Source organism: Prunus avium, chromosome 4 (assembly GCF_965620075.1).
Source record: "Prunus avium chromosome 4, drPruAviu1.hap1.1, whole genome shotgun sequence".
Lineage (NCBI taxonomy): Eukaryota > Viridiplantae > Streptophyta > Magnoliopsida > Rosales > Rosaceae > Prunus > Prunus avium.
Window position 1 is genome coordinate 13338043 of NC_142287.1, and position 71711 is coordinate 13409753.

Consider the following 71711-nt stretch of genomic DNA (forward strand, 5'->3'; position numbering starts at 1 on the left):
AACGACTGCAGCTATGAAGTCACCGCCGTAGAAAGTGAAGACGACGGTTTAAAAATAGCCGCCGTGTTATCTCATAAATAAAAACGACCAAATTTTCTTAGTCAACGACGCATAATTTCATAGGAATCGACATCGGTAAATTACAAAAAATACGCCGTATGAAATTAATTTACCACGATGGTAAAGATAAATTTATCGACTTTTGAACTACAGTGTACTATGACGGTATCTAAAACTCTACTGTCTGCATAAGTTGTACTAACCACAACGGTTTGTTCAATTAACGACGTATATTTTTTTTTTTACCACTTCGTGGAGTTAAAAATACCGTTATATTAATTAACTTTATACGTCTATCATTATCTATAAACCGTCGTCTTAATTTTTATTGCTTTTTAAGATTTATTTTTGGATTTTGTTTCCTACGGCGGTAGATCAACAGTATGACAAGATTTGTGAAAACCCTCGGCGATTGACTGACAAACTTTGTCATCTCAAAGATATTAGACGATGATCATTTTGGTAAAGATGACGTATAAAATCCGAAACACGGCTGTCTTTTATATGTGGACGACGTTGTCCATCAAACACAACGTCGTCTGTAGAAATAAATGTGTTGTAAGTAATGACCCTAACCTCTTTTCCACGTCGTTTATTTTCAGATCATGTCATTAAAATCATTTTACACAGCGATTGACTGACAAACTTTGCCGTCTCAGATACATAAGACGACGATCATGTTGTTAAAGATGACGTATAAATTCGGAAACACGGCTGTCTTTTATTTTCGAATGACGTTGTCCATTAAACACAACGTCGTCTTTAGAAATAAATGCGTCGTAAGTAATGACCCTAACCTCTCTTTCCACGTCAACATTTATGGAAACGAAGTGGAAAATCTATTTCACGACGGTTATATAAATAGTGGTGTCGTAGTTTGCATCAATAATGTCGTCTGTTGTTTATTTAAAGATGTCATAATTACATTTCACGTTTCTTGTTTGATCATGTGTCGTGAAAGGTACATGTAACGGCTGTGAGTTTTAGTTTTCGTCGTGGCATCACTTTTTTATAGCCATGTTCTGTTAAAATACGTCATGTGTTGCGTTTTAAACGACGTTTGTTTGTTAAAATTGGTCGTTTATTTGTTAATGACGTTGTTGGTTTTAACAACAACAGGGATTTACCGTTGTGGTTTGCTTCTGTAAAAGATGTCGGTCGATTTCACGACAGTTTGAAAATCGGATACACGACGGTGAATTCCCGTCGTCTTTTGCCTTTTTTGTAGTAGTGACTAGGTTATGAGAACTCTTATCTAGGTATCTGCCACCACTAATGGGACCTCTACTCAAACGATATCACCACCGGTCCCACTTCTGTCACCATACTTTCTGCTATGATAGCTACAATTACCACCAAAGCCCTATCATAGTCAATACTACCCTTATGACTACAATCATCGTGAAACCCATGATTATCAATACAAGCATCACCATAATCACAATTAAACCTAAAATTCACAACAATAAATCATATTCACAATTGATGACACCTTGCCCAGAAAAAAAAAAACTAGAAAAAACTTCGGACACTTACCTCAATTTCTATATAAATCCAAAAGATATATTTATATAAAATAAAAAAAAAGAATTACAACTTACAATTCAATACCCAATTTACCTTTAAATCAAATTAGGTACATAGTATTTGATTTGTTAGAAATTTATCTAAATCATCACATACACCCGTTAGAATGAGACAGAAAGAGCAAGAGAGTTGTTACCTGTAACAAAGAGACTAAGAGTGTTTGCTAATATGCTAGGCAATGGACAAGAGGTTGGGGGAGAGAGAGAGAGAGAGAGAGAGAGAGAGAGAGAGAGAGAGAGAGCCAGCGAGAGCTCGATTCACACTCGGAGCAAAGAGAGTCAGCTCACGTACAATGCCCTTTTTTTACTTATAGCATTTCCTTATGTGGCCATGAAACAGGGATTAAGTGGAATAGAATTGACTGGGCGGTAGATTCGTGGAAACACCTATTTAGATCTAATGTAGATCCAACTTTCTATTCACTCGTGGGATCCGGGCAGTCCGGGAGGGACCAATCTTCGCATGAATTGCTAAGGATCCAATAAGTCCAACGTTGATTCCTTCAGAAGTGTCAATGGGGCAAATGCGTCCTGGAGAATTAGACGGCCTTCCTGAACAAGCCTTTTATTTGGTAGGTAACATCGAGGTAAAAATTGATTGGTAGCATACTCGGCCAAACGTGTGATTTTTTCGCCCACTACAGATCCCATACTACCCCCAATAAATTGAAAATCCATAACTCCAATTGCTAGGGTTGAAGCCAAAGGGCGATATAGAGCTAGAATGAGAACGAAAGAGAGCCAGCCTGTGCATTATACCCGTTTTTAGCCTTTACTTTCATTTTGTCAACTAGCGTTGAAACTTTATATTTTAGTGTACTTGTCTAAAATACTATAATGTAATGCTATATGTGTAAAGTTGTGTTGTAGTGTATAAACTCTCGTCATCTACATAATAAGGTACGCAGTATTTTGAGCTTTAGCACACTGTTTTCAGTTCATTCGTTGCAAGCTTCTAGACTTGATCAAGTGTGGGAGGGTCTTTGGCTAAGACCGCACTTGTGTCCAAGATCTTCCTTGTTTTGCAGAGTACTCTTGGAAATTCCAAAGATTTCTGAAATTGTGCTGCAACGAAATGGTAATCCAACCAAAGTACAAGATTGAATTTGTACATTTTGGTTATCATAAAACAATGAGAGTATCTGATTAATGAATCTTATAAAGTAAATATTTGATGTTTCAAGCAAATAAATGAAATTAGTCACATGAAGATACATGTTATACAATATAAAAGAATTGAAAAAAATAGAATGAATAACTTTTTCTAAAGCTACATTATTACATCAAGAGAGTAAATCTCTTATTAGGAGCATAAGGTATTTTTATGTGACAAGAGTTAGTATGAGCCTCTTTTGAGTGACCAATAAAATGGGATGAATTTACGTCAATAGATCTTGAATGCGAATGTTTAACCTCCTGAGCCAAATAGAGTGCACAATCATGTGGAAAACATCATACCTCTTAGGGGGCCCATTCATCAAAAAATGTCGTTGCACTTGTTTCACTCTCCTTTGCATTTTGAGGTATTGTCTATTGGATATGCTCATCAATATGTTCTTAATGTCGGATATATTCTTGACTGGCACTTGCACAGAAAATGACTTCCAATCCAACACATCACTAAAAGGTGGAATATAGCCATCTGAAATCAACACGGGGACGCACTCGGCGTAGATTGCTTCTACCACCCTTGGACTTGCTACTTCATACCCACTTGGGCATAAGCAAAACTTGCTGCTCTTCATCATTTCTTCATAGGACACTCCTTGAGGAACTTTTTCATAGACTTGCACATCTTGGTCTTTGCCTTTCCATTCATTTAGAAGAAGGTACCTGATATGGCCATGCAAACCGCCTGCAAAGAAAGCTAGTGTGGATCGAGTTGATGGAGGGTGACCACCAAGCCTTGGGAGTTTCGATGTTAGAAGCTTAATTTCTGGAAGTGACGCATCTTTAGAGGGATTAAATCCTTCGGAAGTATTGGCATTGCACAAAACCCTAATAGACTTGTGGAATAAATGGGGGACAAATGTAGTTGTAAATGGCCCCTGTAAAAATTAATAGTGCATCAAGTAATTAATTTAATATTGTTCAACTTATTTAGAGTATCCATAATAGGCTCCCTAAACCACCTCCTTAGCTAAAATTTAGAGAGGAATTGAAAAAACCCACATCCAACCATGCTCCCTATTCAGCTCCTAAAATAGGGAGACCTCTAGGAGCTCCTAAATCTAAGGAGAGAGAAAGGAGTATTAGTGACTCCCTGTAATTAAATGCTTCTTTATTTAATATTATTTTAAGTATTTATTTAAAGCCAACTATTTTTTATTGTTGCTTTTGTGTCTACACTTTATTCAAAAATTGAATTAAAAAACATTAAAAACATTTATGACTCTTTAAACTAGGGAGTATGGTTGGAGTTGAAATTTTATAGAAAGCTCCTAAAATAGCTTTCTAGTGTTTTTAGCTAAATTTTAACTAAAAAATAAAGAGTATGATTGTGGATGCTCTTAATCTAATCAGAAATAATATTCTAATAAAAAAAAGATAAAACATGAAATAAGAAAAAGGACAACCACCCACAAGGTACTTGGTACTATTTCTTAAACTTCTATGGTTTTGATGGTTAAAGAAAATTACCAATATATATATATATATATAATTATTTCCAAAATTAATAATTGCAAGAGACAAATACATGTTAAATAATTATAATAACTATCACATATTTTTTTGTTCTCCATAAAATAGAGAAATATCTCAAGGAATATAAGACATCTTTTTTCACACAATTTTTTTGCGTTTAGTTTTCCATTTTTTGGCTAAAGTTAGAAAGGGGAGGGGTTTTTCTCACTCATACACTATCAAGATGTCATGGAGTTCGTCAAGACCATTTTTCTACTTGCGTTTAGTTAATAAATGTATCTATATCCAAATCCAGAGAATAATGTGGCGGACTCCTGGCCCCAAAAAGAATACTTAATATATCTCTAAAAAATTTTGGATGAGTTTTCGGGAAAAAAAAAAAAACTTGAATTTGCTCTCAAGAGTAAGGGGGATTTCGACAATTTACTCCTTAAAATATTATAGAAGTCTTTCTTGGTTTCATGATATCTTTTAATTTTTCCTTTATCAAAGAGAATATAGTGATAAGGCGGCTGGCTAGCTAGGTTTCTCTAAACCACAAATTGTAGTGGTCCTCCTCCTATCCATGCAAAATGAAACCGACATGCAGAAAGACAAAATGGTAAGTATGGGTCGTCATATATTAATTTGGAAGGCCAACAGTAATTTTACCATCACTACTTGTGCACACAACGAAAAATTGGAAGAAAAAATTGTAAAGTAATCAGTTTGGAGTGCACACAACGAAAAAATAGAAAGTGGAAATTAAATATATTACTGGAAAAATTGTGTTATGCGTACCCAATCGTGACAAGATAGCATGAAATGATCAGCGCCGAGGCTTCGGTTCCAGAAGGGATGCTTATGAGCAATGAGATTAATGTAGTCGATGATCGCAAGCTTCAAGCCATTTCGATCATATGTGTCAGGCAAATACAGGAACTGAACCATTCTAACCACACTGAAGGGAAGGAAATAGACAAGTGCCTGATTTGGGTCTGTTGTACGGTACAATTTACCCTTCTCCATCTCATGAATAAACCTGCCTTCTGTTAAATACATATGAAAGCATGGACCGTCATGAAATATTGGCACCTCTCCTTCTTCGTACACATAAATTTTGAACAACTTCTCCATCTCTAGGTAACTCCTACATATGAATTATTTATACATCGAGTAAGATTCGGACAGACGATTCTAGTAACATAATATCAAACTGTAAATTGAACTACGTACTAATTATGTTTAATTTTTATTTTGTTGCACGATGTATAATGTGACAACGTAAGTATTTGTTTAACATTGAGTAGAGGTGGGCATGTATATACCTATGAAAGGCATTAGGGTTCCGATATATGGGGCCTCGAGGAACATAATCAGGGTCTTGATGGGTTGATGTCTTGTTTCTAACTTTAGCCGCTTCTCTTATCGAAGACCTTGCTCTACCCAAACTTGCTTCTAATTTTTCAAGCTGGCTGCTGCTGCTCATGAATAGTGTTTTATTAGGTCCTTCTACTTGCTGGGTTATCGTCCCTTGCACTTCATCATCAACTCCCTAATTAATTACCAAAAACCAAATTAATTAAGAAAAATCAACATCCAGACAGAGAGAGAGAGAGAGAGAGAGAGAGAGAGAGAGAGATGAATGTTTCTCACAAGTATCTGAGGGGCAGGAGCTGGGGCACCTCTTTGATTATTTGAGAAAGTGAAAACTGGAGCTTGTGATGGTTGAGGCTGCCATATTTCTTCTGTAGATGAAGGAACAGAGTAGTTGGTTCTACTATTACTAGTATCATTCCTAGCTACTGGATTCCATGTAGTCTCCGATGATGACGACGACAATGATGAAGAGCTGAAGGCAGTTGGCTGTATGAGAAAGATTACCAACAAAACCACCAAAGGGATTACAAGCAATCCCACTAAAATTGAGGATACGGAAAAAACTTTTGTCTTTCTGGTAGGCCTCATCTCTCCAGTCTCCACTTTCGTTGATGCTCCATATCCAAAATACGCACCAAACTTTCTACAGTGGATACTGCGTATATCCACCACTACAAGCTAGTTTCTTTTTTATTTTCTCTCTCTTTTCCAGTGAAGGATAGAAAAGGGGACTGAGGGAAGGGTAATATATTGGAATTTTGGAATCACCTACAGCTTGAACTTAGACAATGACCTCTTCAGCAGTACTTGCTCTATGTGTGGGTGTCGTTCGCTTGAATTTTTTATTTCTTAAAATGCGTGTGACACGTTCTCCACAACCAAGTTTGCTTCTCTGTATCATTTGACGGTCTGAATTCAGATTCTTCGCTTGGATATTATCTTCTAGAATTTGCTTGGCTTTAAACATAACACTATGATACCATTAATATACAATCTAAAAGTTTAAAGTTTGACATGTTGAAATATTTCTGTGTTTCTTTTCTTTAATTTTTTTAGGGTTATTACGAGATAGACTCTTTTAACTCTTATTTCCTAAACATAAACTCATCTGTTTTTAAACTATTATGAAAAACCCAAATTTGAATGTAGGTTAATAGTTGTCCTAATATTACAACTAATAGTTGTCCAAATTTTTCAATGAATACATAAATAATAATAAAATACAAATCGTACACTAATATACTACTTAAATAATAACAATATTAAACAATGATAATATATATCTAATCGAAATAATCTTTTTTGTCTAAAAGAATATTGATTAGGTAATTGTATATTGGAAAATTATGGTGATACATGCAAAAAATAATTACCTACATATCTAATACAAGATAGGTAAATATAGATACATACTTATGTAAAAAAAAAAAAAAATTGGTACAATAATTTTCCTACTTATTAGATAGACAATTCGAAGAATTGATAAATTTGTATTAGGTATATTATCATATTATTTCATAATAGGTACATTATTTGTTTCTCACAAAACAAATTTACATATCTAGGTACATTATCTTGTAGAAAAATATATGTACATTATTTTTTTCCTACAAATTTATTTTACATATCTAGGTACATTATTTATAAGAAAAACATAGGTATATTATTATTAAGAAAAATTATGTACATTATTACGTTATCCTATTAGATAGACAATTCGAAGAATTTATAAATTAGGTACTTACCCAAAAATATATATTTATATGTGCATTAATATATATACACTACCGTTTAATACTCATGAGATTGTATGTGCCAAACATTTTGAAATTTCAAACAATTAATGTGTGAGTAGTCAAATTTGCAATCAATTCCAAATTTAGGCGGAAACAAATCAACATAATAAATTGAGGAAACCAACATTTACATAATAGGGTAAACTCTAATTAGGGGTACTTTTGGAATATGAAAAGTACAATAAATCAGATTTTAAGCTTAATTAGGTAACTTTCTGAGTTGGATCTTAGTCATCGGGTTTTACTTATAATAAATTGGGTTTTCTTTATAGAAAAATAAGACGATGGGTTGTAGGTAAGAAAAAAATTAGTTTGAATGAGGAAAACCATATTTACTATGTTTATTTATTACTTTTTTTTACTAGTATATGTAATAACCCGAACCTAAATTAGTATTTAATTATTAATTTATTCTAGTAAAAGGCGATTTATCCAAATTTAGGAGGAAATAATATTTTAATAGTTTAAAAGTTAACTTTTAGTTTGGGAAGGGATTTGAGGATTTCAATTATAATGTTGCGTAGAGCACGTCGAAATGAGTTTGTAGACACGTAGTGGGCTCAAATCGGAGTTGTAACGAAGAAGTTACGATCAAAAGAAGTTCAGTGGCACAATCGTAATTTTTGCGAAGTCAGTTTTTAAAAACCAGACCTCTCTCGCTCCTCCGTCACGCGCAGAATCTGTTTCTCTCTCCTCTGTTCAGAAAACAGCCATGACCTCCGTGGCTTCCGACGAAGATTCTGACCACACCACAAAATTTGTCCCATTCTCTTCGTCTTTCACCCCTCTACACATTTATACCAGTTTCCAGTCCCAAATCTAAGGAAAATTATGCCAAAATTCAAGCCAAACTCAGCCCAAAATCGGGCAGCTTCAAAACAGTGGGTTTCGAGGGCTTTTCCGGCCAACTCCGGCCACCCCAAGCCGTGCAATCACACCCAAAACACTCCCCTACCTCCCCTTTGTGTTTTCCCTACAAGACCCGGCTTGATTTCATCCCAAACCATCGAATCCACACCTAGAATTTCTAGGTTTTTTTTTCAAAAAAATATAAAATGAAATCGTTCGTTCGAGGGCTTTAAAGGTGGAATTGATCCTCAAGCCAATGTATAAAGTTACTCCCCTTGATGTGCTTAATCCGTAGGTATGATTATTGGCAGGCGGTTTGGAGTTTTCAGTTCGCTGAAAAATTACTCAATACACTCGTAGGCGGTGGCGGTTGCGTCGGCGGGGTGTCAAGGTTGGGTGTTTATCCTAGAATTTAGGGTACAACGGTATGCTCAGATTTCATTTGGTTATCGTTTGGTCATCGATCGGATATTGCATATTAGGCATTATCCGGGTTTGATATGTTTGAAGCGTTGGATCATCCCTGATTTAATACATATTGATCTAGGCACTTCTAGGATCGTGTAGGATTTCGCGGATCGTGAATCGGAGCCCCGTATGTTCCGATTTAATAATTTAAAATTTAAATAATCGATAATAGTCCGATTGTACGATCGTGAGCAATCCGACCATGGGGTCCCGGGTCGACCTTTTTGAGAATTTATCGCTTATCGAGTCTCGGGTCTTTTCGGACTGTTCTAATCGCTAGAAAGGTTGAAAATGGGCCTAGGGACTTTCTAAATTTTGCACACGCACTTTTGAGGCCAGGGGTCAGGTTTTGATTAAATATCCATGGTTGAGCAATTTTATTAATTAAATATTTTTAATTGCTTAAATACGTACTCGGGCTCCTTCGAACCCGTAGGAAGGTCCCTCAAAGGGTCAAGCTAGCGCGGACGCCCAGTGAGTGGACTTTTGTTTTATAAATGATTTTATGTGATTAAAGTTTCATTATTTGATCTGGAATGAGTTATAAATGACTATTGCTTTTCAAGCATAAATATTTAAATTCAAATATTTTTAGTTATATTCTGTCATATTTAAAATTGGCTTGGAGAGTAGAAAGGATAATGGCAATATGATTTACAGATGGAATGAGGAATAGTTTTATAATTTTCCAGTAAATGTTTTTAAACCACTATAGGTACCTGATCGGTTCATAATTGTATATCATTTTGTACCCTTCTAGCTTATGATTTGGTTATGTTTTTGAGTTAAACTTGTGCTTTTAATCCTTTTTGTGTTTATCTTTCAGTTCATTGAGCTTTAGGTAATAATGATAGCTTTGGATAGTAAATGATGCAATCCATGCATGTTAGGGCCTAATTTGGATGAATGGATGAAGAGCTTAAAGACAAACTCAATTTTGGCTACAGTCCCCTGCCAGCCCAGTTTCGTAGGTCATATTGCAAGCTTTGTTTCAGCAACCTACATAGCTCGGATGAGGCCACATTCTTCATGAAAGTTGTTCCAATGGGTGTATACTATAACATATCCGAAATTCAGCCCCATTGGATAATTTTGGAGTCTGTTACCTAGCAAACACAGAACCATGCTCAGGATGGATCTTATCAGCGCGGAAAATGAGTTAGCAATTTGTTTTGTCCTTAACTTCCTCCTCCGACCTTGGATTGGCCCAAATAACATATGGCTGGAAAGAAGACATTCTGAACTTCAATTTCGAGTGCTTAAAGTCCTAATTTGATTAAGAGAAGCCCAAGTTGTAAGCCCTTGAAGTTGTTGGTCATGCTGATCTCAGCATGTGCTGGTTGGATGCTTGGTCATGGTGAGCTAGGTATGAGCTATCATTTCTGGTTGGAAGCTTGGTCATGGTGACATGAAGATGAGCTAGGGCTGCTGGTGGGATTTATTAGTGAAGTGCATCAACCATTTCAGATTTTATAATGGAAGTGTTGTATGCATTAGTGAAGTGCATCAACCATTTCAGATTTTATAAAACAAGTGTTGTATGCATTAGCCATACTTAATTCAGATTTTCAGCTTCCTTAGGCCTATATATAGTGAGGTTTCCCAAGCTTGTAAACACACCCCAAGGGGGGGAGCTCTCAAACACTTCTCTAGAGCTCCCTTCCCTTCTCTCCCTCAAATTCTCTTAATTTTGCTTTCTAGTTCTCAATTCTAGCTTTCCTTTTGCTTCTTAGTTGTAGTTTATTTTTCTTTGTAATGTAAATTCTTTTCTTAAGTTTTCAAGTTGAATTAGTTTCCAAGTTTCAATTATGGTTCATGTTCTTATTCATTATGCTTATAAGTTAATATGCTAGTTTGAATGATTGATCACCATTTAGGCTTGCATGTTAGCTATCTTGGTTTGAATTAAGAGTATACACCATGCTTTAATTCGAATTGAACTATGAATAGGAAGAGTATGTATGGACATTCGACAACAGGGATTAGATACATACTTGGTTGTTTAAATTGTTCTTCTATGCTTAATGGGTTCCTAATGCTTAATTTTAGGTTAGACAACAAATGATCAAATTAGGGAATTAGGAACACAAGGTTATGACCACACACCATGGCTTAATCATACATTAGCTAGAATCAATCCGTTAATCTAATTTGAACTTGGGAACTTATTTGCTTGAGTTACTTATTTCTTTCTTCCTTGTTTTATGTTCTTTGTTTTTGTTTCTATTTTGTGTAGGGAAACTAAATTGGATCATTCAATCACCAATCCCTGTGGAATCGACCTCGCACTTACATATGCTATACTACCAACGGTTCGTGCACTTGCGAGTATCACAAGTTGAGGATGCAGCTTAATCCATTTTGGTGGAGCTAAATCTACGCAACAGTACCCATGTTGCCTTGGTTATCATGTTGCCTTCGGATTATTGTTGCCTTCGGATATGTCAGCGCATTTGACAGTTGCCCCACGAGTCTTAGGGATATCTGGACCGTGCAGAGCGAGGAATGTGGATCAGGTGGACTAAATGTCCCCTGAATCCTGTGAGGATTGCGGCTTGGGTCGACTTTGTGTTACCGAGGCCTGTGAGGATGTGTCACTACGTGACACAAGGAATTGACTGAAATGAGGGAAATAAGTATAAGATCATGGAATTGACGGATATATATATATATATATAATGGGTACACTTAGGTGGAAAAGATTTATTTCTTTATAATGTTTTCTAAAAGTCTCGATGTTTTAAATGAATGCATGATTAATAATATATATGTAAATATGCATGTTTTAGGAATTCTTGTACGAATATAAAAGAGAAATATATAATGGAATTTCCTAAATGGTTTTAACTGTGGGGGTTAGTATGTTCATATTCTATTTTCTGAAACTTTATTTTTGTCCACTCACACTTTCAAATGTTTGCGCCCCCAGGTAGTAGTCGTATACCAGAGCGCCACCACAGGGCAGACCCCACTTTCCGCTCCATCCTTTCAATATGTAGGGTTTCTGTATAATTGAATTCTACTTGTAAATTAATCCCACTAGTATTGCTATGAGAAATTGCCCTAGGATTGCTGTAAGGCCTGAGGCCGTATCATTCTGTTGTTGAATTGCCTAAATGTAAACTTGATGCATTTTGAACGTTAGGGGTATAAATTATTGTTCGTGCAGGTTTAAATTTTTGGGTAACATGTCGTTACAAGGGATACTCTGCTGAATTTTCAGTAGAACTCAAACCCTAACGAAACTTTTGTTGTTAGAAGGGCAATTTGGTCAAATGTGCTTGGCACCTACCAGGTGTCGAGCACACATAGGGTTCGGTGCTGATTCCAAAGTGGAATTTGGGTCGGGTCCTGTCAGTATACATATATTTTTAACTTTTACATTTTATTTCAGGTTTTTAACTATTGAGGTCGTTGAACTTAACCTCGAGTTTTAATTGAGTCCCAAAACTTTTTTTGAGGGGCAATTACATGCTTTAACTCAACAAGTAGTTGCAATTGGGTCCTACCATGATAATGTGTTAATTTGGCTATCAAAATAAGGGCTAAAAGCATAATTTCTATAAGAAGAGTCTCCTAAGCTCATTTAGTCAACCCTCATTTTGACAGCCAAATTGACAGACTATCATGATAGGACCCAATTGCAACTACTTGTCGAGTTAAAGCATTTTATTGCCAAAAAAATGTTTTCAGGACTCAACTGAAACTCGAGGTAAAGTTCAATGACCTCGACAGTTAAAAACCCTTTATTTAATTATTAATTTAGAAAATTACATATTAACCCAAAAGTTCGAGAAATTATAGAGTAGTACTGTACTACCACCTCAGCTTATAATACTTCCATTAAAAATATGCCATGTGTCATGGTTTTATAAAAAAATTTGAAATTTTTTTACAGCTGGATTTAAAACATGTATTCCATTTAGAATAAACTTAAAAAGAAAAAAAAAACCTAAAAGAAAAGAAAAGAACATGGAAGACGATAGAATCCACCTTCCACTCCAACCCAATCTCCCTACACTGCCACCGCACTGCCTCCCCTTTCTGCCCCTCCCTATCTTCCTCCTCCTCCTCCTCTCTCTCTCTCTCTCTCTCTCTCTCTCTCTCTAAAACTGCAAGATCTCTTGAACCCGTGAATGAACCCGCAAGATCTCATCAGCACTGAAAAAGGTCCAATTTCATTGAATTACTACTAACAGACACCTCCCACCCAAACTTTCTTCACATTTGATGGCAATTTGAAAATTAGAGGTTAACAAATTAGTGAGATAAAGGAGAGAAAAAAAAAAAGCCAGTCTTGGGGTAGCCACCGAAAGGGTAAGAGGATTGAACAATGATTAAGCTGTTGAAGTGCTAGAGAAGGACCACATCCACATAGAGAGAGAGAGAGAGGGGGGGGGGGGGGGGGAGGGAGGAAGAAAAAGAGAGGGAGTGGGCATCGCCGCATCGGCCAGGAAGACAGCACGAGGTGGACGACGGGTCGGGGAGGGTGGTGGCTCTTTTCTTTTTTCTTTTTCAATTTTTTGATTTCTTAGTTTTATTCAAAAGATAATAATTAGATTCCAAATCCAGCTGTAAAAAAAATTAAAATTATTATTCTTAAATGACACATGGCATATTTTCAATGGAAGTATCATAAGCTGAGGTGGTAGTACGGTACTATTCTATAATTTCTCCAAAAGTTCAAGCATTCATTGGGAAAAACCCATGGGTTTTTTTAGAATCAATTATAGCCTAGTTTTGGGTTTATATAAACGTTTGAATTAATGGCGATGATGAAGTGTCAGCTGATTGTTTGAGCTAGATAGGTTGACTTTTCTCAATACCCATTTTACCCTCATTAATATCCATTTGTTATTTTTTTTTTTAAACAAAAAGAAACATTTTCTCCATTTATTATGAAATTAATTGGAAAACAACCATTTGTCGCATTTGTCAACCCTTAATTATTGTATGATTTAAAACACAATAATATTTTTTAGGCCAATAGTGATTATTTTGACCATTTTAATAAATATCACATTTAAGGTTATACCTTCTCATTGATTTGAGCATATCTCAAGTTGGTAGTTTTTTTTTGCGGTTGTTAGATCTAAGTCCAAAATGTTTGGTTGCCATTAGATCTAGTCCCATGTCTTTTTGCATTTTGATTCAAGTCCTTTGACTTTTATTCTTCAATTTTTATACCAATTTTTCCCTTTGAACTAAAGATGGAAATAAATTTAAAGAGAATGATTTCATATGCATCTATTTCCTCCTCATTCAAATTTAGACTTCTAATTTTTTTTTTCCATTATAAAGCCCCCACAACAATAAAAAGAAAACATCAATAAAAAAAAATATCCATCTATGCGGTAAAAAACCATTTAACAAATACACAATTTTTTCTTTAACTTGTAACCTAACCCAAAGGTAAAAATAAAACCAAGGTGGTTGGTGTGAGTGGTTCGGCACTCTCATTCCTTAAGAGAGGTCAGGAGTTCGATCCCTGCTCTCGTACGAAGTCACCACTTTGGCCAACACTTTACCCCTTACGGGCCGACCCGGTGTGAGTGGGGATTAGTCTGGGTTGTGGTTAAGGCTTAAAGGTGCTACCCATAGTTGGGGCCCATTCAGGACCACCTCATGGTTCAGACCAAAAAAAAAAAGGGTAAAAATAAAGAACATGTTATATGTTATGTTACAAATAGGTACAACACATAAGATAAAATGATGAAGGCATGCATATATGTAGATATATAAACTTACCTATCCTTACTGATAGGTACCTATTGCACTCTATGAGTTTGATAAGTGCATTATTTCCTATAATTTTATACCTCTTATATTTGGTTTTAGTAGGGAAAGTTAATTAAAAAGAGCATTATTACCTTACTTTCCTTATTTTCAGCTATTCTGCGATCTTGGAAGGATTTCGACTGAAAATCGACTTTTCGAATGAATTTTAGTGCAAGGCCTATTAGAGAAGAAAGCTAAGACATTGTAGATCATTGTGTCAAAGTTTTATAATTTTCTACGAAGCCAAATGCTCCAGACTTGCAAGTCAAGATAACCTAAGTTGAAATCTCGTCAGAACTGCACTGCTGTGGAAGATTGAAGATTTGAAGACCTTTCCAATTTTTCCTAATGGCGTGTGATATATGCTTGGAAAGCTTAGAGATGAATTTACATTTCTCATATTTTTCCAGAATTTTCTAGGAAGTGGAACAACCCCAAAACGTGCGTGCAAGTTGGATGATGTGTTTCCAAGTCAAAGAAAGATTCTTTCCTAGTTTGTTTTTTGTTTTCTTAATTGTTTGGGATTTTGTTTTGCTTTAGGAGAGTTATTCTAGACCATTTAAGAGTAGGGTTTAGTTGTTTTTCACTATATATGGCCACCCTAATCTCTCTCTATAGAGGACCATCTTCTACAATATACAACTTTCTTACACGCCCACAAATATATCAAAGAGATAGCCAAGAGTTTGCTGTTGCAGTGCTTTTGGAGCTTGCGAAGGGTTTGCTGTGGAGAATCCAGAGATCAAATCCATTGGCCAAATTGGTTTTATGACAACAATTCTCTTGTTTATCTTTTCTTTTGTCATGAACTAATTTTCCTTGCTAGGGCTACGATGTAGCCTAACCATGAATACTAAATTTTTATAGTTATATTAATTTCTGATTACTATTTCATGTTGAGTATTTGTTACTGTTCTTAATGCTTTGAATATCTAGCCAATATTTAATTGATTTGATGATCCAAGCGGAGGCCGAGAGGAGATGTTTGGTGTTTTCTTTTCGTAACAAATACCGTGTCTTGAATGAGTGCCCGAGAGAGACTAACATGACTCATGCAGTTTTCTTGCAGGTTCTCATAGAACTTAATGGGTTCTTGATTTTCTAAATCTGTTTCTCGAGAGAGAATGAGTTGTTAATTAAGAATACTTTTGGTTGAGCCCAAGAGGGGATATCGAATGAATTAGGAGAAACCAACTGTCAACAAGGGTAGTAATTAGGGTTAATTGGCTATAAGAATTAAGTGGAATTGGTTATGGTGAAATCAGATGCTCTAGTGTCTCATCAACTTGATTTTCCACCGTTAATTAAATTGCTATTTTTCATATATTTTTTAATTTAGTTTAATAAATCAATCACTCTCATTAATCAATTATTCAAATAAACTTCTGACTTAATCATAATTGGTACTTAAAAGGAAATTACAATCTTCGTGGGAACGACACTTCACTTATCTCTATATTACTTGTGCGGATTGTGCGCTTGCAATAATTTCACAACAAAGTTCTAGTTTGACATGTGAGTAAGGACTTCCATTCTAGAACTCATGTATTTGATCGCATTTAGTGTACTTGTTCTATTGGAAGCACCTACACACATAACTTGGTGTCGCCACACTCAATGACTTGAGACCTCGTCATTCTCTAGATAAAGAGAAGATACAACATGTACTGGTCGTGGCGGAATATCAATGGCCCAATTGTATGCAATCTCATTACATAGTTCTCATGTCCACTTATATATTCCTAGGACTATAGTTGTTTGACTAATATGATAATAAACCAAATATCATGGTTGAAAACAAATGGTCTTGCCCATGAATAACTTAATAAGTTATTACAAAAGATGTCCTTAACATTAATGATCACATAATTAGTTGGCTTTAAGAGCATACTCTACTAACACTCCTGCTACGTTCATGAATAGGGACACTTCCTGAAGCCTTGTTTCAAAAAATAAGACTCTATGTGACTATACCAAGCTCGAGGGGCTTGTTTAAGTCTAGATAAAACCTTCTTCAGTTTGTACATCTTCTGCTCATTATCCTTTTGTTCATAATCAAGAAGTTGTTCAACAAACACCTTTTCACTCAATTCACCATGCAAGAAAGCTGACTTTACGTCTAACTAATAGATTGTCCATCCCTTATGAGTTGCAAGTACAATCACTAGTGTAATTGTATCTAACAGAACTACAAGTGCAAACACTCATGTATAATCCACTCCATGTTGTTGAGTGTACCCCTTTGCTACCAGCTGGGCCTTGTATTTATCCACTTCACCATTCTCATTGAGCTTTGTCTTGTAAACCCATTTTACCCCAATCTTTTTACCTTTACCCGGTAATTCTGTCAACTCCCATGCATCATTTGTTTTTAATAGCTTCTATCTCTGAATCCATTACTTTTCTCCACTTTGCACTCTTCATAGCATCTGCATATGAAATAGGATCATTGTCTGCAAACATAGACAAATAGGCCATGTCTTCTTTTTAAGAGAAACGTTCTCCACTTTTATAATCCCTCATCCAAGTTGGTGGCCTCCTGATTCTTCTTTCATTAGAGCTTGGTGACTTCTCTTCTTTTAACTCATCTGAAGCATCATTCTCAGTTTCTTCTTCTGTACTACCATTGAGATCAGCTTCAGTTTCTCTTTCATTGTCATCTAAATTGATTGTGCCTGCTTCTTCGTCACTCGCACCCCAATCCAAATAAGCCATAATTGCTTCTTTGTGACTCTCATCTCAGTTCCAACTATTATCTTCTTCAAATACCACATCTCTACTCATTATTATCTTCTAAGAAACTAGATCATACAATCTATATTCCTTTGATTCCTTATTGACTCTAAATAGAACACATTTCAAGCTCTTGTTATCAAGCTTTGTCCTTTTGTTATCTGGAACATGGACATAAGAAACACTGCCACACACTCTGAAGTACGCAACTGAAGGTTTGGATCTGCGCCAGACTTCCTTTCTGCAACACCGTTTTGTTGTTTAGTGTATGCAACTGTCAATTGTCTATGAATGCCATTTACATTACAGAAGTTGGTGATCTCTTGTGATGTGAATTCACCTCCACGATCAGTGGGAAGACCTCTTATATGTGAACAGTTTCTCTCTCAGCACGACTCTTATAATTTTTGAAAGTGACAAAAGCTTATGACTTCTCTACCAAGAAATAAACCTAAGTTTTTCTCTTTTGTGAGAGATTGGAAGCAAGTTCGTTCTCTTGGCTGACAATGACCAAGCAGGATGAACATTCTATTTGAAGACATTGCAGTCTCCATAACCAATCCTCTCTCAAGATAATAAATCTTACATTTTCCACTTGTATTTGAATTGCAAGCCCCTTCTCTTATAGCTGACCAATGCTTAACATATTACTCTTCAAATCTGGTACATAAAACACACTAGTGATTACCTAGATAATCCCATTCACTTGTATTTGTATGTTTCCTTTCATCAATGTCAGAGAAAAACTCATTCTTGCCACACATATGATTACTGCAACCTGAGTCCAGAAACCATAACTCTTCTTTGCTAGCATTCTTATAATCCACATAAGCGATCAGTAGCATCTCTTCATTAGCTTCTACATAGTTAGCTTTAGTCTTTTACTCCTTCTTTGGACATTCATATTGAAAATGTCCAAGTTCATGGTAGTGGTAGCACTGAATGGTAGACTTGTCGAAGCTTTGATTACCTTTTCCTCTTCCTCTAAATCCGCCATAACCTCGACCTCTTCCTCATGATTGATCTTCATAAGTAACCTTCAATGCTTGTTCTTCCACTCCAAAGATTTCTGAAATTGTGTTGCAACAAAATGGTAATCCAACCAAAGTACAAGAATGAATTTGTATTTTGGTTATCATAAAACAATGAGAGTATCTAATTAATGAATCTTATAAAGTAAATATTTGTTTTTTTAAGCAAATAAATGAAATTATTCACATGAAGATACATGTTATACAATATAAAAGAATTGAAAAAAATAGAATGAATAACTTTTTCTAAAGCTACATTATTACATCAAGAGAGTAAATCTCTTATTAGGAGATCAAGCTACGTTTCTCATATTTTTCCAGAATTTTCTAGGAAGTGGAACAACCCCAAAACGTGCATGCAAGTTGGCTGACGTGTTTCCAAGTCAAATAAGGATTCTCTCCTAATTTGTTTTCTTAATTGTTTGGGATTTTGTTTTGCTTTAGGAGAGTTTTTCCAGACCTTTTAAGAGTAGGGTTTAGTTGTTTTTCACTATATAAGGTCACCCTAAGCTCTCTCTATAGAGGACCATCTTCTACCATATACAACTTTCATACACGCTGATAGGACACGACCCAAATTTCACTTTGGAATCTGAGCCAAACCCTGTGCATGTTCGGCACCTGGCAGGTGCCGGGCACACTTGACCAAATTGCCCTTCCAACTAAGTCTCAAAATTCTTCAGGGTTAAGTTTGACTTCTGCTGGAAATTCGGCAGAGTCTCCCCTGTAAAATGCTTGTTTCAAAAAAAAATTCACCTATACAAACATAATTCAAATATCCACCAACAAACAACAAGCACAATGGTAGGACACTCACAATCAACAACAAATCTTTATGGCCTCAGGCTTTCAGTCGACATATTCTCGTTGCTACACTCTTAGAAGACTACTGCTTCTAAAGTTTCAATTAGGCCCCGTGATGGAGCTTTGATACCAAATGTTAAGAACTAAGTTTTTTTTTGTAAAGGGATAATTGTCGAAATGTCACCTTAACTTATACCTCAGTTTCAATTTATACCTCAGTTTCAATTTGTCACCTTAAAGAAAAAATTAAGAGAAATGTCACCTTAATTTTTCAAAATCCATGATTTGTCATTTGACTTTAACACCATCCAATTTTCCATCAATTTTAAGGGTATTTTAGTCTTTCCATTTTCAAGAAAAAAAAGAAAAAGAAAAAAGTGACCTTTCTCTCCCTTTCTCCCCTACCCGCCCCCAAAACACATCGCACAGGATCCCCCCTCCCCCTCTTCTCTCTCTCTCTCTCTAACCATGTATAAATTTTTTTTATAATGATTTTTCCATTTTTAAAATACCTTGAAAATGGAAAATACTAAAATACCCTTAAAATGGATGAAAATGGGATGGTGTTAAAGTCAGATGACAAATCATGGATTTTGAAAAATTAAGGTGACATTTCTCTTAAATTTTTCTTTAAGGTGACAAATTGAAACTGAGATATAATTTCAAGTGACATGTCTACCAAAATCCCTTTTGTAAAATATGCAAGAATTGGAGAATGATCTTATTCGATTAAACAACTAAGTTTGCTTTTAAATAGCCTTACAAGATAACTGAATCAAAGAAGAAGTGCAACCCACGTTTAACAACCCTAATAACGTGGTAAGTGGCTAATGAATAGGTCAAATATACAACATGTCTCTTAACAATAGGGATTATTATTAACAAAGCAGTAACAAACTACCAAATTCAAACCCTAACGACTAAAATACTAACAACTTTAACAAAACCAAATGCCAAAGCAAGCAAATTGAATTGAGGGCTTAAGAACTAGGTTATGATAACTCTTATCTAGATTTGTCAAGATTTTAAAACCATCATTGACGTGTATATTCTCTGAGACATCGATAGTTGTCGTTTTACTGATAAATACTTACCATCGTCTAAACTACCGAGACCAACCACGATGCATTGGGTCATCAACAAAAAATACTTGTTTGACTTGAGAAGCCATGAAAAATTGGTCATTCCTATGTCTAATTTTACTCAAATCTACAAGGGTAAATCCAAGTTCGTCAACTACAAGGCTCGAATTGTTATCTATTCAATCACACCTGAAGATTGGGATGACACCCTGTGCATTATACCCGTTTTTAGCCTTTACTTTCATTTTGTCAACTAGGGATGAACCTTTATATTTTAGTGTACTTGTCTAAAATATTATAATGCAATGCTATATGTGTAAAGTTGTGTTGTAGTGTATAAACTCTCTCCATCTACATACTAAGGTATGCCATATTTTGAGCTTTACCACACTGCTTTCAGTTCATTCGTTGCAAGCTTCTAGATTTGATCAAGTGTGGGAGGGTCTCTTTGGCTAAGACCACACCTGTGTCCAAGCTCTTCCTTGTTTTGCAGAGTACTCCTGGAAATTCCAAAGATTTTTGAAATTGTGGTGCAACGAAATGGTAATCCAACCAAAGTACAAGATTGAATTTGTATTTTGGTTATCATAAAACAATGAGAGTATCTGATTAATGAATCTTATAAAATAAATATTTTTTTTTCAAGCAAATAAATGAAATTAGTCACATGAAGATACATGTTATACAATATAAAAGAATTGAAAAAAATAGAATGAATAACTTTTTCTAAAGCTACATTATTACATCAAGAGAGTAAATCTCTTATTAGGAGCATAAGGTATTTTTATGTGACAAGAGTTAGTATATGAGCCTCTTTTGAGTGACCAATAAAATGGGATGAATTTATGTCAATAGATCTTGAATGCGAATGTTTAACCTCCTGAGCCAAACAGAGTGCACAATCATGTGGAAAACATCATACCTCTTAGGGGGTCCATTCATCAAAAAATGTCGTTGCACTTGTTTCACTCTCCTTTGCATTCTGAGGTATTGTCTATTGGATATGCTCATCAATATGTTCTTAATGTCTGATATATTCTTGACTGGCACTTGCACAGAAAATAACTTCCAATCCAACACATCACTAAAAGGTGGAATATAGCCATCTGAAATCAACACGGGGACGCACTCGGCATAGATTGCTTCTACCACCCTTGGACTTGCTACTTCATACCCACTTGGGCATAAGCAAAACTTGCTGCTCTTCATCATTTTTTCATAGGACACTCTTTGAGGAACTTTTTCATAGACTTGCACATCTTGGTCTTTGCCTTTCCATTCATTTAGAAGAAGGTACCTGATATGGCCATGCAGACCGCCTGCAAAGAAAGCTAATGTGGATCGCTTTGATGGAGGCTGACCCCCAAGCCTTGGGATTTCCGATGTTATAAGATTAATTTCTGGAAGCGACGCATCTTTATTGGGATTAAATCCCTCGGAAGTATTGGCGTTGCACAAAACCCTAATAGACTTGTGGAATAAATGGGGGACAAATGTAGTTGTAAATGGCCCCTGTAACAATTATTAGTGCATCAAGCAATTAATTTAATATTATTCAACTTATTTAAGCTAATCAGAAATAATGTTCTAATAGAACAAAAAATAGATAATACATGAAATAAGAAAAAGGAGAAACAGCCACTAAGGCACTTGGTACTATTTCTTAAACTTTTATGGTTTTTTATGATTTTGATGGTTAAAGGAGATTACCAAAATATATATAATTATTTCCAAAATTAATAATTGCAACAGACAAATACATATTAAATAATGATAATAACCACATAAGAAGGGGAAAAAGTGATACCACATAAATTCAAAGATATAGGGACAAAGAAACAAAGAGGCTTAATCAGACAAATACCAAAAAAAAAGTAAATAAATAAATTTAATTCGTAAATATGATTATTGTTTACATCCTAATCAACCAAGTGTATTCGGGCATTAGACGACTAATACCTAGGCAGACACGCCAGCGGCCAAAGGAAAGAAACACTCCAAATAGACACACAGACAAAGCTCTTAGAAGACGAGTGACATCACCTCCTTCTCAGCCTACCGAAGGAAGGCCCCCTTCCGAAGCGGTAACCACCTGCCGAAGCTCCTAACTACAGAACCTAGAACCACAAACACGTGTCACCTCTGCAACAGTTTGCACAAAGTCCCACATCGAAACTTTGTGCAATACTCTTGTTTTCACTTCCCTATAAATAGGGAACAGTGCCCAAGTAAAAAGGGTAACAATTTTCTCATATTTACTGTTACTCTATCAAAATTACCACATATAGCTGACTTAAGCATCAGAGAGCCTTCGGCAGGCACCACACCGGTGTCCGAAGCTTGACGACTGTTTCTTCCTCCTTGTCTTCTACAGTTTCTCCAAATACTGAAGGTCCTCACCTTCTCTCCTGTTGAAGACCCAATACTCCCTACCTAAGTTGACTCTCCCAAAAAGAGCATCAACAAATATATATGTACACACTGAAAATATGAGTGAAGTGTCGAAATTTCTCCTAAATTAACTCTCAATTTGCCTCATAAATATTTTTTCTTATAGAAAATTAACGTGTAACTTTAAGAGGTTATGAATAAATGGTATACTTTATTGATGATAACAATTACAAGATCTCGGTGTTATATACACATTGTTATGTTCCTAATAAGGTAATTACAAGCAATTACAGGTAGGATTGCTGTAGAGAATCAATCATGATCAGATATTATAGGAAGGACAACATGACACAACTCATGGTTGACTTTGGTGGAGGATTGCAGATGCAGAGGAAGTAATTGACATTGATGATGAGGTGATTTCCTTTTCTGGTGGGGTCGGATTGGATATGGGCTCAATTTGATCAGGAGATGGTGGAATGGGTGGGCTGACTATTGGAGGAGGGATGGAATTTGTATGGGCAAGGCCATAATTAATTAGACTAGGTGGCGGGACAGTGGACGAAGATGCAACAGTGGACGATTCATATGGTGCCGTCGGCTTGGAGGTGGTGGCCAAGGGTGGCAGCATGGTGGCGAAAAGGATTGGAAGATGAGTAACCGGAGGAGCAAGAGCAAACCACAAGTTGGGAGTAGCAGGGGAGACATGAGAATCTGAGTTTTTCATAACAGCAAGAAGGAAGGTGGACTCATCAAATTGGACATGACGAGAAAATAAAAGTTCATTGGAGAAAAAATCTAGGATTAGGTAGGCACTTTGATTTGTGGCGAACAAGGAAGTAACGTGTTCGAATTGTAAGGTTGTAACCATGGAAAGCACAAGCACCCAAAGGTGCGAAGCCAAGAGTAATTTGGTTGTTGATGAAAGATTTTGGTGTATAGGGAGTCAATGTGAAGAACGGGAGTTGGCATGCAATTTATGTGGTAGATGGCAATTTTGAAGGCATATGACTAATATTGGAGGGCTAAGGAGGCTTGATGAAGAAGGGAGAGACCAATTTTGACAACATGATGATGTCGTCGTTTGGCAAAACCATTATGTTCAGGTTTATGTGGCAATGTAATGAGATGGGTGTCGCCATTAGAGGAGAGAAAGTGTTGGAGTTTGATAAATTCCTCTCCAACATCAGTGTATAAGGAAATAACTTTCAACGAGAGCTTTGAAGGTGATAAAGGTAGAAAACTCATCTGATTTCTTTTCGAGAGGGTAGAGCCATATTTATTTGGTAAAGTGATCGACAAAAATAACATAATAAGAAAAACCATCAATAGAGGAATACGGAGCAAGGCCCCAAACATCACTACAAAGAATTTCTAATGGACCCTTGCTCGAAAGAGAAGAAATACCAAATGGGAGCCGATGGCTCTTATTACATTGACTTGAATGATAAATAGACTCAGACAGTTTGGAATAGACATGGATAGAAAAGGAACGAAGGATTTGTTGAAAAGTTTTATGATTGGGGTGACTGAGACGACGTTGCCACAAGTTCAGAGAGACCACCACACCCACCATGTCATGAGGTTGATGGAGGGATTGGGGAGACCACTCATACACATTGTCTTTACTTGGGCCTCGAAGAAGTATCGGCCTCGTGCTCAGATTCTTGACAAGAAAAAAAATCAGGAAAAAGTTCAATAGATGTATCATTTTTCTTATTAAATTTTAAGATAGAAAAAATACCTTTGATCATGGATGCAACATTCAAAACATTAGATAAGTGAAAGAATTGGGAGGATGGGGAAGGAAGAGAAGAACTGACAAGCATAGTACCCAAATGGAAACCATTACCAAAAGTTATTTCATTAAGTCCATCATAATGAGAGACACTAGAGAGATTGGCAAAATCAGAAGTAACATGATGGGATGCATCAGAATCAAGTACCAAGCTGAGGAAGAGGAAGAGCGGCCACACATAGTGGGATTTGCCACTTGCGGATTTTGAGAGACAAATTGAACTTGAGGACAACGTTTGGCATTATGACCTTGGGTGCCACACTGTTGATGCCAAAAATAGGGTTCAACTTAGATAGATATGAAATGGTGGATGATGTGTGAAGACGTGGGCCTTCAGCATGTGTATGTGCCTTCGGAAGTCAGTAACATTCAGTGTAAATAAAGTAAATAAGCATATAGAAGACAAGGTATACGTGGTTCACCCGAATGATGAACTACATCCACGGAGAAGGATGTTCCCATTATGATAATGTTTGTTTACATTTGTACAAGGGGATTAGACCCAAAGATAAAGGGAAGAAGGCTCAAGGCCTAAGGTACAAAGCCCAAGGGTCAAGACCCAAGACACGAAGACTAGAAGAGAGAGTCCTTTTTTAAGGGGAGAGTAGTCTTCTTTTATAGGTGAGGGGAAGTCTCCATCTATTATAGTTTTCCGATGTGGGACTCCTTGCCTTACTTAGAATTGTGACTTGTGGTAATGCTTATTTGGCTAAGGTGATGACCTCTCAAAGCATGGCACGTGGATGATCTAGCCTAGCTAGTTGCTCGGCTAGTTACGGTACCAACAGTAGTCCCCCAAGTTCGCGAGTAAGAAGGTACTTCTTGATTGGGGACTTGTAATTTTAAGTGCATTGGCCGAGCAACACCACAGTTCATCTTCCAAGTTGTATAGTGCACTACCCATAGTCCCCCAAGTCCCCGGATGAGAAGGACATTGGAGGGAGGGAACTTGCAACAAAAACCCAAGTGGTTTGCAAGTTCTCAGTTTGTTATGCAAGGGTACTGAAGGGCATGAAGGGCTGGGGGTGCTAAAGGTACAAGACTTGAATGTCGCAAGACAAATATGCTCAGGCACGGGGGTGCCGAAGGTGAAAGGATGCCGAAGGCAACACAAAGCTTGCATGTTGTAAGGCGATGTGCTTAGGCACGGGGGTGCCGAAGGTGAGCTTAGACACGGGGGTGCCGAAGGCAAAGGGGATGCCGAAGACAACACAAAGCTTGCATGTTGCAAGGCAATGTGATTAGGCACAGGGGTGCCGAAGGTGAGCTTAGGCACGGGGGTGCCGAAGGCAAAGGGGATGCCGAAGGTGACTCAAAGCTTGCATGTTGCAAGGCAATGTGCTTAGGCACGGGGGTGCCGAAGGTGAGCTTAGGCACGGGGGTGCTGAAGGCAAAAGGGATGTCGAAGGCGACACAAAGCTTGCATGTTGCAAGGCTTAGGCACAGGGGTGCCGAAGGCAAAGGGGATGCCGAAGTCGACACAAAGTTTGCATGTTGCAAGGCAATGTGCTTAGGCACGGGGGTGCCGAAGGTGAAGGGATGCCGAAGGCGACACAAAGCTTGCATGTTGCAAGGCGATGTGCTTAGGCACGGGGGTGCCAAAGGTGAGCTTAGGCACGGGGGTGCCAAAGGTGAGCTTAGGCACGGGGATGCCGAAGACGACACAAAGCTTGCATGTTGCAAGGCAATGTGCGTAGGCACGAGGGTGCCGAAGGTGAAGGGATGTCGAAGGCGACCCAAAGCTTGCATGTATGGCTCTTTGATTGGGTGCCCACTGTCTTTTTGTTCGGCAGGCAAATAGGCAGTCTTAGTAGGGCTTTCTTTTGCTATAGGCAGATTGTGCACGTGGCCTAACCTTCATGTTGGCTTTGGATTTAAGTCTTTTGTAAGACTTTGACAAAGTGGGTGTCTTCAGCATGTTGATGTTTTGATGACTCCTGATTGCTTCGGCACAGAAAGTGTTGAATGGTTAAGGATTATGATTGGAGGGGTGCCGAAGGGCACTGAAGAAAGGGAGAACGACATAAGCCCTTTTGTGTCGCTTCCCACAAACGGCGCCAAACTATTGATGCCAAAAATGGGGTTCAACTTAAATAGATATGGAATGGTGGATGATGTGTGAAGACGTAGGCCTTCAGCATGTGTATGTGCCTTCGGCAGTCAGTAACATTTAGCGTAAATAAGCATATATAAGACAAGGTATACGTGGTTCACCCGAATGATGGGCTACGTCCACAGAGAAGGATGTTCTCATTATGATAATGTTTGTTTACATTTGTACAAGGGTATTAGACCCAAAGATAAAGGGAAGAAGGCCCAAGGCCTAAGGTACAAAGCCCAAGAATTCAAGGCCCAAGGGTCAAGACCCAAGACCCGAAGACCAGAAGAGAGAGTCCTTTTTTAAGGGGAGAGAAGTCTTCTTTTATAGGTGAGGGGAAGTCTCCATCTCTTGTAGTTTTCCGATGTGGGACTCCTTGGGGTTGTTCGTCAACTGTTTTGTAATTCTCTCTCTTCTTCATCTCTCTCATATTCTCTCTATGCTTCCATTGACCCCATTATTCTGTTGTTGGTTTTGAATACCAAGTCTAAGATGCTCCTTCTCCTCCTACCGCCCTCTTCTTCGCCTCCACCGCCACCTCCATAGCCATTTCTAGAACTGAGGCCTTTGCCCTCTCATCGACCGCTCCTAAGAGTTCCTTGACATCTTTGTCTTCGGTCTCGCCCAACAGGTCGAAAGAGTTGGCGAGAATTTGGCCATCACTATAACAATGTTCTTTAGGGTTTCTAACCGATGCTATGAGCCTATGGTCAACAAAGTGGAGAAAAATGTTTGACAAATTTGCTCTCCAAAGTCGTGTGATATGCATGTGACTCTATTTGAATTTGCTCTCAAGAGTAGCATGGTATGCATGTGATTCTATTTGATGGAAAACTGAATGAAATGTGCAACACATTAATGGTGAGAGGGACATTGGCTAAATTAATTAGTTCAGATCCTTAATTTTCTAGAAAAAAAATTCATGAGGCAAATTGAAAATAAGGTACTAGTTAAGGGGGATTTCGACAATTTACTCCTTAAAATATTATAGAAGTCTTTCATTGGTTTCATGATATTTTTTTGTTTTTCCTTCATCAAAGAGAACATAGTGATAAGGCGGCTGGCTAGCTAGGTTTCTCTAAACCACAAATTTTAGTGGTCCCCTTCCTATACATGCAAAATGAAACCGACATGCAGAAAGACAAAATAAGAAAAGAGGAGCCTCAGGATGTGGTAAGTATGGGTCGTTATATATTAATTTGGAAGGCCAACAGTAATTTTAATTCTAAGGAAGGGATTAAACTTAGAAAAGAAAAGGTTAGTGATTTTAACACTCATTCTTTACCATCACTCACTTCAACTGTGCACACAACGGAAAATTGGAAGAAAAAATTGTAAAGTATTCAGTTTGGAGTGCACACAACGAAAAAATAGAAAATGCAAATTAAATATATTACTGGAAAAATTGTGTTATGCGTACCCAATCGTGACAAGATAGCATGAAATGATCAGCGCCGAGGCTTCGGTTCCAGAAGGGATGCTTATGAGCAATGAGATTAATGTAGTCGATGACCGCAAGCTTCAAGCTATTTCGATCATATGTGTCAGGCAAATACAGGAACCGAACCATTCTAGCCACACTGAAGGGAAGAAAATAGACAAATGCCTTATCGGGGTCTCTAGTACGATACATGTTGCCCTTCTCCATCTCATGAATAAACCTTCCCTCTGATGAATATATGCTCCTACATGGACCGTCATGAAATATTAGCACCTCTCCTTCTTCGTACACATAAATCTTGAACAACTTCTCCATCTCTAGGTAACTCCTACATATGAATTATTTATACATCGAGTAAGATTCGGACAGACGATTCTAGTAACATAATGTCAAACTGTAAATTGAACTACGTACTAATTATGTTTAATTTTTATTTTGTTGCACGATGTATAATGTGACAACGTAAGTATTTGTTTAACATTAAGTAGAGATGGGCATGTATATACCTATGAAAGGCATTAGGGTTCCGATATATGGGGCCTCGAGGAACATAATCAGGGTCTTGATGGGTTGGTGTCTTGTTTCTAACTTTAGCCGCTTCTCTTATCGAAAACCTTGCTCTACCCAAACTTGCTTCTAATTTTTCAAGCTGGCTGCTGCTGCTCATGAATAGTGTTTTATTAGGTCCTTCTACTTGCTGGATTATCGTCTCTTGCACTTCATCATCAACTCCCTAATTAATTACCAAAAACCAAATTAATTAAGAAAAATCAACATCCAGAGAGAGAGAGAGAGAGAGAGAGATGAATGTTTCTCACAAGTATCTGAGGGGCAGGAGCTGGGGCACCTCTTTGATTATTTGAGAAAGTGAAAACTGGAGCTTGTGATGGTTGAGGCTGCCATATTTCTTCTGTAGATGAAGGAACAGAGTAGTTGCTTCTACTATTACTAGTATCATTACTAGCTACTCGATTCCATGTAGTCTCCGATGATGACGACGACAATGATGAAGAGCTGAAGGCAGTTGGCTGTACAAGAAAGATTACCAACAAAACCACCAAAGGGATTACAAGCAATCTCACAAAAATTGAAGATACGGAAAAAACTTGTGTCTTTCTAGTGGATGCTCCACCAAAGGGCCTCATCTCTCCAGTCTCCACTTTCGTTGATGCTCCATATCCAAATTACGCACCAACCTCTCTACAGTGGATACTGCGTATATCCACTACTACAAGCTAGTTTCTTTTTTATTTTCTTTCTCTTTTTCAGTGAAGGATAGAAAAGGACTGAGGGAAGGGTGAAATTTTGGAATTTTGGAATCACCTACAGCTTGAACTTAGACAGTGACCTCTTCAGCAGTACTTGCTCTATGTGTGGGTGTGGTTCGCTTGAATTTTTTATTTCTTAAAATGCATGTGACCACGTTCTCCACAACCAAGTTTGTGGTTGTCACGAGATAGGCCCTTGTAACTCTTATTTCCTAAACGTAAACTCATCTGTTTTTAAACTATTATCAAAAACCCAAATTTGAATATAGGTTAATAGTTGTAATAATATTACAAAATATTTACACACTATGCCATCCACCTTACTTGTCAAATTCCTTATATTTAGCGTTTATATTTAATTCTTTTTAATTTGGCACCTATTTAGTATTGAAACGTTTTGAGAAAAAGAAATCAATGAATACATAAATGATAATGTAATACAAACCGTACACTAATATACTACTTAAATAATAACAATATTAAACAATGATAATATATATCTAAATCGAAATAATCTTTTTTGAAAGAATATTGATTAGGTAATTGTATATTGAAAAATTATGGTGATACATGCAAAAAATAATTACCTACATATCTAATACAAGATAGGTAAATAGATAGATACATACTTATGTAAAAAATAAAAAATAAATAAAAAATTGGTACAATAATTTACCTACATATTAGATAGACAATTCGAAGAATTTATAAATTTGTATCAGGTATATTATCATATTATTTCATAATAGGTACAATTTTCATATACAATAGAGGTACATTATTATTTATTTCTCACAAAACAAATTTACATATCTAGGTACATTATCTTGTAGAAAAATATATGTACATTATTTTTTTCATACAATTTTTTTTTACATATCTAGGTACATTATATATAAGCAAAATATAGCTACATTATTATTAAGAAAAATTATGTACATTATTACGTTATCCTATTAGATAGACAATTAGAAGAATTTATAAATTAAATACTTACCCAAAAATATATATGTGTGTGAATTAATATATAGACACTAACGTTAAATACTCATGGGATTGTATGTGCCAAACATTTTGAAATTTCAAACAATTAATGTGTGAGTAGTCAAATTTGGAATCAATTCCAAATTTAGGAGGAAAGAAATCAACACAATAAATTGAGGAAACCAACATTTAATACAACCACATAATAGGGTAAACTCTAATTAGGGGTACTTTTGGAATATGAAAAGTAAAATAAATCAGATTTTAAGCTTAATTAGGTAACTTTCTAAGTTGGATTCTAGTCATTGGGTTTTACTTATAATAAATTGTGTTTTCTTCATAGAAAAATAAGACGATGCGTTGTAGGTAAGAAAAAAAATTAGTTTGAAGGAGGAAAGCCATATTTACTATGTTTTATTTATTACTTTTTTACTAGTATATGTGTATTTTTTAACTTTTACATTTTATTTTTGGGTTTTTAACTGTTAAGGTCGTTGAACTTAACCTCAAGTTTTAATTGAGTCCCGAAACTTTTTTTGAGGGGCAATTACATGTTTTAACTCGACAAGTAGTTGCAATTGGGTCCTAACATAATAGTGTGTTTATTTGGCTATCAAAATGAGGGCTAAAAGCATCATTTCCATAAGAAGAGTCTCCTAAGCTCTTTTAGTCAACCCTCATTTTGACAGCCAAATTGACAGACTATCATGGTAGGACCCAATTGCAACTACTTGTCGAATTAAAGCATGTAATTGCCTAAAAAACGTTTTTAGGACTCAATTGAAACTTGAGGTAAAGTTCAACGACCTCGACAATTAAAAACCCTTTATTTTATTATTTGTTTAGAAAATTAGATATTAACCCAAAACTTCAAGCATTCATCGGGAAAAACCCATGGGTTTTTAAGGATCAATTGAAGCCTATTTTTGGGTTTATATAAACATTTGAATTAATGGCGATGATGATGTGTCAGCTGATTGTTTGAGCTAGATAAGTTGACTTTTCTCAATACCCATTTTACCCTCATTAATATCCATTTGTTATTTTTTATACAAAAAGAAATGTTTTCTCCATTTATTATTAAATTAATTGCAAAACAACCATTTGTCCCATTTGTCAACCCTTAATTATTGTATGATTTAAAACACAGTAATATTTTTTAGGCCAAGAGTGATTATTGTGACCTTTTTAATAAATATCGCATTTAAGGCTATACCTTCTCATTGATTTGAGCATATCTCAAGTTGGTAGTTTTTTTTTGGGGTTGTTAGATCTAAGTCCAAAATGTTTGGTTGCAATTAGATCTAGTCCACGTCTTTTTGCATTTTGATTCAAGTCCTTTGACTTTTATTCTTCAATTTTTATACAATTTTTCCCTTTGAACTAAAAATGGAAATAAATTTAAAGAGAATGATTTCATGCATCTATTTCCTCCTCATTCAAATTTTGACCTTGAATTTTTTTTATTTCCATCATAAAGCCCCACAACAATAAAAAGAAATCATCAATAAACAAGATATCTATCTATGCAGTAAAAAACCATTTAACAAATACACAATTTTTTCTTTAACTTGTAACCTAACCCAAAGGTAAAAACAAAGAATATGTTATATATTATGTTACAAATAGGTACAACACATAAGATAAAATGATGAAGGCATGCATATATGTAGATATAGGTAAGTTAATATAGAAAACACAAAAATCAACCTAATTATCCATGCCATTACCTAATATTGAGGTACATTAAGCACAAAAAATTTGCTACCTATGACTAAGGTGCATATAGAAAAGTCATAAAATGTGTTACATACACTATAACTTAGGTAGATAAAAAAGAAAAAATCTTTTAAAGTGTCATACCTATACCTTAGATACATAAAGAGGCAAAATAAGATAAGAAAGAAATGCACCATGTGAGAGACCCACATGCTAAAGGTAAATACCTGAAACCCAAAACCTAAATCACCATGGAGAGCAAGACTTGTAAATGTGCCAAGAGCTTGCTCTTTTGCAATTGACAGCTCTTTTTCTAGTCGATGCTGAATTTCAGAGATCACTTGAACGGATTGCAATGATGGTCCTGCTTTCAATGATCTCGAACGTTGGTATGGGGACTTCACATGTTCAAGGAATGGTCTTTTAGACATAAAATACCTGAAACAAAATATTTGAATTAATTAGAAAACACTACAAAGAATAGGGTAACCTTGGGCACATAACCAGGGAAGAACGTTCGTTCAGTCCTTGGCAACGATGCCAAAATTTGTTGTTATGTTACTCGCAATTGTACGGGCCAATTAGTAGTATAGCAAGACAAGTATGAGGTCGTACCCACGAGGACTGAGAAGTTCAGATCAATTATGTACTTAGATTACCCAATTCTAGAAACAAGAAGTTAATTCTAAAATAGATTTTAGAGTGAGATTGAGTTTGGAAACAAATGAAGCAAATGAAATTGGAATTTGAAGTGAGAGTGCTTGTGATTGCGAAAACAAATAAACAAAATGAAATTGCAAATGGAAGCAAGTAAACAAGTGTAACAAAGAGTGGTCTTAAGGGTTGGAAAACAGATTTGGAGACTAGGGCATTCGATTCACCATAACAATCCAATTCTAGGTTATAAGGGTTCAAGTGACAAGTCTAATTCAGATTAAAAGATTAATTCTAGATAAAGTATTATTAAGCCATGTTGTCTGGTCCTAACCTTGTATTCCTAATTCCCTAATTAGATCCTTGTTGTCGAAGCTAAATTAAGCATTAAAAATCTATTAAGCATAGAACAATGTTTTAAACAACCAAGCATGTATCTAATCCCTATTGTCGAATGTCCATACATACTCTTCCTATTCATAGTTCAGTTAGAATTAACGCATATGATGTCTACTCTTAATTCCAAACAAGATACACAAATCTGAATGGTAGCTAAGCATTCCGATTAGCATATAGGCAGGTAGGCATAATGAATAAGAACATGAATCATGAATCAAACTTGAAACTTGAAATTTATAAACCCAGAATATTCATGTTAGGTTATATCGAAGCCCTAGTTATAGATTTAGCTACTCATAATGGGAAAGAAACTTAAGCAGAAATGAGAAAACATAATGAATGTAATAAGAGTAGAAAAACCCTTTTCTGAAGTTCTTGTGGCATCCAATGCTTTTCTAAGAGCTTCTCCACGTCTAGAAGGATGTATGAAGGTTAAGAACGTGATTTGGGATTATTTTGGGTGAGTGGTGATGGCTGAGAAAGAGGAAATTCGTAGGGAAATGGAAGAAAGGCTTGCTGGGACAGTTTTGGTGATTTGGGGCTGTATAGAGCTTTGGATTGATTGTTGGAGTGTTTGGGGTTATGAGAGTGTTTGAGGGTGAGTTCTAAATGTGTTTGGGGAATGATGGGAGTGTGGAGGATGGAATGAAGGATGGATGAGTTGTGGGAGTGTGAATCCCTGGATGTGGTCGATTTATGGTGTGGAATGGAAGTGGTATTTATAGGAAGAATGAAAGGAGAATTCCGAATTGATTTATGCCTCCACCAACAACACTCACTTCACCAACCTCACTTAACTCAACAATGCAATAGAATTCTGAATTGATTTGGTTGTTGCACTTCACCAAAAAATCCCACCAGAAACCATAGCTCATGCATAGCTCATCATGACCAAGCAAAAATCAGCTCATCCTAGGTCAGCATGACTAGCAACTTCATGGGCTCACGAATTGGGCTTCCCTTAAGCAACTCATGACTTTGAGACGTCAATCTTGAAGTTCAGAATGTCATCTTTCCAACTACATGTCATTTGGGCCAATCCAACGTCGGATGAAGATGTTAAGGTCGAATTGAATTGCTAACTCAGTATGCACGTACGTTTTTGCACCATTTTGATTCTTTTCCTATCAAAAGCCACCATTGTTACCTAAAGTTTAAATAACTGAATGATAAACACAAAAGAGATTAAAAAGCACAAGTTTAACTCAAAAACATAACCAAATCATAAGCTAGAAGGGTTTAAAATAATATACAATTATGAACTGATCACCAAGAGTCCTTTACTAGTAAGTACCATACATGAAGCTCTTCCTTGATTTGCTGGTTACTCTTGGCACCTCCAAACATGTGTGAAATTGTGTTCCAGCAACAAACTATAGAGACCAAAATGGAAATCCAAAAAAAGTGCAGGAACTAAATTTGTACTTTGGTCATTATAAGGAATTTGATTAGTGAATCTTATAAACCGCATATTGAAATCTAATTTTGTTATATTTCCACCAAAAAACTAAACTTATTCACACAAAAATACATGTTTTTACAATAGATAAGAATTGAAAGAAATTTTTTTAACAAAAAGGGAATAAATATATATATCTTTGCATAACTTTTCTAAATCTACATTCCTTACTTCACGAGAGTTCTCTTTTAGGAGTATAAAAATGCTTTTATGACAAAAAGAGTTAGTATGATTTTATTATAGTGACCAATAAAATGGGATGAATTAGGTCAATAGATCTTGAATGCGAATGTTGAGCCTTCTGAGCCAAATAGAGTGAACAATCATGTGGAAAACATCATATCTCTTAGGGGTCCCATTCACCAAAAAATGTCGTCGCACTTGTTTCACTCTCCTTTGCATTCTGAGGTATTGTCTGCTAGATATGCTCATTAATATATTCTTGATATCGGATATATTCTCGACTGGCACTTGCACAGAAAAAGACTTCCAATCCAACACATCACTGAAAGGTGGAATATAGCCATCCGAAATCAACACCGGGATGCATTCAGCATAAATTGCTTCTACCACCCTAGGACTTGCTACTTCGTATCCACTAGGACATAAACAAAATCTGCTGCCCTTCAACATTTTCTCATAGGACACTCCTGGAGGAAGTTGGTCATAGACTTGGACATCTCGGTCTTTGCCTTTCCATTCATTCAGAAGAAGGGACCTGATATGGCCATGCAGACGACCTGCAAAGAAAGCTAGGGTGGATCGAGTTGATGGAGACTGGCCACCAAGCCCTGACATTTCTGATGTTTTAAGATTTATTTCTGGAAACGACGCATCTTTGGAGGGATTAAATCCTTCTGAAGTATTTGCATTGCACAAAACTCTAATTGACTTATGAAATAATAGGGGGACAAAGGATGTTGTAAATGGCGCCTGTAAAAGTTAACAGTGCTTCAAACAATCAATTGAACATATTTAAGTTATTAATGAGAAGAAAAAAATAATAAATTCCAAGCTAGAAGAAAAAAGATGAAACATGAAAAAGGAAAAGGAACAAACAGCCACAAATAAAAGGCACTTGGTACCACCACTCATACCTCATACTCACAATCCAAAAAGAATGAATTGCAATCAAACACCAAATATTCCTAAATTTCTCCTCAGGACAAAGGAGGCTACAGAGAAAGGGATAATTTACCCAGAAGTTGTTGTTAAATCAAGTTTTTGGATTTTTGCGCCGTATAAAATTACATGCCGTTTTAAATTTATTACTGTTTACTTGTGTAAGTGTTTAAAACAATAGAAAATATCTAAGAAGTTTAGGTGGGACCAGGTCTAGGGACAGACAGAAGTGGCACCACATAAATTTAAATTATAAGTCCCCCTATACTTGCCGTTATCTATACGTTCAAACTTTCAACACACTGATTTGATCTAGTAATTTAAAACCAGGGTTAATTAAATGGTGAAAGCAACCATGCATAAATATCAAGCCTACTTGGCAGTTTATAAAATTCGTACGTCTTTCATTGGATTCGTGATTATCTTTTTATATATCTAAGGAGAATATAATCTTACAAGCCACTAGCCAGGTGTAGGTGTCTCTAAGCCACAAATGCAAAACAGGAAACATACATATAGAAAGACAAAATGAGAAAACAGGAGCGTTAGGATATGGCTTTATGTGCATTTGGTAGCTAAGAGTAATTTTAATAATTTTATCCAAGGGATAAAAATTAGGAAGGAACCCAAAAAAACAACACTCTAGTGATTTTAAGTTTTAACAACGTTTTTTTTTTTTATCGTGGTCCCACTCACACAAGTATTTAGTTTGGAGTGTAGATGGTGAGAAGAAAAAAGTGGAATATGTACCCAGTCGTGACAAGATAGCATGAAATGGTCAGCGCCAAGGCTTCGGTTCCAGAAGGGATGCTTTTGAGTGATGAGATTGACGTAGTCAGTGATAGCAAGCTTCATACCATGTCGATCATGTGAGTCGGGCATATACAGGTACTGAACCATTCTAACCACACTAAAGGGAAGAAAATAGACAAGCGCCTTATCGGGGTCTCTTGTACGATACATGTTGCCCTTCTCCATCTCATGAATAAACCTTCCCTCTGATGAATATATGCTCCTGCATGGACCGTCATGAAATATTGGCACCTCTCCTTCTTCGTATACATAAATCTTGAACAGTTTCTCCATCTCCAAGTAACTCCTAAATGGATTGTAAATTGTAATATAAGATGTTAAGACCTCGGTAATTGAACTATTAATCATGTCAAATTTTTAATTACGACCATCCACAATCTAACAACATAAGCATATATTATTACCTATGGAAGGCATTGGGGTTCCGATATATGGGGCCTCGAGGAACATAATCAGGGTCTTGATGGGTTGATGTCCCGTTTCTAACTTTGGCAGCTTCTCTTATGGAAGACCTTGCTCTACCCAAGCTTGCTTCTAATTTATCAAGCTGGCTGCTGCTGCTCATGAATACTGTTTTATTTGCTCCTTCATCATCATCAACTGCCTAAATATTAATCACCAAAAACCAAATTAATTAAGACATATATATATATATATATATATATATAGATAAAGATAATTAAGAAAAAATAAACATCCAGAGAGAGAGAGAGAGAGAGAGAGAGATGAATGATTCTCACAAATATTTGAGGGGCAGGAGCTGGGGCTCCTCTTTGATAATTTGAGAAAGTAAAAAGTGGAGCTTGTGCTGTTGGTCGAGGCTGCCATGTTTCTTCTCCAGATAAAGCAACAGAGTAACTACTATTACTACTACTAGTATTACCAGCTGCTTCATTCAACGTCGTCTCCAATGATGACGACGGTGACGATGATGATGAAGAGCTGAAGGCAGTTGGCTGTATGAGAAAGATTACCAACAAAACCACCAAAGGAATTACAAGCAACCCCACTAAAATTGAGGATATGGAAAAAACTTGTGTCTTTCTGGTAGGCCTCATTTCTCCAGTCTCCACTTTCTTTAATGCTCCTCCTTCTTATCCAAAATCTATATATCCACTGGGACTACTACTACTACTATAGCTGGTATATTTTTTTCTTTTGTTTTCTCTCTTTTTCAGTGAATGTCGGCCTAGGGGCTTGTAATGTTAGAAAGAAAAGGAGGAGTTAGGGAAGGAGAGGGAGGGGTATAAAAGGTATAACCATATAGTGGAATTTTGGAATCTCTCCTACAATTTGAACTTAGACAGGAACCTAGCAACGTCCTGCTCATAGTGATAGCGACCTCCAAGACTACCTCTCTCTCTCACTGTGGACGTGGCTCGTTTGCAGTTTTTGTTATTTTCTTAAAATGCATTGTGATGCCATTTTCCAAAACGAAGTTGCCTTCTTTGTATGACTTGGAATTCGCTACTAGAATCTGCTTGACTTTAAAGAGAAAGCTACGACACCGTTAAAATAGTTTGACATGTTGACGTACTTTTTTTTTTCACTTTTTATGTCTACTTTTAAGTTTTTATGTTGAATTACATGACAGCATTATGTTAAAGGATCTGGATGTTAATTTATTAGTATCACAGAATAACACAACTTTATGTCTAAGCAGAATATAATTGAGAAAATCTAATTAGAATATAATCTGAATGTTTAATTGGTCACATAGTATTACTATGAATGAGGAAAATTTGCTAAGAGGAACATCCCCACATCATGTGCCCTGCCTTAGAAGAAATTATAAGAAATTATAGAGCCGTACGGTATCACTCCTACTGTAGCCCAACCCATACAAAGGCCACTTATACCAAGGTACGTCTACCGAAATAATGTCCAGCTTGATCAATTAACGATCTTCAGGTTGGACTTTAAAAACTCGATTTTGTCAGACAGCTCCCTATTTCATTTCTGATGGCTCAAGCTGGCTAACCCCAGCCAATTCAACTAATCCCAGATGACAAGTCTTCTCCCTGTTTCGTATACTCAAATAAGAAAATTACGCTTGTTGGTGCCAAAAGAGTACCCAAACGGGCAAAACCAATATCTTATTTGGCACTTTAAACAAAAAATGATCATAATCTTTTGCCTCAAATTCTTGTGAGAAAATGTCAAGCAAGGTCATTTATAGAAATTGAGTGTCAAGCACAAATACAAGTCTGTCTACTGGACTGGTAGAGGAATGGATAAGAAAAAATTGATATATTAACAAAAGAAAACTGCTCCATTCCTATTCCTCTCCTACTTTTCTGTCACCACTTCCTTGGCCCTCAACACTCCAGAGATGCCCACAAAAGCGATCACAAGAATGCAATGGACTCCAACAAAAAATTCCTAGTCTCCTTTTGTCCTAATGCAAGTTAAATGTAGTGGACTGTGGAAGCTCAGTTAGTCTTCCTTCCACTTGTTAATGTACTCAAGGAAAGCATTGGCAGGATTTTTCCTTGGTGGAGCTCGTACGCGAGAAGATCTTCGAAGCACTGCCTCCTCCAATGCAACCCTTTGAGCTAAGTCCTTTGATCTCTTTTCAATTTCCAGGCTGAAAAATTGCATTTGGGAACCAATACTGTTTAGATAAAGGAAACTGTTATTGGCACTCCAAAAAAGACCTTGCACTCTTGTGTTTACAAAGAGTGCAGATGACTTTTTTTGTGGAGTGCCAATATAGTTCCCTAGATAAACAAAATATAGATGTTGAAATGCTTCTACTGAACTATCAAACTATTGCAATCCAATGAAAAAAGAGAATAAAATTAATGATAAAAACGACACAAAATTTAAACTATATTTTGCCAGTGGAGTAGAATCAATCAATTTGAGCAGGAATCTGTTTTATGTATAACAGTACAAGACAATAACAAATGTTTCATCATGTCCGCGGCCAACTGCCAACCAATTGAGCATTCAACAAACCATCTTATCAAATCCATTTGAATTAATAGTAGAAAGGTATTCTCACCTTTACCCAACTCATATATCTCAAGAGCCTCACCACATGTGATAAAAAAAAACGTGTGGCTCCAATCATAAGCTGCTCCAGCTTATCAATTGAAGCTTTATGTCGTCAATCTTAAATAAAAATTTGACTCTGCCTAACATCTATCCAGCATGCACAAACTGGCATGCACAGAGGGGCTGAGACAAGGATTTAGACTAGGAGGGGCACCTCAGACAATGTAGTTTATTTAATTTATATATTCAAACAAAAAAATTTCTTCAGAATCCTAATTTAATTAGAAACATATATCATAAGAATCCTCCAAAATCAATTTCAAGTTAATAGAATCACCGCCAAAAAAAAATTAATGGATGCAAAAAAATTCAGGGTATTGCACTCTGTAGTATAACATTTCAGCTTAATGAAAAGGAAAGAGGAGTTGAAGAGAGAGAGACAGAATAAAAGATGAGAACAATTAAGAATGTGAGTATGTTTTTAGTAATAATTGTTATTAAAACTATATTGAATATTTCCTTTTAAAATATGTGGGAGGGGCAACCCCTGCATGTACATGCTAACATGCTGGCCTTACATCTCAAGGTTTTGCCAAGCAGAGAGGAAATAAAATTAGCTGTTTGTGTCAGGATAATCAATTGCAAGAGGGAATCAAGGACTAACCATATTCTGCTACTAAATTTTTCCAGCTGCTTTTTAAGTGCCCTCTCCCTCTCACCCTTGCAATTTAGCGAGCCGGTCAACAGATAGAGCTGTACAAAAATGTCAAGGCAGAAGTAAATTAACAATAAATAATAAAATAAAGACAACCGAGTATGATGAGAAAGGCAGCTCAATACCTCTTCCTTGCTACTGTAATACCCCCACTGCTTGGAGTCAGAACTCTCAACAAATATTCTGCCATCACGCTGGAACCACCAATATCTGTTATGATTTCTGTCTTTACCCAAGGAATTGGTACGTATAAACCGCTTCTCGATCTCCCGTTCATAATACTCCCTCTGTTGTAAGCAGCGTCTTAAAAAGGTAGGAAACAAAAACAGAGACACAGAAAAGAACTTAATAAGGAGACAGATCAAACCCTTCGTTCTTTGCTGCTCCGTCCGATGACTTCCTTTCTATCATCCCTTGACCGTTCCAGTGCTTCCTTCTCAGATAAATCCTTCCCATTGCCATTGGGTGTTGGGGCTTTCACTTCCACTTTCTGTTTCCTGGCCATTTTCTTTGGTGCAGCGTCCACTTGCTTGCTCCCACTATTAGAAATGAAGAAGGACATTGTTGAACTTGAACCCAACAGAAAATCATTATGATATATATATACACACACATATATCAAGGATAATGGATAATAGAATCAAGACCTTTTTTCCGATGCACTATCCTGTTTAGATGATTGGATCTCACCATTTCTTTTCTTTACCATGTCTCCGTTCTGTCTTATATGATTTCCATTTTCAGATGCACTTCCTTTACTCTCCAAATCCATTACTTGATCGACATCACACTCTGCCCTCAAACGTTCTTTCTCTTTTCTTTTCTTTCTGGCTTCCTCCAATGCTTCCTCCCTTCTTGTGGCTCCAAGAGCCTGCCTCTGCTCAACAAACTTATCCAACTTTTCCCTAAAAATATTTGTTTCAAGTGCATGATTAACCAATTCTCGGAAGATTCCCAATTTAGCATGAGCATCTAAAAGGCCATAGTGCCCCCGCTTGATAGTTGCTATGTAAGCACATAATTCAGGAATGTTGATCATTTCTAAACAATCGCACAAAAACTCTGTCCAAGTTATTAGGGTAATCTGAAAAGAAAAGAAAACAAAAACAAAAACAGAAGAAAAGGTGATAACTTCAGAAGTGCATTAACACCAAACAATACATGGGCTATGAAAAAACAGGAAAGATAGACAAGCATTTGTATTGATATAGATATTCATAGGACAAACATAGACGCTTAAATAATAGATTGCAAGTGAGTGATTAACCTTTAATTTTCGATTTCTTTCCCGCACAGCTGAAAAATATTCACCATTGTCTTTTATGAGCAACCGAAGAAGAGCCGAATGAGTTTCCACAAGAAGAACCAAATTGCCCTTCTTGTGGCAGATAGCATTTTCAAAATCTTCAAGAGAGAATGGCCATAAGTGCAACAGCCTACCAAAAGAAGAACAAAAATCCCAAACCATTAAAAGATCACCAACACATTCCATTGGAACGTTGAAGTCCCTTGATGGAGAAGGGCGATCTGTGAAAACTGGATCATCTGCATCTGGCTGCACCAACAGGTCATCAATTGGATATTTGATAGGTTCTTCCACTGGTTCATCACCTTCTGCAAATTCAAGATACAATAACAGAAACATGAAATTTACTAGAGTTCCAACCAAGCAAACCTTTAAAGAGAATGCCCATGTACAGGGATATCCACCACTAACAAGAAGTACCAAGTAAAGATTTACATCTTTACACTGTACCTTCCACAATGTTACTTTCCGTACCTGAACCGTCAACTTTTTTCCTTTTACAATTTTCAAAGTCATGTTTTGCTTCCTGGATATGGTAAAAATATAAGTCAGGCAGATAATGTCATCATTTCATCAATGAACAAGCAAATTGAATTTATACCTCCCCATTTTTCCTTCTCTTATTGCAGACTAGTAATCCATCCTTGAAAGAAACTTTGCTTCTTAAATTCTCTGGAACATTTTTTGATATTCCATAACTTTGTGCAAGTTTATCATGAAGCACCCAAGGAGCACTACGGTATGTAGATTCCCGAATAAAAGACTTCAAAAAATTTCTACTAAATGGCAGCTTCTTTTGTATCACATCTTCCCCATTTATTACCGAAGTTTCTATAACTTCCTTATTTTTGTCGAGCCAAGCTACCTCATATTCAATTTTTCCAACATCATCTTCAATAATTTTTGATACTATGCATGGATACATATCATCATCCTTCCTTCCATATATTTCAGCACCCACATATAACATTTCCTGCAACTTCTCAGCTACCATGTCAGAAAGATCTTTCAATGAAAGCATACCTGCCAGGACAAAAAGTTTATGAGTTGTGCAGAACTGCATAAACGTTGCAATTATATAGCAATAGCAGCTCGAGACGATCATAAGAATGTCTCTCTTATCAGGTATTCCTTCATCAGCATCCAAATTTCCAAATCATGCACGATATATTCACATGCAACGCCTGCGTTTACATTTTGATTGTCCCAATTATTCCACGTGCATCAAGGTCTATACATTACCCTATAAACCTAAATTTAACATTAACAGAAGTAAGACATGAGAGACAAATGCAGGATATCCTTCAAATCCTCAAAACCCACAAATCGTAAAAAATACTGTTCACAAAAGCCCTCTGCTTCATTAAACAGGGACATGTCTGTCATGTTTACATACTTGGAAATGGAAAACGGGGGTACCAGATTAAAAATAAATTGGAAAGCAACAGAAATGGAAAAAATCAATTTCATCAATCCACTTTTGTTTATTTCCCCTTTTCTCTACATTTGGTCTCACTTTCAGATAAATTAAAGAATTGATCAGGTGCAAAACTGAAAAAAGATACAAGAAAATCAAAGAAAAGCAAGATAGGAAAACAGACCTCATGAAATAAAATTATCCAGGAAAATGGGATCTGTTTTTTGAAATCATGAACTAATTAACCAAAGCTAGATAAGATCAAATTCACAGCGTGACTTACTTCCAATAATCAGACAATGAAAAGATGAATCGTCATACCAAATGTCTTTCCAAAACCGAATTTTACCCATCATCCACCACAAATTTAGACACTTTATAAAAAGAAGGGTAACTCTAAGCATATAGCCAATGACAATTATTTTATACGAACATACTTTCATTACACAAAACAAAACAATTCTGGGGACAAGTTGTCCACAGGCAATGAAAGGAGTATCCTTCCAAACATCAGGAGTACACCCCGCTTACAATGCATCCCAAACTTAGGGCTCATTAAAAAAACAGCATACAGAGTCAGGCTCTTGAAAGAAACACCATAACAACTTACCTAACAACACTTCATTCATTTTTGATAAATTTCTAATAGGTAACCCTCTTCCTGTTTTCTGATCTCTACACAATATTTGTACTTATTAGGCGGTTCTACTTCCCCATATCAATCACACCCCTCCTAAAGAAAATGTCTTGTTATCTAAGCTTGTAACAGCTCAGCTCAGCTCAGTTGGCAATGGCAATGAGCCTGCCCCATTGCACCCAGGTTCGAATCACCCTCCCCGTAGATTAGATTAATTTAGAGTAGTTTAGACTATCGCTTGTATTTAAAATTTGAAAAAATTATAATATTAAAAAATAAATAAACAGCTCAGCTGGGCTATCTTAAGATAGGACATGAAGTATGCAAGAAGGTCACACAAGATGATCGGATCCGGGTAAGTCTCTAACATAGAAATAGGCAATCTCAAAATGTGCGCTTTTCCAAACATGTAGCCAATTTGTGATTTCAAAATAAATAAACAAAATAGCTGAAAATTCTGACTATCTGAATGAGACGTATCAGTCCATACTTTTAAAAAAGGAATATTTGTTCACTAAAATCTACATTGCAAAAACAAATTTAGAGGAACATCAAAGTGGATAAAATATGGCGCATTTAATAAATCAACGAAACAAAGTCAACGCATTTCAAATACGGAATACAAAGTGATATTCATATCATATCTCAAGTAGCCAAAGAGTGAAATGTAATTCCCTCACACCACACCATAATAGTCCCTAACAAGGTGGCAACAAGAGATCAATCAAAATAAAAGAAAATATTTTCCAGCACAACTCTAGAACACTACAGCATGTTTATTACCGTATTAATGAGAAACAAGTACTGAACTTTTATTTAAACAGAATGCCATTTCCACCTCATATTCGTGATCAACATCTGACAATATAAATCTAACAACTAAACCATTTGGCCAGATTCTCAAAGCACAAAAAGAAAACTATTGTCAGGCATGCACCACCATATACTTTCAACTACAAGATGCAGGACCAAGATCATGTAATAATCTTATGATAGGAGGTATTTATGTTAGAATGGGCACCTACCACAAGAGTTTCCTCCACGTCACAAACAGAAACTAATCTACAAACAGACATGCTTATTTGTTTAATGTCACCACGGATGTAATCAATTAGAGAACAAAAAGGCAATTATCTTGTGATGATCTACATTACTAACCTCCGTTAAAAATAATCTGAAACTATTGAATGGTGAAAAATGGTTAAATGAGGAAAAAACAAAATTTCAACGTATTTATTCATTGATCACAGTGGTTAGTTCTTACTGTATTGAATAATCTGCAGTGCAGGTTCCATTAACGATTTCGGGAACTGATGAACCTTCTCAGTAGCACGCTCTTCTGACAGCAAAGCCTCTTCATAGGTCAAGTTAGTCTTTCCAGAGACTTTACACATCCAAACTCTCTGGCGATATAAATTTATCCTGTTCAAATATTCACTGATCCATGTCAAGTCTGACAAACAAAAGTTTTGACCAGGTAGGAGAATTTGAAAGGTTTAAGTTTTTTGCAATCGTTTCGGTAGCTAAAGACAAAAGGCAAGCAGATCAACGTTAATTGTCATAAACTCTTCTTCAATTGCCTCAGAAACCACACACAAAATACTAAAACTCAGAAAGATCCACACAACCAAAAAAAAAAAAGAAAAAAAAAAAAGAAGAAAGAAAACTAAACGAAAAAGCCACAAACTTTCAAGACTAAAGAAAGGATACTCGTAGCCCCGAAATATCTCGTCTGTAAATCGAACTTGGTATACAAGCTCATGAGGTTGCAAATCATTAGGAGGTTCAGCCAAAGGAAAAGTCTTTCTTTTGAATAGAGGCATCCTTATAACTATGTGCAGAAGCAATTATAAGGGACGGAAACCTGCATATGAATTAAGTTCCTGAAAAGCAAAAGAATAGCCACATAAATAATGTAAGAGTTATTGGAAGTAAGATTAGAAACCCACTTAGCTGAGGCTTATACAATGCCTGAACCAGTTGGGTTTAGAAAACATTTCACTTCAAGAGACACTAAAACAACTTATAACATAGGCCTTGAAATTTCCATTTTCACTTCGATTTCCTTGATTTCCAGAGACATGAAGCCGAGCTCAAGGAAAATAGAAAAAGAAGCAGTACAACAAAATCCCAAGCACACACACACCCCATAACAAAAAGCAAAACACCATTTAGAATCAAGACAAGAGTCTTCTTAATCAGATTCATATCTCATTAAAGAAAATCTTAGCATCAGTTGTGAGAATAGAGTAAAAAAAAATGAAAATAACACCAAAACACATCCATTCAATGAAACCCAACAATGAACAGCTTCAGTAAGGATCTTATCAGCATTGATTTGAAATGCATGGCAGAGTAGAAAAGCTACAAAAACAAGGAAAAAAGAAAACTTATAGTTCATTCACCGCTAAGACGTTCATCAGAAAGGTTTTTTCACCGATTTTTCAAAAACAAATAAAAGTAACAATTTCATACCCAATATTCGAACAGGAAAAAGAGACCCAGTTGGGATAGTCAAACAACAGAAACCCTAGATTCAAGAACGCCGCGTTTTCGAGACACAATCAAAACCACATGCGTTTCACATTTCCATAACAATCAGACAATAGCATTGGAGCCCAATAGGCGTTTGGAGAAGAAGGGGAAAAAAATCAAAAGAATGCCGTAAAAGAAACCAAATCGCCGTCAATGTCGCAAAAAGTGAGTTCCCGCCACAAGTAAAACTCTAAGAAAACAGCCACAGTAATCAATTCAAGCAAAGCGAGAGTGTGAGTGCGTTCGCGGTGTGCGTGCGTGACGCTAAAGGAGTTAGAGATAGAAAGAGAGGCAGAAAGAGAGAGAGAGAGTTTGAATCTTACAATGGAGAACTTGACTGACTGAATGTACGAAGCGAAAAATGAGAGGAGGCGAGAGAGGGAAGAGGGCGGTTCTCGTTTGTATTGCCTCGTGTTCTTTTATTTTTTATTTTTTCCTTATATTGCTCTCATTTTATAATACGTGTTAATGCGTGTTTTTTTTTCTTTTACTTTCTGTGAGAGGGTAAATGCGTGTATTTAGGGGTGGACTCGATTCGGGAATCGAGATTTTTTCAGCCAATCGCAAACCGACAGTCCACCAGCTGTATTGCCATATTTGGGATCGGTTCTGGCCCGTGGATCGGTCGGACCGATGAAGCGGTCTTTGTCAAAAAAAACAACAGCCATTGAATTATGTCGTTTTGGGCAAAAAACTGTATAATAAATAAATAAATAAATAATTGGTAAGCAAAAGTTTACGGGGAGAGGAGGCTACCCCATTCCAGGATCATGGTATACCAAGGCCTCTTTGATGACTTACAAAGGGGGTTTTAGTTCCTTTTTTGATTTTTACATATTACCCACCAAGAGGAATTGTCGGTAGTGGGACTCAAACCTAAACTTAAATAGCAAAGAGAATGATCCTTACCAACTCAATCAACCCTCATTGGCTAAAAACTATAAATTTTGGGTTTTTTTTATTTGGGTCGTTTTGGGCCAAACATTATAATTCTATTCCAAAGTTTTTCCAGATCTATTTTTAAACCTTTTGAACCAAAGCATTAAACTTCAAAGAACGAAATAACTTCATAGGGATTCAATTTGAACTTTGCACATGAAACAAAAATCCTGTTTATAAAAAATTGCATTAGTGCCTCAAATATTGGCATTCAAATTCCATTCATTTGACCAAGCATATAAGCAAAAGCAAGCGTATAAGTTAACCAACCAAGAATAGAAAAATAAAGTTACAACCCAAAAGCAAATAAAGTTACAAGTTACAATCCAAAACCAAATTCAAACCCAAGCAAAAAACGTTGCAATCCAAAAGCAAGCAAAAAGTTACAACCCAAAAAAAAAAAAAAATGCAGATTTAATAAAGTTACAACCCAAAACATAGAAAAATAAAGTGGTGGTGGAGAGTGGATTTAAAGGATCTGGTTGTAATTATGCTTGAGGTAAAGAGAGGTCTTGAAAATTAAGGCCATCTACATATAAAACAACACAAATTTAGTATTTATAAAGAACATTATAATGAGCATAAAGAGAAACGATTTATAATAAAAATAACATTATAAGAAGCATAAAGAACATTCAAATAAACTAAAATTTCCCGGTTTCAATCTCTTCAAGTTCCTTATACAATTCAAGATCTTCAGTTTCAGTATAAAAACTAACGGACTATGATCTGAATTTTCAATAGGCAACACTTCAACACTAGCATGGGGATAGATATGTAAGAAAGCTAGATTATAAAAATCCCTATCAAGTTTTGCCCAAATTCGAGACCCGTATGTCTAGTTATTATGCCAAGTGAAAAAAGAATATGAGGAGGTATTTCTTTCAAAGCATTCATATTAACAAAGTTTCGAAGCCATTCAATAGTATTATGAAGATGGGAAGAAACACCCAACCTCTCATTGCATCTATATAGTTCTTACATAGATATGTTGTGAGTAACCTGACTTGTTTCTACAAAGCATAATATATCAAAATTATACATTACATGTAGCCTTTTGACATAATTAAAAAACATAGGCCTATTACAACTTCTACAATATCAAACTAGAAATTTCATCATTCATTAATTGAAAAGGGAATGTAGCCTAAACCCTAAAATGGCAAAACTATTGACAGTTACTTAAAGTGTGAGGCAATGTAGCCTGGCACCAAGATGTTTCTTCATCTCTTAGCTTTTGAATACTTCTTTTTTGTCACCAGATCTATATATCTATGTATCTATCTCTCTCATCATATGCAAGGTTTTAAAGAGAATTTAATATTCTATTTTCATTCATTGTTAAAAATTATTTAATAGATCGTGTGAGACATGTGACTTCTCCACTTTCAGCCCCCCTCAAGCTGAAGTTGACTCACCAAACAGAGATTTTAGAAGTAAGAAACTAACAATGAGTTGTGGATAAGGCTTTAGTAAAAATGTTAGCAAGTTAGTATGAAGAAGGAAACAAGCTGAAGGTTCAGCTAGCTAAATTGAACAAGCTCCCTGATAAAATGATAATCAACCTCTATGTGCTTTGTACGAGCTTGAAACACTTGGTTAGAGGCTAAGGCCATAACGGTCTAATTGTCACACCATAATACTAGGGAAACACCAAGAAAGAAGCCAATATCTTTAAACAATTTTGAAATGTAAAGAAGTTCTGCAGCAGCCATTGGAAAGCCACGATACTTTTCCTCAGTGCTACTACAAGAAACTGTAGGTTGCTTTTTGGCATACCAACAAATCAAATTGGAACCGAAGAAATACAATATCCACTGGTTGAACGTCAATCAATGGGGCAACCAGCCAAGTTAGCATATGTGTAAGCATGAAGAGTCGTGTGGCCAAGTTGAAACCAAAGACCATGATTGAGAGTACCTTTGAGCTACCTAAGGATGCGTTTAACAACTCCTAAATGAGATTCTCTTAGCTAATGAATGTGATGACACACATAATTAACTGCAAAAGCCAAATCAGGCTTGGTCCAAGTTGCAAATCACCAACTGTGGAACGATAGAAAGAAGGATATGATAAGAGAACTATTATTATCCAACTTGTAAAAGCCAAGAGGTATTGCATAGGTCTTGGCATCCAAGAGGTATCCAACTTATCAGTATGCTTAAGCATATCATAAGCATATTTCATTTGAGAAAGAAAGAGACCAGAGGCAAATCAAGTAACTTGAAGACCAAGAAAATAATATAGAGGACCCAAGTCTTTCACAGGAAATTGAGCACTTAACTGTGTGATAACTTGTTGACAAGCAGTAAGAGAAGAACCAGCGACCAAGATGTCGTCAACATAAACAAGAACAAAAACTGAAGAAGAACCATGCTTGATAAACAGAGAAGTATCAACCTAAGAAGACTGAAAACCCAAAGCAAGAAAAGCTTGAAAAATCTCATCATACTAGAGCCTTGGGGCTTGTTTCAAGCCATATAGAGACCTATTTAGTTTGCACACATAGTTAGGCCTAAGAGGGTCCTTAAAGCGAGGTGGTTGTTCTATAAACACCTCATCCTTAAGACAACCATGTAAAAATGCATTGCTAACATCTAACTGATTTAAAAACCAGCCAAACTAAGTAGCAAGAGATAACAATAATCGAATGGTGATAGGCTTAGCCATAGGGCTAAATGTTGCATGATAATCTAAGCCTTCTTGTTGATAATATCCTTTGGCAACCAAACGAGCCTTGAAATGATCAACACTCCCATCAGATATACTTAATATGATAAACCCACTTGCAGCCAACGAGATTGTGAGGAAGAAGAAGGAAGTAAAGTCTACATGTTTGTCTGTTTTAATGCATCAAACTCAGATTACATGGAAGTTTGCCAAGCTGGAAACTTGGCAGCTTGCTTGTGGGTTGTAGGAGTGGAAGGTAAGGTATAAATAGAATCAAGGGTGGAGGAAATGGGATGGTTTGTAAAAAAAGAGCTTTAGGTTTGGTGATGTTAGCCTTAGCTCTAGTAACTATGGGATGTGTGTTAAGAGAAGTAGTAGAAATTGTGGGCAAAATAAGGGCAGGATCTAACAGAGGAACTGTGGAAGTAGTAGAGAAAAAGACTACAACAGGTGGATAAGAAGGAACTTTCATGCAAGTCTCATCTTAGGTCCCAATCTTTATAGGTTTATGAAAGTTTGCACCATTGACACTAATATCATATATTAAAGAGAAGGTAGAAAGTGGACATACCCTTGGAGCGAATCTTGAAACTAAGGATGGTGTTCAAGTAGAGGGAATGGTCCCTTAGATGTTGATTCTCCACATTATTCTCCAAATAGGCACAATGAGGTTATGCCTTCCTAAAGAATTTTCACCAAGGATGGAGGAGAATAGGAACCTTTAGAAGAAGATGGGTGCTAGCCTCCTCTTCCTCTAGGTAGCCGACCAAGGGAGTCTTGAGAGAGAGGTTTGACGTTTCCTCTCTTCCAAAATGACTAACTTGAAAAATCCTAAGGAGGTGTGATATTATAGCTATGAACATATAGACACATATTGTCACACATGTGCCCCTAAAATACCCATGTGCCACACCCTCCCTATCCTTGGCCTTTTTGGGCTACTTTGGTCTACCACATTAATCTCATAATGTGTCACACCCTACCTAAGTCTATAAGTTCCAAAATATTTAAGTCATGTAGGACCAAAACTAAAGTTTCATAACCTTAATTAAATCATTAAACTAATCTAATTAGTTTAATTGGTTTTATGACTTAACAAATTAAATCATTGACTTGTCTAACAAGCATTGGTCCTAGTCAACCTTATGTTGACTGTGTAAAGTCTCGGGTCAACGGTTTAACCTTGACTTTGACTTTGACTTTTGACTTTGACCTTGACTTTGAATTTGACTTTGACTTTGACTTTGACCAAGCCACAAAATCAGTTATTCTCTTTTCAATTCTCGATCCATATATTTTTGGTGTGCAATTTTATTGGTTCTAATTAGCAAGATCGTGGGTAAAAATGAGTTCTTTATCTAAATCGAATGCGAATTGTATCCCTCTATACAATTCTCCCTATTGGCGAAGCCTAATTATAATTAGTCCTTATAGGGCTTCCACAAATCATGAGTGACACCTAGCAGTATGTCATGGCTATTTAAGCTGAATAGAATTCATTTTAAAGAACCTAGTCAATTTGTGATTACAATGAAATTTGATGATACTCTAACACAATACTCTATGTCGTGTTGTTGGGATATGGTTAACTCGTGTCAAATTCCTAACATGACATCTCTAGGTTATATGATTGTTGCTAAATTCAGGTTTACCAAATTAATCAAATTTTAATGCTCTCAAGTATACAAATCAAAAGATAGTATAGCTAAGTAAGCACAAATATCATCCCACAAGGATTGATTTAATTCTTAATATTCCTACCAATTAAACTGAAACAAATTTTATATTGAGAAACTTTAATGGATGAAATTGATTTGAATTTGTAATTGTTGAGGCCCAAAAAAGTCACGAGAAGCCCAAATACATTTAAAACCCAATATAACATATAATGCTAGTCATGCGTTAATCCAAGCTGTATTTTGGGAATTAATTCATTAAATAAATAATAGTGTCCATGCCATGCGAAGCTAATAATACATTTTTCATATGTCAATCACCTATCAAGCTCACATGAATCCAAGTCATGTGTTTACGGAGCTTGCATGAGGGATTGTGGTGTGGAAGGTTACAGAGGTCCACAAGGCTCACGGAAGCTCTTGGATAATGGAGACTTTGGGCTAGCTACTTGGGGGCACCAAAGTCCAAGCCCATTACTTAGAGTTCTCCAATGTGGGCAAGCAAATGAGATATTTTCCAAGCATTTCCTTTTATCCATAGGAAATAGTCATTTTCCAAATGCCTAGCTTTACCCGTTGGAAATAAGTCTTTTCCAGCACTCCCTATTACCCATTGGAAACAAGCCAATTCCGACACTTCCTTTTACCCATTGGAAATAGTCATTTTCCAATGCTTAGCTTTACTCATTGGAAATAAGAACGTCCCAATGCTTCCTTTTACCCATAGGAAATAGACTAGCTCCAACACTTCCTTTTACCTATTGGAAACCAAAAAGAGCCTTCCCCTTCTATAAATTGGGAGGTATTGCCCAATGAAAATCAACATCTCTTGGTTACTGTAAGCCTCCTAGCAACCATGAGAACTCACCTTTCTTTGGCTGCTGCAAGCATCCCAGCAACCATCAACCCCCTTCTTCAACCATCGGCCCTTCTTTTAGTTGTTGGAGCAGCACAACAACTTCTTGCTTTGGCTGCTGCAAGCATCCCAGCAACCATCAACCCCCTTCTTCAATTATCACACCTACTTCCTAGTTGTTGCAAGCACCCCAGCCATAACCTCCTCTCCTTGAAATCCATCATCTTCTCTATAAAGCCTCACCAAGCATAACTCCAAGCTTTTCCTTCCTTCCAAGCTATAAACACCATAGCCTTCAAACCTCAAGCTTTTCCTCCCATCCTCCTTCTCTTGAAACTCTTAAATCCATAAAGCCTCACCAAGCATAAATCCGAGCTTTTCCTTCCTTTCAAGCTATAAACACCATAGCTTTTAAATCTCAAGTTTTTCCTCCCATCCTCCTCTTGAAACTCTTAAATCCCCATAGCCATAGCCACAAACAACAAATTATCAACACCCAAACTCAAGCATATCCAACACCAAGCCAATCACATGCATTCTCATTTGCTAAACTTGTGGATCTTTAGCTCCCACACTCCAAGCTCTCATGCCAAGCTCATATAATCTCAGATCTACATCAGCAAGTCATCTTCAACTCTTCGTCAAGCTGTCGGAAACATCAGCACCAAACACTCAGCCGCTGGAAGAAGAACAGAGTACTCCCTTGGGACTTGCTTCTCCCTCGGGATACTTTGGGCCTAGTCCTCGCTAACTCAGAAAAAGGGGCAACAAAGGCTTAATCAACAAGCCCGGACGAGCCTTCTGAAGGAAAAAGACCCCAACATAAATGGCGACTCTGCTGGGGACTAGGCCATTAGTCTTGTAGTGGCTCCTGAAAAATCACAAGCTTTATTCATGCAACTGCACCTCAACAAAATTTAAAGATAAGAACATTCTCTTCAATTTTGCTTCGTTCAGTTGTTCTTTAAAAAAAAAAAAAAAAAAAAAAAGATGCAAAAGCATTTCTAATACTTTCTCTTATGTTGTAGATATACCTTCTCAAACAAAACATCTTGCGAAAGGCTTGTGGGGGCTTAGGCAAATCCATCACAGCAAACTACACATGCAAACTCCAAATGACTTGGGGGTTTCATGCCAAGCAAAAGAGAGAGACTCGAATCCAGAAACTGCTGTAAATTTCAGTTTTCCTTTGTTACTTATCTGGAGGAAAACAAGTTGTACGTATCTCTTCTAGCAACTCGCTTCGCCTATTCCTTCTCATCTTCAGTCTGCTTCTTCCAGAGATCTTCTTTGAAGCAAGCTGCTGAAAAAAAAATATATACAAGCTAGCCTCTACTCTGTTTCTCGACCTCGAGTAAGCCAAAGAGAACATAACCCAACTATGCAACCAATTGCTGACCCCAACAAGCTGACTTGGGGGTTTTATGCCAAGCAAATTCAAAGAAGGACACCATGCCATCCAAATAAGCAAACTCATCCACCTTTTTTGCCATACAGTATAAATCATCTCTTTGATTACATCAAGCCTATACAATCTTGCGTTATGGTGACAAACAATTTTCTATTTCTCCTTTTTTTAAAATAAGCTAAGTACTGCCAACTCAACAAGCCATCTACCTTTGAGTTTCCACCAGACCTCTGCAACATGCCAAGCAAATCAATCAAGCCAAATTTACATGAAGAGAATTAAAAACTTGAGTAGAAGAAGGTTGAGCTCAACATCTATTCACAGGCTGGGGGCTTCAACCAACATGCAAGCCTCTGACCACCGTTGTCAACTATTGAGGCTAGCTCTGCCGTTCACCTCTCCACCATGAAACATCATCAGCAAATCTGGCCATCGCCATAAATCACCTTCGTAGCAGGCCTCACCTCTCTAGAGTTATGCAAACACAATGAGAAAGGGTGGAGGAACACTTGCTCAATGCTCTGAGCCTCATCTCTGCGAATGGCTTCAGCAAGATAAGATTTTTATCATCTTGCCTCGTTGATCTCAATATAGCATATATATTTATTTACTATTTTAATATATTCATAAAAAATTTATGTTTCATTGAATTGTCTTAAGCATAGACAATTAAGCACATGTGTTTGGTCTGCCCAAGTAAAAAAGATTGATTGATTAGTTACTATTATTATACTCTGATGCAGTATATGGTGCACAACTTGCACCATTTTCTTATTATATATTGATCCACTTCCATTATTTTACTTACCACTTGCATTAGTATATTGTATCATTATTTTGTTTAGTGCTTGAGTCAAATAGTCACACCACATTTTCGACTAACACATGCTATTCTATCAGCCTACTTATGGCTATGCATTATATTATTTAGGTGGAGCATACTATTATCTGCTCCATAAAGTTACTTTTGTGGATCATGCTGTGTAGAAGTTACACATTGCCAAAAACACATTATCACTTGTTTTGGTTATTACTTTAACCAAATCTTAATCATATATATCTTTTTCAAAAGAAAAAAAAAACTTCATCTTTGCAATTCAAGCTTAATTCGTTTGCACTGTTAATCTGGATTAATATATCATTCAAACGGATTGATCTATCCTTCAAGTGGAGTAATCCATATTTAATATGCATTAATCCACCTTTCAATTTTGCATCTCCAGCAAAAATTCTCAGGGCCTTATTCCATGCACTATTCACTTATCTTATACTTCTTATCATTTCGTGTTGATCCACCTTTGTGTTGATCAATCCATGTTACACATTGCAATGTAGATGCCAACTATGCATGCTCAGTACTAAAACAATACCTGCTTGGCATGCTTATGTTAATTATGTTAGTCATTTGCAAGCTACAATGCTTATATTATTTTTGTAATCATCGTATGCTTTGGTCATGCAGCATTATATCAGTCAAGTGCAAAGGACCCAAGCCTCCAAACAGCAAACAATCTGTGCTCTTTACAAGGCTAGGCCTCACATCCACATGAAACAAGACTCGTGCCTTAGTCCTATGTCTACACAAGCAAGCTTCAACCAACATAAAGAAAAAAAAATTAAATAAATTCTCCAACGAGGCAATGCACCCAGCTCCTAATATCTCTTAGAGCAGCTTTTCCATGTTCCCTCAAGATTCCTTCAATACACTCTATATCAATACAATTGTATGTGGGTCAACCCACATATGCAAGCACAACATACCATGCAAAACTGTCAAACCAATATGCCATTACAATAGCAAGGGGCCTCCTGTTTCAGTTGTCTCCTACTTGGATAACGAATCTGATCTGTTGGACAAGATATTCATATCCTCCAGCATGTGTGAAGACATAGAGGCTATTTCTTTTATGCTCTCATGTACTGGATTTAGAGGAGGTGGTCTCAAGAGAAATTGTGCCAAGAAGAAACAATCCATCTCTAAGACCATGCAACTCAAGCATTTCACTTGATACAATCATTTCAGGCAAACCAAACCAGATATCACAATATCAAGCTTTTCAAGCAATACAACCATCATAAAAAAAGACAATGTTAGAACTTGGTAGTTCTAGCTACTGGAAGCACACAGAAGAAGCCATGTTATCACCGTATCATGCCAAATTGTCACTATTGCAACAAAGGGATATCCTAAGTTCATCACGCCATGCAATGACCCAAAAAAATACTAAGAAGGCCACGCTGCAAGAGTTTTTGCAGCTCATGCCAATCAAATCTTTTTCTTATGATTATGATGCACTTGGGGGCTGAGAAGGGAATGCATTGCAATCACCACCAGCAACAATTCCAAAACCCCAAATGAGCTTAAAAATCCATTGTTACCACAGCCACTATTCCAAGACCAAAAATCTCCTTGAAATTCCAATTATGTCACTATGGCCTCCAAGTTTGCCACCACTTGCAAGAAGTCAAGTTGTTGTAACCCAACACATTCGCTGTAGTGACCACATGCAAAGCTCAAGCTTCAATAGCCAAGCCCAAGCTTTTGGTTCCTAAAACATGCTTACAACAGCTGCAACAAACAATACCTAAGTCGCCATAAGTGGTATACTCCAGTGCCTCAAGCACTTTCTAAGCCTTGAAAACTCTAATGACCAAGGTTAGAGTCAAACCAAAAGGTCATTGGGATGTCTCAATTGCCACAATTCCATAATCAAGCATCATCAAGCCTTAAGCCTTATTCAAAAAAACCAAGCACTATGCTTTACTCAAGAAGGAAAACATCTCAGTTCATGGCAAATAGAAGGAAAATACTATGAAGGTATTGCTATGTTACTACCTGAAGAACCTAAATGTTGTCAAGATGAAATTTCTTTTACCAAGCAATCAAAATTTTTGAAGTGATGTCAAGCTATCAAGAAAAAGAGTAAAGTCACTATACAACGCAACAACCAAAATATGCTTGCGGTAACCAAGATTCAAGCCAAGCAAAACATGGAAGGTAATGATGCACTGTATGAGATGATCCTGGAAGATAACACAACCTTATAATCATGCTGCCGGAAGAGTGAACCATCATGCCACCAAATTTGAAATAGGAGCCCCATATTTGAGTACTGGAAGGCAGTGCAGTGGACTCCAAAACTAAGATCTAGTCCAAGCGACTTAAGGCCTCCATATTGCAATGCTTATTTGCCAACACCTATACCGCTTTCAAGCTACCGCAAACACTGTCATGCCCAAAGCTTTAAGCATCTTCCTCTATATTTTTCATCTTTTAATCTACCAAAGCCCTCATGCCCTAAATCTTGATTAGATTATCTACATCATGATAGCAAGCCTAAGCTATATCATTCCAAGCCAAGTTACATCCTTCCAGCACATGCCCAATTTCAAACATCTTGCCAGTTTCAAATCCTCCAGAAGCCTTCATATCACAAGTCAAGCAACCAACACTCCCCGTCATACTGCCAAATGCCTAGCAAATTAGTAAGAAGATGACACTTCTCATGCTTTGGAGCCTCTCAATCAAGTCTGAAAAAGATACATTAGCCAAGAATCAGCCCCCAGAAAGGGATGCTTATTTTATGAAGATGAATGCTTTATCAACCAAGCATTTGACAAATTCACATGGCATAAAACCAATCCACAGGCTAAGAAATTTCATTTCATTCAAGCATTCCAAACAATTAAAGCATTTCAAGCAATTAAAGCATTTCAAGCAAATTGAAGAACTCATGCTCTCACAATAATATTACTCAAGATCATGCTCTAGCAATGCCCAGATCATCACTCAATGTCAAGAGAAAGGACATGCTAAATTCTCAAACAAAAGCAACATGCCAAGCAAAACTTATACATAAGTTTTCCAACTATTCTAGTTGGAACATCCCACCTTCGGAAAATCACTAGAAATCAAGCTTACAACCAACAAATCCCAAACTCTCCAGATTAGAAGTAGACATACCAAGCTTCATTTTCCCAAAATTTCGTCGCATTTAGAGCTAGGGAAGCATGTCAAACAGATTCCCAAAACATGCCATGCAGCAGAAACTGCACAATTCCAGCAGTTTAGCCCTTTGAAATTGCACCAAAATTCATTTTTCCTTCAAATAGCACAAGACCAATTCTAACACAACCATTGAGAAGTCTGTTTTCATATCAGATTCCAAGAGAAACATTTCAAAAGTTCAAAGAACAACTCACAAGCTCTGTGAGATATTTTCACAAACACTTGGCATGCATTACCCAAGTAAGCTTGTATGAGTCTTGCTTATCACCAAGCTAGATTCCTAAATCGAAAGCTCAACCTCAAAATTCAGTACCTAACTCATCATTTTTGAGAAGTGCGATGGAATTCAAGCTTCAAGCATAGAAAACAAGCATGCAACAAAGGCATCAACATCAATTCATGAACATGCTTCAAAAAAATGAAGGTAGAGAACACTACAATGGTGGGATGATCCTCAATTTTGGATAGGTTATCAACAACATAATTTCGAGCAAATTTTGTGAAGCAAGCGTAATCATTCAAGCATCAGAAATTAAAAACACAGGTGGAAGCAGAATCTGCAGAAACTCACCAGCCATGGATGAACACAGAAGTTGCAAACCAACTTTGAGGCATCAGAAAAAATTCAAAAAATTATACAAATTTTACAGGCTATAGTACTCGTGCAGATGAACAACTTTTATCAAGGAAGTTTTCTGATTCGAGCTTCTGAAATATGACTTATGTACTGATGCACAGTACTCACTGGTTTGAATCTTGAAGAGAGAAGAAAGAGTTGAAGGAGAAGAGGAAAAATGAGGGGCACGGGTGCTGAGATAAAGAAGAAGGAAAAAAAAAACACACGTGGGATCACCCCATGCCAAAAAAAAAAAAAGAGACAACATGCCAAGCGATATTGCCAAACTAACATGCCATCACCTCTTACTGAAAAATGAAGGGGTTACTGGCTTTCCCAAGGCAGACCAACACAACTCACATCTAGAGAGCAAGCATTATCTCTCATCCTGAAGCCCTGCAATTTCGTGCCCTATTCCTCCATCTCCTCCCATTTTATCTTCTGGCAAGCTTTTCCAGAGTCTGACATAGCTTCTGTCAAGCTGTTGGAAAATTACTCAACACACCCATTATCCTTCCCCTCTCTCTCTCTCTCTCTCTCTCTCTCTCTCTCTCTCTCTCTCTCTTCAATGAATCATCTTAAAATTCCTTCTCCCCTTACTTTAAACCCCTGGTTCTCATAGGAAATCACAGCCCTCTCTCTCTCTTTAATGCTAAACTCATGACTACTTTGCTTCCATGCCAAGCTAAGTATCTATCTGTAAGCAACTGTTGGTTTTGCTGGTCAAGGTAACCAAGGTGCTTCCTAAGGCTCAGCTACCCTTTCGAAGCATTCTTGGGGTCTGATCTTGAACTCAGACACAAGGGGCAATTCCACACATTTGGCTCTTTACAACAGCCCAGGCTCGTTAGTTGTTGCTGGAACGAAAAATCACTACCGAAAAAAGAAGTATTTGGGGCGTCCTTTTAGCGGCAGAAAATATGATACGCCCCTATTGATTGTTAATTAGGGGCAGAAAACCGATTGGCCCCTATTAATGATATTTGGGGCGGATAAACATTCCCCTATTAAATAGGCGGGTAAGGAGGGAAATTATGCACCAAAATTTTTGGCAAGCGTAACCTAAAATAAAGATAGGCGTAAAACAAGCGCCCCTAAAATTTATATCATATTTATTAATTTTTCTTTCCGCCCCTACTATTAATAATTTTTTATTTTCTTATTTTACATAAGCTTTTAATCCCTCAAAACCAAAGAATTATATCTCCTCCTTTCTTATAGCATCAACCGTCTCTACTTTTCATCAAAATATCTTATTATTTCACTCCACACCTACTTCTCCTTAGCACCCTTCCAATTGTTGGAATTCTTCATCCCTCTTCGTTTTGTTCATCAAGTGGGTAAGTGTTGTGAATTTATTGCAAGCGCACAATTTGCACAAGTAATACAGTGATAAGTGAAGTGTCGTTCCCACGAAGAGTGATTTAATTTACTAAGTACCGATTGTGATTAACCCAAGACTTTATTTGACAATTGAAAGATGAGATTTGGTTGATTAATTAACTAAAACAATGAATAAAAGCAAGCATAGAAAAATAAAGTAGTAAGATTCAAGTTATGAGAGCACTAGAGCTTCCGATTTCACCATAGCCAATTCTACCCAATTCCCTTAGCATGTTAACCCTAATTATTCTCCATGTTGACAGTCGATTTTCCCTACTTTATTCGATACTCCATCCCTGGTTATATCAAAAGTATTCTTATTACCAACCCATTCTATCCTTAGTGATGGAATTAAGATAATAAGAACCCATTAAACTCCTTGGAAAATCTGCAAAACAACCACCTAAGTCATGACAAACATCCCTGTCGAATCATGTAACTCATGGCATCTATTACAAGAAGCAACCCTAAATTGGATATCCCTATCGTCAATTTAGCATCAAAACAATTAAATGTTGGCCAAACATTCAAAAGCATTAAGCATGGTAATAGATACTCAACATGGAAAAATACTTGGAATTAACATTGACTAAAGTAATTGAGTATTCATGGCTAGGCTACATCGTAGCCCTAGCAGAAGAAATTAGTTCATGACAACTTTGATAAAAACCATGATAAACAATGTCATAAGAAAGAAAAAACCAATTGAAGATTTAATCTCCGCACAATAGCAACTATAGCTCCAGGTCTTGTTCTTCTTCTCTCTAAAACTCTCTCTCGTGCCTTTGTAGTCTATCGTCTCCCAATAATCATCCCCCAGCCTTAGGTTAAGGCTAAGTATTTATAGGTCAAAGGAATTCTCCAAAGAGAAAGAAAAATATAATAATTAATTAGGAATTAGATGAATAATAGGAAAGCCAAAAAGCAAAACCCAACCAGAGGGGGAAAAGCAGAATAGAGTACGGCTGAGGCAGACTTGGGAATTATCCAAGTCAAAATAGGAAGTTGCTTTGTGGAGAGATGGGTGCAACTGAGACTTTGAAAATAAGGATTTTCCGAGTCAAAATAGGGAAACTCATATTGGGCTTTTTGGGGCAGAGAATATGGGGAAAAGCTGCGGTTGTAATTGGAGAAAAGTTCTTCCAACTTGAAGAAGGAAACCAACCTTGTGACACCTCAACACATGACGACAACTCCTCCAATTTCAGCAAATGATTGATGGCAGCTTCCTCCCAAAAGTGAACAACAAATGCAAAGCCGTGAAATGCTTTCAAAAGTTTCCAGCGACACTTGTTTAGGCCAGGCTTGTGTGCTTCAACAAAGTAATCAAGGGATTCTTCTTCAAAGCCTGTTGCAATACGAAGGTACTGACCCTTTTTCTCAATAATTGTTCACAAGATGCACAACCTTGCTAAACCTCAGCAAATGCAGATGGGTTTTGACACCAAAGCTCGACAGATGCACAAGGCATAACCTAGCACCTCCATCAGCTTCATACATTTCAGCTCCAAAAAATGTTGGTAAGTTTCTCCAACTCTATCTTTCTGGCACTGGTCACTGAGACCAGTTGTGGGTATAAATTGACACTTGCACAGATGCACTCTAGGTATAAATTGACACTTGCACAGATGCACTCCAGGTATTTGATAAAATGACAGAATGAGTTGCTGAGATTTTGTTGAGTTGATAATTCTATCCATTTTGGTCCCTTAGGCTTCAAAAATCATAGTTTTAGCTCCAGAACCTTGCTAGGAACAAAGGCCTACAAAATCTTCACTAAACACATTAAATTAACCAATTTCACATGAAAACAATGCAAAATATTAATCTATCAGTAAGTAATTTTTCGTTTTTTACACATCTCTCTTATTGTCTATACTATCAATTTTGGTTAAAGTTGGGTTTCACTTTTATTTGCAGGGGTTGTCTGATATTGGCTGTTGAAGGTGGGAGTTCTACGTTTTTTAATTGACTCTTCTTGCCTTTTTTAGGTCATATTTCTATTCTTTGTATTGTTTGTTTTGGCTTTATTTGCAGGGGCTGTGTGGTATTGGCTTTTAAGGGTTGGGGTCATAGTTTAGGCTTATTGGCTTTGAAAAGCCAACCTCTGTGTGGTATTGGCTTGTGGGGCACTTTAAGGTATGAAAATTTATCTTTGTGCTTCTCTTATTTATATACAGGCTATTGAAATTACATACTCTCTGTGTTTTTGGTACTTGGAATTATGTTTTTGTGCTCCTTGATTCTACATTCTCATTGATATATATTATTGTAGGTCATATATATAAATATATGATATATGAATGAGGGATTCTCATCTTTTATATGATTAGACTTTAGGTAGTAAAGGATGAAAAATTAGTAAACTTCTTATAGGTAGAAACCCTCAACTCGATAGTTAATAGTTTCAAATGAACAATGAATGCTCTGTCCTAGAAAGTGAAGCAAATCATAATTCTGAGATTCATTAATGTAATAAAGATTACACTTCAGCTTATATAAACTGAGATCATTACATTAAGAATATAAGCTGGGATAACTTGACATCAGAAGCTAATGTAGAAACTCTATAAAAAAAGCACCCAATAAGAAGATGCACCCAATTAGCTTTTAAAAATTTATAATTTATGTGTAGTCTCTTTTTTACTGTGAATATAGCAACTGATGCTTTATGGAATTATCTTTAAATATATAGTTAGATATAACTGCTATATTTAATCGTACATAAGTTAGAGATTGTTACATTTAATTGCTACATGTGGGATATGGAAACATCAACCTGATAGGGATTGAAAGATGGTTGGTGTTAGGGATTGTTACATTTAATTTTATCTATTATATTTGATGGATTGTCTGTGTAATAGGTAAGGTATGGATTAAAGTTGGGTACACTTGCATCGTTCCACACAAGAATACAAAGATAAGATGGAATTATTTTTGAATGGAGCCTTGTCCAAGTCTGCTCGTAAAGATAAGATCATATGCCCTTGTAAGAAATGTTGCAACCGTTATTATGAAGATAAGATTATCGTTGGAGGGCATCTTCTTTGGCATGGAATGGATCCCCTTTTTATGACGGCTTGCTGGACGCATCATGGGGAATCTTATATCGATTCCACTGATGCAAGGCAAATAGGTCCAGTTGATGAAAGAGGGTCAATGGATCTGATTGATAGTGAGGGCGAGGCAGGTCATATGTATGACTTCCTAAATGACACATTTGTACAACCATTGATCAGAGAGAATGTGGGTTCATCAAGGCATAAACTTGTTTTTGAGGGTCGAACCCTCGAGGCTGAACGATTTTATAAGTTGCTTGAGGATGCTGATAAGGAGTTGTACCCTGGATGTAAGAAGTACAAAAAATTGGAAGCTGTTGTGAAGTTGTACCAAATCAAGTGTTTAGGAAATGTGACTAATATGGCTTTCTCGATGTTTTTAGAGGCATTTAATGATATGTTGCCTGATGGAGCGTGTTTGCCAAAATCCTCTTATCAAGCCAAAAAGATTATTGATGATTTGGGCCTCAAGTACGAGAAGATCGATGCTTGCCCTAATGACTGTATGTTATTTTGGAAAGATACATCGAGCTTGAATGTGTGCTCTCGTTGTGGTGCTTCAAGATATGTAGTTAATAAAGATGGGGATAGTTTTGGTAAGCAAGTGTCAGCTAAGATTCTTCGGTATTTTCCACTAATACCAAGATTGCAAAGGTTATATATGTCAAGGTATACTGCAGAATATATGAGATGGCATGCAATTGAATGTCCGAAAGATGGATTCATGAGACACCCATCAGATTCCCCAGCTTGGAAGCATTTAGATGCTTTATACCCTGATTTTGAGTCGGAAATTTGTAACATACGTTTAGGACTTGCGAGTGATGGGTTTAATCCTTTTGGGAACATGAGCAGTTCCCATAGTACTTGGCCTGTAGTAATTTCTGTCTATAATTTGCCTCCGTGGATGTGCATGAAGCAACCTAATTTGTTTATGTCGTTGTTGATTCCAGGCCCTCGTGGGCCCGGAAATGATATTGATGTGTATTTGAGGCCCTTGGTTGATTAGTTAATTGAGTTGTGGGAGGTGGGTGTCAGAACGTATGATGTGTTTTCCAATCAAACGTTCAACATGAAGGCTGCCTTGTTATGTACTATTAATGACTTTCCTGCGTATGCCAACCTTTCAGGATGGAGTACGAAAGGGAAGCTTGCATGTCCGCATTGTAATCACAAAACATGTTCAAAGCGCTTATCGAATAGTAATAAGCATTGCTATTTGGGTCATCGACGATTTTTACCTATTAGGCATAGATTTCGAACTAATGCAACGTTATTTGATGGCAAACGTGAGAGAGATCCAGCACCAATTTCATTAACTGGAATTGAGTGTTTAAGACAATTGTCTAATTTGTCTTTTACCTTTGGAAAAACACCAATTGTGGAACCTGTTATTGGACAGAAAAGGCAAAGGCAAAGAAGAAGTAATGATGCTACAAGAGAGCCAAGAATTGGTGTTAAAACTCCATGGAAGAAGAAAAGCATATTTTTCAATTTACCTTATTGGCAACATCTTTTGATACACCATAATCTAGATGTAATGCATATTGAGAAGAACGTATCTGAAAAGATTTTGGTGGGGACCTCAACAAAAATGAAGGATGGCATTGAAGCTCGTGTAGAGCTTGAACAAATGAAAATAAGGAAAGCTATCCTGTTCGTGAAGGAGTTAGGACTTATTTACCTCCTTCAATTTTCTTCTTGACCAATGAAGAAAAAATGTTATTTTGTAAAGTATTGTCGAAGGTGCGTGTTCCTGATGGTTATTCGACAAATCTTGCCCAATGTGTGAATGTAAATGAGAAGAAGATACATGGTTTGAAGAGTCACGACCATCATGTTTTAATGCAGCAATTTCTTCCGCTTGCAATTCGACGAGTTTTGCCTAAACCAATCACCCTTGTATTGCTTGAGTTGAGTGCTATCTTTAGACTTTTATGTCGTAAAAAAGAATCTGAAACATCGTTCAAGCAGCTGAAAATCTAGGGTTGTATTGGCCCTATGTCAAATGGAGAAAATGTTGCCTCCTTCATTCTTCGATGTAATGGTCCACTTACCCATTCATTTAGCTGATGAGGCTGCAATTGCAGGACCAGTTCAATATCGATGGATGTATCTTATTGAGAGGTACTAAAATTATTCCTTATTAAGTTCTTATATATGTTTCTCTGTTTTAAATGCTTCATTAATCCAAACTATTACTTTTATCAAGGTATTTACAAACATTGAAAAGATATGTTCGAAATAAAGTTGTCCAGAAGGTAGCATTGCCGTAGGATATCTCGCAGATGAGGCTTGTCATTTTGCTCAATGTATCTAAATGATGTTGAGACTCGTCGTACTCGACGTGGTCGTAATGCCGACGTTTCTTCAACTTGTGATGTCCTTGGAGGCCTTCCAATATTTTCACACTCAGGTCATTCTTTGGGCAAATGCAGAAAGAAAGATCTTCAAAAAAGTGTTTGGGAACAATGTCACACATATGTGTTGTTCAATTGCAGTGAAGTCTTTCCATTTCTTGAGTAAGATCCTTTCAATCATGGTCAATCCTATTTTTTAGTATTCCTTCATTCAATAATTGATAATTAAATTATCATGTTTTGTCATTCTGTACTTTGATAGAAAAAGGTTGGCGGAGTTAAGAAAAATCCATCCTCGAAGAACCATTCGAGAAGTTGAGAATATGAGAAATAAAGAATTCGCTACTTGGTTCAAGAAACTGTTTGTGCCTGATAAATCACGGTCGTACACTAACCGAAGGGGTTTTCCCTCTCGGCCTCAGCACCTATTCGCGATCCAAAACGCAGCGCTTTTGCCTTCCTCAAAACAAAGGAAAAGTTGCGAAGGCATAGTCATCCCGGCCTTACAACCACGGTATCGTCAGGCTGAGGCCGAGGGACGAAGGGGACACGGCCGAAGATATTAAGAGTCAAATCGTCACATGGCAGCAGGGTCCCACGCTTCATTTAATGAAGTAACGCCTCTGACTAGCAAACCCACTAGCCGCAAAAGGGCATTTAATGCACGAGGGAAGAAGGGAAGTGACTAAAGTCAGGATTTGGTGACAGAAATCCGAGTGGTTAGGCGCAAACATACTTACCAACATTCTTACAAATTGAGGTTAGATCACCAACCACCAAACAAGGGCATTAAATGCGTCCCCACGGCCAGAAGCGCAGAACCCACAATCAGGGCGGCGGCCGAGATTTACCAGGATTCATGGGGTCACACCACCATGCTTCACGATCCCAAATGTCGATTGGACTACCCACTTGCTCTGATCAGGCTCCACCATGCAGATTTTCAGCCTCGATTACTCCTCCAAGAGCTCCTCCTATAAATACCAAGTTCAAGCTACATTCAAAGGGTTCAAACACCAAACCAAAGCCTCCCACGGAGCAAATTATATTTTCCTGTAATGCACTTTCAATATCTTTACTTGCTTTCCTAGGAGTAGTGTTAGGTTGTAAGGAGAATCCATTCATCAATATATCATACGACCCTTGATTTTCAAGGCGCCGGAGCACCATCTCTGTTACTCGTTCATTCATCCCATATATCATACGACCGTCGCTCCCCTGAGCAACGCGTCGGAGCAACGCCCAAAATCCACCATCAACACCACCATTAAACGGCCTTGTAGCTCAGGCCGTGAACCTGACGGCCGAGATCAGTTCCTCTCTCGGCCACAATCGTTTGATTAGGAGTCGAACCCAAACAGGCGCACCACTTAACCATTTTCATCTACATCACCATCTCGACGCACGGTAGACCATGCTGGCACGCCCGCTCACAACCGCACTGCATCCAAAAGAAGGAAGCCACGTGTTAACGCACATCCCCTTAGCCCGGAGCTCCAGGCCGTGAGATTTGTGCAGCCAACACTTTTGGCACGCCCGGTGGGACTCTTGTCAAAAACTCAGGGTGGAAACTAGGGCACAGGCAAAGCTAAAAAACAAAGCGGTCGAAATGACTTCTGAGACTCCTGAGTCCTGTTGTGTAGATACAGCTGCACCAAAATGGATTAAGCTGCATCCTCAACTTGTGATACTCGCAAGTGCACGAACCGTTGGTAGTTTAGCGTATGTAAGTGCGAGGTCGATTCCACAGGGATTGGTGATTGAATGATCCAATTCAGTTTTCCTACACAAAACAGAAACAAAAACAAAGAACATGAAAGAAGGAAGAAAATAAGAAAGTAACTCAAGCAAATAAGTTCCCAAGTTCAATTTAGATTAATGGATTGATTCTAGCTAAAGTATGATTAAGCCATGGTGTGTGGTCATAACCTTGTGTTCCTAATTCCCTAATTTGATCATTTGTTGTCTAACCTAAAATTAAGCATTAGGAGCCCATTAAGCATAGAAGAACATTTTAAACAACCAAGTATGTATCTAATCCCTGTTGTCGAATGTCCATACATACTCTTCCTATTCATAGTTCAATTCGAATTAAAGCATGGTGTATACTCTTAATTCAAACCAAGATAGCTAACATGCAAGCCTAAATGGTGATCAATAATTCAAACTAGCATATTAACTTATAAGCATAATGAATAAGAACAAAAACCATAATTGAAACTTGGAAACTAATTAAACTTGAAAACTTAAGAAAAGAATTTACATAACAAAGAAAAATAAATTATAACTAAGAAGCAAAAGGAAAGCTAGAATTGAGAACTAGAAAGCAAAATTAAGAGAATTTGAGGGAGAGAAGGGAAGGGAGCTCTAGAGAAGTGTTTGAGAGCTCCCCCCATTGGGGTGTGTTTACAAGCTTAGAGAACTTCTCTATTTATAGGCCTAGGGGAAGTGAAAATCTGAATTCAATATGACTAATGCATACAACACTTGTATTATAAAATATGAATTGGTTGATGCACTTCACCAATAAATCCCACCAGCAGCCCTAGCTCATCTTCATGTCACCATGACCAAGCCACTGTGTAGGTTGCTGAAACAAAGCTTGCAATATGACCTACGGAACTGGACTGGCAGGGGGCTGTAGCCAAAATGAGTTTGTCTTTAAGCACTTCTTCCCTTTATCCAAATCAGGCTTTAACATGCATGGATTGCATCATTTCCTATCCAAAGCCATCATTGTTACCTAAAGCTGAAAGATAAACACAAAAAGGATTAAAAGCACAAGTTTAACTCAAAAACATAACCAAATCATAAGCTAGAAGGGTACAAAATGATATACAATTATGAACCGATCAAGTCCACCTCACCAATCACTACCACCGAGACCGAACATGCGGTCAAAATCCCGGCCAGCGTCCCAGTAACGACGGATAGCACGGCCGAGTCCATACAAGAGCAAGCCGTGGTGGAAGATCTGATGTCTAAGCAGGCCCACAGGATAGAGACATCCTTGATGGCCGCAATGGACAGATTTTCCTCGGAACTGCGGACGCTCTTCCAGGAGAGGATGCCGGCGAGCTCACCCGCAACGCCTCCTAGAGCTGGACAGAGAAGCCAAGAGCACGAAAGGATCGAGCCTTATGGCGAAAGCAGCAACCTTGGCATCTCTGGCCGAACCCAAGCGTCAGGTTACGGTCAGCATTCGCTGCCGCCGACGAATAGCTGGGGGCAGTCCCAGCCCACATAGGCGCATCCCGGACCAAATTACCCGGCAGAGACGGCGTACGGACCACTCCACGCTTTGGCCATATCCTTGGGACAAACCAGTCCCACGCATTCCGCGGCTCAGTAACTCGGCCCAGTTCACACTACGGCTGTCCAAACCCATCCTGGCCCAAGCAACGTGACCGTTTCAGAGCAATCCGACCGTTTCACTACCGTTGCAGGCATCGTTATTCCCATTAGGCTCCCACCTTCATTACGGTTCAGCCATTTCGACGGCAGCATACACGCACCTTGGCCAAACCCATGGCGCTCATCTAGCGCCAACCAGCTCGGCCGTACCAACCGAGCCCCCTGTTCAATTAGCCCCGCAGATAAGGCCACAGAACGAGGTGCAGCAGGTCCCACGGTCGTGTGCGGCCCAGCAGGAAACGCCCCCTCAAAGGCTCCGGTTCGAAGATATCCGGTGTATGACCGAGGACGGCTTAGCTCAAAGGCGGCCGGAGACACCAGTATACACTGAGCCGTGTTCATCAAGGAAACCCAGGGCTTGGCGCGACTTGCTCCCTAAGGCTTTTTGGGCACGCCGCACATCGAAACACTCGGCCGTGGACACGTCTCCTTACTACGGCTATGACACCGATAAACTAATGGGGCTGAAGGTTCGATTTCTTCAAGTTATCAAGCGACTTGGCCAAAAGATGAAGGACTGCGCGCAAACCATGCCCCAGGGTTTAGAAAAGTTAAAACAGTCAAGACTCGACGCTTACAGTCCGGTGCAAGTTCAAGAAAAAATGGCACCAAGGGCTTACGACAAAAAAGTCAAAAAGAAAAGGAGGGGGAAGTAGGCGAACGAGCTCAATGAACAGTGCGGCCAATATGTAAAGGGAAAAGCATGTATTCGATCGTTTAGAAAAGGAGGCCCATGCTTCGTATTTAAATTAAGAGGTTCATATTTACAAACAATGGCCATTTTTGGCCTAGCGAGAATAGACATATAAGCACATAAATTTACATCCCAAAAATCTCTAAACGGCCGCCCACCTAGACCCCTTCACTAAACATCCCCCAGATCAGGCAAGTGATCCTTCTCCAAGCGATATCCCCACCGTCTATATCCGCTTGCCACCTCGCCCGGATCAGCTTCCTCTCGGCCAATGCCTTCTTCTTCTCTGTTGCCGCTTTGAGGATTTGCTTGGCCGAAGACTTTAGCTCGGCTCTGACTGCAACCGCACCTTCTCAGCGCTGAAGGATGAGATCTCGACGGGCCTAGAGCTCGGCTATCTGAGCCTCAACCTGCGCGAGTTCCTCGTTCTCCCTCTGGACAACAAGGTCATTTTCTTTTAATTGCGCCATCGCAGGTCGGACTTGCTCCTTTATCACCGCCTCGGCCATCCTCATAGTGGCTTCAGCATACCGGTCGATCATTTCCTCGCCTTCGGCCAAGCGAGCATGTAACTCATCCAACTGAGCTGAGTTTAGAAGATCGAGCGCCATAGCTGCATCCAAGCAGGACCTGAACTCCATGAATGCCTCGACGATGGTCATTTGGTGAACCCCAAAGAATAGGAACTCTCGGAGCCGTTCAACGACGGCCTTGGAATCCTCGTCCAAAGGGGCCGAGGCCAAGCTGCTTCCCTCCTCATGAAGGCTGGCGTACAGTTCGGCAAGGTCATCTGAGGAGGCAGGTTCCTGAAGAGAAGAAAACAAAAAGGGGGTCAGATATGAAACCGCCAACTAAGGGATGAGTGATGCCAAGGAAAGTCTAAGTACTCACTTCGGCGGCCGACGGCGCGGCGAGGACTTCTGCAACCGTGAGCTCGGTCAAAATCGTCGAAGAGACCGGCGGCGGGCTCAGCGCACTAGTGGCTGTAGCTTCAACCACTATGAGCTTAGTGACGACCGTCGATTCTTGGGATGAAGGGGCCAGAGGCATAAACACGACGGCCGGGACAATCTGCGAGCTCGTTATAATGAGGGCCGGGGACGAAGGCAATGACGATCTGGGAGGCTGAAAACAAGAGCTCGTTAATCAGGGACTCGCACCACAAATCTGAGAAGAAACTAACTCATAAACGAGAACACTTACCAAGTGAAACATGATACCGCTAGAGCGGCGTGGGGTGACCAAAGGCGGCTCAACTGGAGCCGTAGCAACCAGTGATGGCACAACCATCACCACCAGCGGTGCCTCGGTGACCTCCTCTTCTTCAGCCGTCACCTCTGCTTCGACCACCTCACCGGCCGGCGATTCAGGAGCGACTGCTTCATCGGCCGGCGCCTCTATGACGGCCGTCCCAGCGTCCGGCGCCCCAATAACGACCACCTCGGCAGCTAGCGCCCCCATGACAACAACTTCAGCGCTCGTTGCCGGGGCCTGGTGAGAAAACCAAGTCATTAGCATCTAGGTATGGTGTAAGACAGATTAAAGAGGGAACAAGGATGAGGTACTTACGATCATAGGAGGGGCCTCGCTCACAGTCACAGAGGGGACTTCCTCCTCATCCTCACCCTCCGAGAGAAGAAGGAGGGCCCTTTTCCTCGACCGCTCCAATGACCCCGCCTCGGCCGCGACCCTTTCGGCCGGAGTGTCCTCGGTCGCAACGACCTCCTTACTCGCAGCCTCTCTACCCCTCTTACGACCTGGGGCTGCATATAGAAGAAGGAAGAAGCAAAAGAAGTAAGAGGTAGAATAAAAAAGGACAAAATTGGCTCAGAGGAGGCTGAAGAAAGAGCATAAAGGAGAGAAAACTTACCGACAGCAGCGATCGGCCGAGCCGGTGGAGAGGATGGCACGGTCCTATGTGCCAGGGTTTTTCGCACCCCCACCACAGTCGTCGCCCTGGAGGTTGGGGTCGCGGTCGAAGTCACGACCGTTTCTCTAGCCAAAGGAGGGGCTGTCGCTCTGGACACGACCGCAACTGGGGCACTCAGCCGCGAAGGCACGGCTGTGGCCTTCTTCCCCTTGCCAGTCTTGGGAGGGAGGGGGTCCCTCCAAGATGAGAGCCGGTTGATTGACAACGGGGGAAGCGGGGCCGTTTGGATCAGGCCGAATTGCCGCGCCACGAAGTTTAGCAGATAAACCTCGACCCCGGCCTTGGATAGACCGCAGTGAAGGTCGCGCGCAACTAGGAAGAAGCCCCAAATCTCCTTCAGGTCGTTCTCCGTCTCGCCATTAGGAATGACGGAGAGGTCGTGCGCCAGGAACAGGGGGAATGGCCGAGTAAGGCAGACGCGGAACTGCTTGCCAGTTCTCTCGGCCAGGCCATAGAAAAATTTGTAGCAGAAGGCCGAGGTGTTGTGCTTCCTGGGGGCTCGGGCAAATGCGTTGGCCAACGGCTCGGTGTCGGTGATGTTGGCCACCGCCCTCAGCTCCGGAAAGTAGGCTTGCAGCCAGAACTGGAAGGCCAAAAGTGGACCGCCGTGCTTCGGCTTCATCCCGTCAGTGACAACGTCGTGAAGCGTGCGGTAGATGTGGCCGAGCAGGAATGGACCGAGCGCTTGTTGCATTCCTAAAAGGACACAAATTAATGTGCAAACAACCAATTAAAAATACCCGCAAGTG

The 71711-nt window shown here is 37.9% G+C and overlaps 4 protein-coding genes and 1 pseudogene across 8 annotated transcripts; 1 reads left to right on the forward strand and 4 right to left on the reverse strand.

The window, feature by feature from the left end:
• Window positions 1–2816: 2816 nt before the first annotated feature.
• LOC110768203 (putative glycosyltransferase At3g07620) lies at window positions 2817–6400 on the reverse strand. The gene is made up of 4 exons (XM_021971904.2): window positions 5928–6400; window positions 5600–5826; window positions 5073–5421; window positions 2817–3694 (listed from the first exon to the last, which is right to left on the reverse strand). Exons 1-4 carry the CDS (start codon window positions 6237–6239, stop codon window positions 3026–3028), a joined length of 1557 nt encoding a protein of 518 aa, XP_021827596.2. The 5' UTR covers window positions 6240–6400; the 3' UTR covers window positions 2817–3025.
• Window positions 6401–19818: 13418 nt separating this feature from the next.
• LOC110768205 (putative glycosyltransferase At3g07620) lies at window positions 19819–34064 on the reverse strand. Of its 3 annotated transcripts, none has more exons than XM_088252683.1 (6): window positions 32119–34064; window positions 28739–28948; window positions 28427–28653; window positions 27900–28164; window positions 21115–21704; window positions 19819–20692 (listed from the first exon to the last, which is right to left on the reverse strand). In XM_088252683.1, the coding sequence occupies exons 1-6, from the start codon at window positions 32320–32322 to the stop codon at window positions 20611–20613; spliced, it is 1578 nt and encodes a 525-aa protein (XP_088108809.1). In that variant the 5' UTR covers window positions 32323–34064; the 3' UTR covers window positions 19819–20610. The 3 variants fall into 3 exon arrangements, with proteins under 3 accessions (XP_088108809.1, XP_021827599.2, XP_088108810.1); XM_021971907.2 differs by having other exon boundaries at window positions 27900–28248; XM_088252684.1 differs by lacking the exons at window positions 19819–20692; window positions 32119–34064 and having other exon boundaries at window positions 20797–21704; window positions 27900–28248; window positions 28739–29329.
• Window positions 34065–34524: 460 nt separating this feature from the next.
• On the reverse strand, window positions 34525–37600 carry LOC110768204 (putative glycosyltransferase At5g03795). The gene is made up of 4 exons (XM_021971905.2): window positions 37079–37600; window positions 36743–36942; window positions 36276–36624; window positions 34525–35336 (listed from the first exon to the last, which is right to left on the reverse strand). The coding sequence occupies exons 1-4, from the start codon at window positions 37394–37396 to the stop codon at window positions 34668–34670; spliced, it is 1536 nt and encodes a 511-aa protein (XP_021827597.2). The 5' UTR covers window positions 37397–37600; the 3' UTR covers window positions 34525–34667.
• An 893-nt stretch (window positions 37601–38493) lies between these two features.
• LOC110768202 (DDT domain-containing protein) lies at window positions 38494–46376 on the reverse strand. Of its 3 annotated transcripts, none has more exons than XM_021971903.2 (11): window positions 46272–46376; window positions 45124–45296; window positions 44678–44850; window positions 41961–42382; window positions 41834–41885; window positions 41321–41667; window positions 40701–41137; window positions 40421–40592; window positions 40179–40340; window positions 40003–40091; window positions 38494–38925 (listed from the first exon to the last, which is right to left on the reverse strand). In XM_021971903.2, exons 2-11 carry the CDS (start codon window positions 45234–45236, stop codon window positions 38775–38777), a joined length of 2118 nt encoding a protein of 705 aa, XP_021827595.2. In that variant the 5' UTR covers window positions 45237–45296; window positions 46272–46376; the 3' UTR covers window positions 38494–38774. The 3 variants fall into 3 exon arrangements, with proteins under 3 accessions (XP_021827595.2, XP_021827592.2, XP_021827594.2); XM_021971900.2 differs by having other exon boundaries at window positions 41810–41885; XM_021971902.2 differs by lacking the exon at window positions 46272–46376 and adding an exon at window positions 45889–46259 and having other exon boundaries at window positions 41810–41885.
• Window positions 46377–62430: 16054 nt separating this feature from the next.
• Window positions 62431–64269, forward strand: LOC148294842 (uncharacterized; annotated as a pseudogene).
• Window positions 64270–71711: the final 7442 nt, after the last annotated feature.

What these genes read in the sequence shown, in the direction of transcription:
- LOC110768204 (XM_021971905.2), bottom strand. Translation starts at nt 37,396, where the DNA reads ATGAGGCCTACCAGAAAGACACAAGTTTTTTCCATATCCTCAATTTTA. An exon ending in CTCCTGCCCCTCAAATATTT is followed by an intron (nt 36,943 to 37,078) that starts GTGAGAATCATT and finishes ATTAATATTTAG; the next exon opens with GCAGTTGATGATGATGAAGG. An exon ending in AACCCCAATGCCTTCCATAG is followed by an intron (nt 36,625 to 36,742) that starts GTAATAATATAT and finishes CAATCCATTTAG; the next exon opens with GAGTTACTTGGAGATGGAGA.
- LOC110768205 (XM_021971907.2), bottom strand. Translation starts at nt 32,322, where the DNA reads ATGTCTAAAAGACCATTCCTTGAACATGTGAAGTCCCCATACCAACGT. An exon ending in ATTTAGGTTTTGGGTTTCAG is followed by an intron (nt 28,949 to 32,118) that starts GTATTTACCTTT and finishes TTTCTTGTACAG; the next exon opens with CCAACTGCCTTCAGCTCTTC. An exon ending in AACCCTAATGCCTTTCATAG is followed by an intron (nt 28,249 to 28,426) that starts GTATATACATGC and finishes ATTCATATGTAG; the next exon opens with GAGTTACCTAGAGATGGAGA.
- LOC110768203 (XM_021971904.2), bottom strand. Translation starts at nt 6,239, where the DNA reads ATGAGGCCTACCAGAAAGACAAAAGTTTTTTCCGTATCCTCAATTTTA. An exon ending in CTCCTGCCCCTCAGATACTT is followed by an intron (nt 5,827 to 5,927) that starts GTGAGAAACATT and finishes GTAATTAATTAG; the next exon opens with GGAGTTGATGATGAAGTGCA. An exon ending in AACCCTAATGCCTTTCATAG is followed by an intron (nt 5,422 to 5,599) that starts GTATATACATGC and finishes ATTCATATGTAG; the next exon opens with GAGTTACCTAGAGATGGAGA.
- LOC110768202 (XM_021971900.2), bottom strand. Translation starts at nt 45,236, where the DNA reads ATGCCTCTATTCAAAAGAAAGACTTTTCCTTTGGCTGAACCTCCTAAT. An exon ending in AGAGAAGGAAAAATGGGGAG is followed by an intron (nt 41,886 to 41,960) that starts GTATAAATTCAA and finishes TACCATATCCAG; the next exon opens with GAAGCAAAACATGACTTTGA. An exon ending in ATTACAGTAGCAAGGAAGAG is followed by an intron (nt 40,092 to 40,178) that starts GTATTGAGCTGC and finishes ATTTTTGTACAG; the next exon opens with CTCTATCTGTTGACCGGCTC.